At 45.9% G+C, this 70458-nt stretch overlaps 4 protein-coding genes across 5 annotated transcripts; 2 read left to right on the plus strand and 2 right to left on the minus strand.

The window, feature by feature from the left end:
* Positions 1 to 1701: 1701 nt before the first annotated feature.
* LOC308148867 (high affinity choline transporter 1-like) lies at positions 1702 to 21099 on the plus strand. Its single transcript, XM_080520406.1, has 9 exons — positions 1702 to 1956; positions 10523 to 10732; positions 11026 to 11139; positions 12080 to 12235; positions 15578 to 15726; positions 16680 to 16823; positions 17721 to 17874; positions 17967 to 18184; positions 18653 to 21099. The coding sequence occupies exons 2-9, from the start codon at positions 10549 to 10551 to the stop codon at positions 19187 to 19189; spliced, it is 1656 nt and encodes a 551-aa protein (XP_080376532.1). The 5' UTR covers positions 1702 to 1956; positions 10523 to 10548; the 3' UTR covers positions 19190 to 21099.
* An 8267-nt stretch (positions 21100 to 29366) lies between these two features.
* exosc9 (exosome component 9) lies at positions 29367 to 36681 on the minus strand. The gene is made up of 12 exons (XM_080518536.1): positions 36516 to 36681; positions 36235 to 36329; positions 35492 to 35611; positions 35083 to 35185; positions 34117 to 34254; positions 33241 to 33323; positions 33024 to 33156; positions 31660 to 31748; positions 31013 to 31159; positions 30766 to 30926; positions 29680 to 29755; positions 29367 to 29577 (listed from the first exon to the last, which is right to left on the minus strand). The coding sequence occupies exons 1-12, from the start codon at positions 36579 to 36581 to the stop codon at positions 29517 to 29519; spliced, it is 1272 nt and encodes a 423-aa protein (XP_080374662.1). The 5' UTR covers positions 36582 to 36681; the 3' UTR covers positions 29367 to 29516.
* A 741-nt stretch (positions 36682 to 37422) lies between these two features.
* Positions 37423 to 46777, plus strand: clgn (calmegin). Its single transcript, XM_080520763.1, has 15 exons — positions 37423 to 37557; positions 39079 to 39354; positions 39445 to 39518; positions 40112 to 40170; positions 40675 to 40816; positions 40893 to 40974; positions 41158 to 41350; positions 41876 to 42065; positions 42153 to 42266; positions 42351 to 42507; positions 43473 to 43688; positions 43774 to 43890; positions 45056 to 45197; positions 45287 to 45450; positions 45596 to 46777. Exons 2-15 carry the CDS (start codon positions 39079 to 39081, stop codon positions 45668 to 45670), a joined length of 2001 nt encoding a protein of 666 aa, XP_080376889.1. The 5' UTR covers positions 37423 to 37557; the 3' UTR covers positions 45671 to 46777.
* Positions 46778 to 47400: 623 nt separating this feature from the next.
* On the minus strand, positions 47401 to 53395 carry scoca (short coiled-coil protein a). Of its 2 annotated transcripts, none has more exons than XM_080520761.1 (4): positions 53267 to 53395; positions 51188 to 51259; positions 50370 to 50450; positions 47401 to 49022 (listed from the first exon to the last, which is right to left on the minus strand). In XM_080520761.1, exons 1-4 carry the CDS (start codon positions 53322 to 53324, stop codon positions 48880 to 48882), a joined length of 354 nt encoding a protein of 117 aa, XP_080376887.1. In that variant the 5' UTR covers positions 53325 to 53395; the 3' UTR covers positions 47401 to 48879. The 2 variants fall into 2 exon arrangements, with proteins under 2 accessions (XP_080376887.1, XP_080376888.1); XM_080520762.1 differs by lacking the exon at positions 53267 to 53395 and adding an exon at positions 52086 to 52161.
* Between the last annotated feature and the right edge of the window lie 17063 nt (positions 53396 to 70458).

The following is a 70458-nucleotide window of genomic DNA, read 5'->3' on the forward strand; positions in this document are numbered from 1 at the left end:
TGGTCACAGGAAAGGGACTCTTAAAGGGACAGACTCACCTCGGCTCCTCACAGCTGTTTGTTGGTGGAAGCAGGAAAAATAACACTAAGTAGAAAATACATAAATAAATAAATAAATGGACAAGTCCGCTGCTAAATGCGACTTGCGGGTGAAATTCCAGCCGAGACGAGGTGGAGTTGATGTGTGGTTGCCGCGCTCTGCCCAGCCGGACAGTAGCTTTATTATATGAGCTGTAAAAAAAAAAAAAAGAAGTGTGGCTTTGTGGTCGTTTCACTCTGGACAGAATCTCTTCATATGTGCAGTTGTCTTGGACTGGTTCTTCATCTGATCCAGGTTCCTTCCCGCGAAAAGGAAAAGATTCCACACAGTGATTGAATGTGAAATTGTTTTCTATTTTTTCCCCACTGATGTGAGAATATATATTTTTTTTCATATCTATTTTTAATCAACTCTTGCTCCCCTTTTTGTGACTCGCTAGTTTCTCTCTGGCTCGTCCCGGGTCACTAAAACTGCTTCATAGATTAAAACCATGAGGGGCCGAACAGGCCAGGCTTTGTGGAGGCACACACACACACGCACACACACACGCACACACACACACACACACACGCACACGCCAATAAAAGAGATGTTTTTTTTGCAGCCGCTCGCGGATTTGGTTGGTATTCGTCAGGCGGGCGGTACAGTGGCGTGTAGGTGAGAGACGACGGACGGAGAAGGGAAGTAAAAAATCACGTCTGGTGATGTTTCGGAGGTTCTGTCGACGGGAAAATGGAAAACATGTTGCTTCCCCCCCCCCCCAAGAAGCAGTGGGGGTTTTATTTGGTCCTGCAGCGAGGCCCAGTGACCCACTGAGCTCAGTATCGTGGATTTTAATCAATGAGTCTCAGGAGGGAAGCTCAGTTTCTATGAGTCAGAGCTTCTGAGGAACAAGAAGAACCGATACTGTTAAAAAAGTATCACTCAGACGCTGTTGTGCAACAACGTGTCAAAAAGAAAACACGTCGGGGTTTTTTTTCCCGTGTTTACGTGGCACCGTCGTTGGAATTAATGCCCGTTTCCATGGAGACGGAGCCCGAGCGTTTTTCGGGTGGTCGCATCCCTCGACGGGTCGGCGCGTCAAAAAGTTCCACATTTCCAATTTTTTTTTTTTTTTACTTGAAGATGTGTGTTGTGACTCTTGAGCACCGTTACGTCAACGGACGGTCTGCGTTTTCACTGAAAACACAGCGAATAGCGGAGAACGGGGCAGAAACGACGACTCGTTGCATAAGCGAAAGTACATCAAGAAAAATAGATCGTTAATTCATTCACTCATTTGTGTTTCATTTATTTATTTACTTTGATGCCTATTGTTTGTCAACATGTTGTTGTTGTTTTTTCGTTTGGTGCTTCTTCTTTTTGTTGGTCTGCACCCCCCCCCCCCCACACTGCCATCTAGTGGCCGCCCCCATGAAGGCAGCAGGGTGTCCTCCTCTGTGTTCTCACCCTGCCAGTGCTGCTACCCTATACTTAAAGCCGTCCTGGTGTCCCCAGGCGAGGGAGGGGGGGGGGGGGGGGGGGGCGGCGAGGGGGGGTCGGCACCATCTCCAATCAGGGAGCTGTTGTGGCCGCTTCCCTCCGCTTCGTGTACGACTGACCCCTCCCACCCTGGCCGCTTTAAAAACCAGGGGGGGAAAGCGGGTGTCGATTCGAGAGACTTCCATCTGTCCACACTTTGAACTTCATCGCAGACTCTTCACTGCAAAAAGACTTTTCTTTTTTTAATTTTTGGTGTGTGTGTGAGTGTGTGTTTGTGTGTGTGTGTGTGTGTGTGTGTGTTGCTCTCAACCTCTTGGCTCAACCCCATCACTGTGGACGAGGGTCGTATGAATCTTGGACTGACTCTATTCTCACCCCTTGACTCCTGAATAGCCTCCATCACTAAGAAGTGACTCGTACTGTTCACCCTCACAGGTACGTCTCCAAACACCGCTCACTCTCCTGTGCTCACCTTTTTTTAAGAATGCGCTCTGATTTTCTTTTTTTTTTAATCAGTTTTAATCTTTTAAACACTCTTGAAAAGCTGTGTGCATGTAAAACTTGGAACAAGGGGTATTTGAACATGGTCAGATTGGGTGAGAGAGAGAGAGAGAGAGAGAGAGAGAGAGAGAGAGAGAGAGAGAGAGCATGCCTTACCTAGAAATAGCCCTAAGAGGGGCATTACTACTCCTGCGCTGCCAAACTGGCTCTTCACACTCGTATCTTTGTTTTGCATCCTCGCTATCAGGTCCTGAGCTGTAACTTTCCACCAAGTACTTCTCTGTAAAGTGACTTAATTAGTAATCTCGCTGACTCATCATGAATACCGTTATCAATCCTTGGACGGAAGCTGTGTTATGAAATGTATCTGTATCACATGACATGATATGTAGAGTGGACCGGTGAATATTGGTCGTTTGTATTAGATACATTAGTCTATTTCTGAAGAAATCTGTTCTCTGTGTGTTGATTTGTTGTTCATATAAAAAAAAATCTTTGGCAGTTTTTTTTTTTTGTTTTTTTTGTTTTAATTCCATTTCCTCACTATCAGCCTGTTTTTCTCTCCTCACTCTTTTCTTGATCATTCAAGCTCTTCTCTCTAAATTGAAGCCCCCCCCCCCCCCCCCCCCTGCTGTGCCGAGTGAACTCTAACGGCACACAGCTTCAGCTTCAACCTCTTAACTATCTGCTTTACCCTTCATGTGCTCACCGACCCCTGAATTCCATCTTGAAAAAAAAAAAAAACTTAAAAAAAGAAAAGTTTCACACCAACATATTTCCGTTGCTGTGATGTTGACTGCTGTTGCCGGGGCACATTATGTGTGAAACTTTAGACTCACTACGTCTTTATCTATTCAGTGTTGCTCCTGTTTCAGTTACCAGGCTTCCTGAAACTGCAGGAGGTCGCGATGGAGAAGGGTCAGGGGAGTCGCCCTGCGAATGGAAAGTTACTGAGACAGGGATGAGGGAGGAGAGGGGATGAGGTGTGGGACGAGGAGGAGGAGGAGAAGGAGGAAGAGTATTACTAGAAAGGCTTGAGTCAGAGCCAAGAAACGCTTCTGCACCTGTATGAAACAAAAAATGTCAACCTCGCCTCGGATCCTGTAATCAAAGAGACGATCGGCCAGAGACAATGGTGTTAAAAGGAACGAGAGAGAGAGAGAGAGAGAGAGAGAGAGAGAGAGAGAGAGAGAGAGAGAGAGAGAGAGAGAGAGAGAGAGAGAGAGAGAGAGAGAGAGAGAGAGAGAGAGAGAGAGAGAGAGAGAGAGAGAGAGAGAGAGAGAGAGAGACTACCAGCCCTGTGCCACTGAAACACGTCAACATTAAACACCTGCAGCGGTCAGAAAAACTAAATGTGCTCGCCTTCAGCTCATGACATTCAAAACCGGTGACAAACTGAACTTCCTGAAACGCTGAGGAGAAATAAAGTTTTAAATACTTTTTTTTTTTGTTTACGGCGACTTCCATCTGGGGATTTTACCTCAAAATTGGTTTTGAAATGTAAAAATTAACCAAGATCAAGCAGAGAAATGAAACTCCAAATAAACATGCTGGATTTAAGCATTGCAGTGAATGTGATCAGACGCGCCGTCGTATTTAATATTATAAATGTTTATTCTAATTGTGAGAAAAGCAGAATTGTCAAAAATTGACACTAATTCTCATAAAGTGACGATCTTCTCCTGTCGTCACGTGAAACTACTTCATCACATAGTGGATTATTGTCCTTTAATCAGTGTTTGTTTGTCTGAAGTAGAGAAATGATGAATCTGCTGAATGTTTAAATCCAGAAGGAGCCTGGATGCTTTGTGTTGAAAACCTCCCCGACGCTTCAGGAAGTATTTACGACACAAAACCTGCGTTTGATCAGAACTGATCGGTTTTAATCAGCCGTTTCCTTCATTCTACGTCAGTGGAGGCGCACGCAACACTGCCGTTTGACTATTTAGACGCGTTTTATGGACGGAAGCTGAAGGAACTGTGAGATGGAATTTTAGCTTCATCTCGAAACGAAACCGCAACGCAAACTTCCCCCCGAAGACGTTACTGCTGAATCAACCTGTGATGAATTCGACTATCATCAAACCAGGTTGCCTCGAAAAAAAAAAAGCGATCTTATATAAGTAATCCACTTTTTAGATCTCGTACCTCGTTATAGTGACAATTAAAAAAAAAATCTCACCTAAAGTTTCGCGGATACATTCGGTAGGTTTACTGGAAATGTACAAAGTATAGCAGACGAGCAGGGGAACTGGTTTTGAGGTGGCACTCGGAGGAACGTGCCGGGCGACTCCTTGCTTTGTGTCGTCGATATCGGAGTCGGTAATGTTTACGTGAAACACACACGCACACGGAGGCGGCGTGTTCAGAGAGGAACTCCGAACGTCATTCTCCAGGAACCCACACTTCTCAGAAACTCTCGTCTTTTCTCTCTCTGATAAACAGAAAAAACAAACAAACAAACATGAGAGCGCGGCGCATACGCTGTGTAACACCAAAATACCACCGACTGGAAACCCCGCCCCCCCCTACAAAATAAAGTCCCCCCCCCCCCCCCCCGTGGTGATCAGTTCAGGTCCTAATTCACCCAGTTACTGCGGAGCGAGGGGGAGCTTTATTTTGTAGAGAAGCGGGGGTTTCCGAGCGGAAGTAGTTTTGTTCTTACGCCGTGATGAGAAAAGAAAAAGCGTGTTGGAATGGAAATTAAAGTTTGGAGTTCCTCGCTGAACACGATTTTATTCTGGACCAATCTATTGAAGTACATCTATCTCTTATTGTGTTTGATTTATTTCTTGTTTTCAAAAGATCGAGTGCAGTACCACAGTCTATTTTTCACTACCACGTTACAAGATATTCTTATATATTTAACAGGAGTATTTTTTTTTTTTAAACATGTTGAATAAACGCTGGTTCCAAATGCAAAGACATAATCGTGTAAATAGTTCCAAATCCCATCATAATCCCGAAATAATCGCGATTCTGATTTTTTTTTTCTCCAATCGAGCAGCAATCGAGCAGCCCTAACACACACACACACACACACACACACACACACACACACACACACACACACACACACACACACACACACACACACACACACACACACACACACACACACACACGTGAGCGAGTGCCCAGTAATCCCAGTTTACCTCCAGAAGGTGGGACACATGTCAGGACCGAAGCGTTCTACGGTCCGATTCATCGTGCTGACCTTGTCAGTTGTGATTTGTCGATGTGGCGGCGGCGATATAAATCAGCAGCGAGCGTTTTCCACGGCTGGAGCGCCTCGGGCCACTCGACGTGCGTTAAAAGTCACGGCCGAGATATTTGACTCTGACTCGCTGCTTCATGCGGACGGTGAGCTTGACCCTTAGTGACGGGTCTGAATTCAGAGAGAAGTCTGTTTGGAAATCCCGACATTGTCGTTAAAAAAAACAACAGTTTGGCCAAGATGTCACAGGAAACTCTTTGTAGAGTCGGGTGGCGGTGCAGCTGCTCGTCGGTCTGTCCAGCATTTGGCTTCGCTCTCGCGCTCCGGCGTGACGGAGATCGCAGAAAGGGTCTGCGGCTTTTCTCAGAGTAAACCTGGCGCCGCTCCACCGAAAAGGAGTCGGCGACCAGCAAAATCTCTCCCTCAACAAATAAATATCAGTACGGCTCATTCAAGCGAGTCGAAACCCCAGACGCGCAGCGAATGAATGGCCGCCTCTCTTCGCCGGGGCACCGCTATGGCCCATGTATGGCCGCAAGGGCCTAAAGATAGGAGCGTGACCCGTCCGCCGGGACGCCGTTGCGTCATTTATGGGGACTGTCGTTACCGACGAATGACAAATTCGTTCTGAGAAAATGAAAGAAGCTGGACGTGACCCCCGAACATTATCCTGTTCTGACCGGCTCCTCTTCTGACTGCACCGGTCACTGGAAGTGAGCCGCAAGTCACACCGAGCACACACACTTCTTTTTAAACTAATTATAAGTGTGAGTTATGGAGACATTTTTTTTTTCTCTTTTTTTTTTTAATTGAACTAGGCCAGGGGTCGGCAACCTTCAATGCTCAAAGAGCCATTTGGTCCCGGTTAACACTGAACGCAACACCCAAAGAGCCGCACGCTTTTATTTTGACAGTCCCACAGGAAGGACATGCCAGGAGGACACGACACACAAAACCTTCTTCACTGCTGGTTGACAACTTACAACTAATAAACTAAACTACATGAACTAAAGCAACAAAAACACTACAAACCTAATATAACCCTCAATAATTACATTTAAAACACGACAAAGAGAAACTCCCATAATGCATTGCAGCTCTCAGCTGGGATTTTTAGAGCCATGAGTGTGAGCGGTGTGGCGTTCAATGTCCTTGAGTTGTGTGATTCACTATTATTTGCCGTCACTCTCAACAAGTTCGCGATAAACCTCTTGGAACTGTCGGCGCTTCACAGCGCTGCAGTTTTACTGTGAAAGGTACAGGAAGCTCCCAGCTTCAGGTACCAGTTGAGCCGCTATCCAGCAATTCTAGGTTCTTCATGCAATTAATGTTGCGTAATCGCCACGCCTAACATTTGTAGCGGGACTGCGCTCTGGGTGGCCTTGCCTCCTTACGTCTCCGGGATGAACTGCAGTGGGACCGAGGCTCCGGAGCCCCTGAACTAGACCAAAAGAAGTGGTCGTCGACTTTATCGTGTTTATCGGTCGTGTTTTATCACATTGCTCCGGCTGTACTGTGGCTCACAGGAAAGGTCATAAACCCCCCCCCCCCCCCTAAAAAAAAAAAAAAATACCAGGTCGTCCTGTCCCCTCCCTGGGGGACGCCTTCAGAACTCGCTGTCTTGGGGCGATTCCGGCGCCGGAGTCACACCAAACAGACTCTTCACTCTGCACATTATTTGTTTTCATTGTTTACATTTGATGTACAACATCTTCACTCCGTATCCACAGTTGTGCGTGTCGTTTATCTTGGACGGTTGCCGTCTTGGCACGTCCGACACGTCCGACACGTCCGACACGTCTGACGGGTTTGGTACGTTGGATCTTCGACAGGAGCACGTCCTTTCAGTTGGCGGCGTTGTGAATGACGGGCGTAATTTGTCACGCTATCGAAGAAATATGACAGCAGAAAGGTATTTGTGCGGTCCTGCCTGGACCTGAGCCAAGCCGAGCATTCCTTCTCTCTTGACTTTTGTTTTCAACTCTATAATATGTCAATATAGGCATGTACAGTATATCACGCTCCAGGCTCCTCATTGCTCTGTGAAATGTTTTGCATAGCGTTATAGAGAAGACTGGGCCCCGTTTGACAAATGATTTGTGTTTTCACTTTAAAGACGACATTGTGTAAACGGGGCTTTACGACAATTACATGCAGGGCACTTACATTTTCCCGTTAAACATTATCTTTGATCTATTCACGTTAACCATCATTTAAATACCACTTGCAAGCATCAAACTCGCAGTATTGGTTGGGAACCACCAACTTCGGTTGACTGGTGACCTGCATCATCGATGTTGTTATTTAAGGAATGAACGTCCCAGGGGTCCTCGAGACTGGGACAAGGTGTCCTCAACAGCTATTTCGCTTTCACAAGCGGATATAAAAATAAGCATATAGACACGTTATACTCCTTTGGTTTTCACGAAGGCCTATAAATGTTTCATAGGTCCTTGAAAAGGAGCCAAACACGAATGCAGACGCTCGAATGATTCCCATACGCCGGACGATTTTCTGCCGTCGGAGATCAAACATTGGATCGTGAGTGAGATCTGTGGTCGCGGCTCCAGCCGGTGGCTTTTAACATCACGCACGGCGGAGTCGGCGGTCCAGAGCCTGCGATCAATACCAGACAGTGTCAGATATTTGAGACGATCCCAGCTGCAAACGGCTTCCCGTCTGTTTACATTGCGCGCATATTGCTGGAAAAACGAAAGACTCCAACAGCAGATGCTAGCGTAGAATGCTAATAGGCGCGAACAACTTACTTCCAAGCTCCCGTTGCACTTACTTCCAAGCTCCCGTTGCAGCGTCACCCTCCGGGTCGTTCTCGCCCACGTTCTCCTCTTTCTGATTTGGGGAATTTCTTTCCAAACGAATAAATGCCACACCGCTGAGGCTCCCTTGGGTTCGCTTCGGACGGGTTGATGTCCCGCCATCCGCATCGCGCAAACCTGCAATGTGAGAGAGGCTGTGACTTTTAAGATTGTGGAAAATAACACGTTGAGGGGAGCTTTTCATTTCGGTGGGGTGAAGGAACCAGAACGAGGTTTTTATCGTGGAGTCGCTCACGAGTAGAGGGGAGGCGTTAAGATGGTCTGTTTTTAACCGTGAAAGAAAACAAAGACTCGTCTGTGAGAGAGACCCAACTGGGACTCGAAGCTTTACTCTTGAGAGAACGTGTAGCGCGTAACTACGGCTGTCAGAGCGTAATGGCGTCATAAAAAAAAAAGTTCACAATGCAGCGTAGAAAAAGAAAAGAAGAGACATTTTTTTTCTGCCGATGTGTATGGGGCTTGGGACGGAGCCACGACTTGTAATGTTTTGCAGTTGTGTTTGCAGTTTGGGGGTTTCACGGAGCCTATACGGCTTTGGCCCCGACCTTCAGAGCTGAAACTTAAAGCTGCAGTTTTGAAATCTTTAATGTCTTTGGTATGTGCAGTGGGCAGGTCTACACTTCCTTAAAGAGCACGGCCAAACACATGGGCCACATGATGGAGCTTTTCAGGCATTTGTTGACTTTGGCTGTGAGCCACCACCACCCCCCCCCCCCCCCCCCCCCCCCCCCACTCCTCACCCTTTCCTTCCATACCTTCACGCACACACACACACACACAGATACTTTACATCCATTACATTCACAATAGTTTTTTCCGCTTGTTGTTCTAAATGGAGATGCGTGCATGCATTCCTTCTGCCTCTAGTTTTATTTGTTGCTTTGTGTTTTTAACTGCACCGGGAGAGAGCCATGTCTTTTTTTTTTTGTTATACTATAGAAATCCCTGTGTATAATAAAGAATTGAAAGAGAAATGCTTTCCTGTAATACTTCAGCAGGAGAACTCTGTCGTGCCTTCACGTTGTCTGGACTGGCCGCAGCCGACTCAGTTAAATTAACTAAATTCACGTCGGTGTGCAAAGCAGCCGTCAGACCGATGCATCTTTTCATGAAAATGCATTACTTTACAAAGAAACGGTGCATCCTGATCGAATGACGTCACAGGAGCTCCAGCAACCAAACCGCTGGCCCGAGTGCACAAGAACTGAACAGTAAGTCTGCCAGCTTCATCTGCCTCCTGCTGATGTGAAGCCAAGTGAAGCGTTATCTCTTACATGACGCCTACTCTCAAGCGAGGTGGAGGCGGCATCATGGTTTGGGGATGCATGAGGTGTCGGTCGTCTTTCGCCGTCTACGACGGCTCATTGAACAAGTATTGTGTCATTCGCTAAACCCCCTTCAATCGCTCGCACTGGCCGGTATAGCGTGGCTGCAGGCTGCAGGAGGACAATGGCCGTCTCAATCCCCCGGACATGAGCCCCATTGAACATCTGTGGTGGATTATCAAAAGGTCTGTTTCAAAGTGTAAACCAAAGATTTTAGAAGAATTGAAAGTAGCAATGCAAGAAGAACGGATCAGAGCTCCACTGCATGGCCAATGGACGGACAACTAAATATTAATTTGATGATGTGATGGTATATTAAGGGTGTATGAGCTGTATTCTGTATTACTGTATGTCTGTCGTGTTCAGAATACAACCGCAGTGACTATAGACACACACACACACACACACACACACACACACTTCAGGGATTGTTTAGTGAGGTACAGAAGAACATCGTCTGCGTATAAGGATAGTTTATACTGGTCTCTATTTATTTATACAGTCCTGCAGGACACACACATGTGTGCACACACACACACACACACACACACACACACACACACACACACACACACACACACACACACACACACACACACACACACACACACACACACAGTTGGGTACTAACATGGCTCTGAGGTGTGTTCACTTCCCGATGTTTGAGGTTGAAACTCATGGCGCCGAACCGCTGAAGACGGGGGACATCTGTCCACCATCTTTGACCAGTGTTTTGGTGAGAGACCCCTCTCGCCTCCTCGAATCCTCATCCCTCCATCCCTCCACACTGTTTCTCCCCTCTGACCCACTTCTTTCTTCGCCCCCTCCCTCACCCCCTCGTCCCCACATCCCCAGCAAGCACAACCATTCATCTCAGATGCTGATACTTCTTCTTTTTTTTTTTTGGGCCACTGTGGCCTTATTTTGTTTGTTTATTTGTTTAAGAAGGCAAATAAACTTTCTTTTCCACCTCCCTCACCCTCCTTCTTTCACTGGTATGACTCTGTATTCTTTTTGATTTTTTTACACTACTGTGCAAACAACACTTGAGGTTTTCTTGTCTGTTTGTGATTGTTCTCGCCACAGAGGCGTCACGTTTCCCTCATCCTGTCTGTCCACAGGAGTCTCGCACAGACAGTCGTCCACCATGGTTCTCAACGTGCCGGGTCTGGTGGTGATGGCCGGATTCTACCTGCTCATCCTGGGAACGGGCATCTGGGCGTCCATGCGCTCCAAGAAGAAGGAGAAGAAGTGCTCGGGGGACGGCATGGTGTTCACCCTGCTGGCCGGACGCAACATCAACCTGCTGGTTGGAATCTTCACTCTGACTGGTAAAACAAAGGCGAGGGGGTTTCAGGTCCAATCTTTCTAATCCAATGTTTTGTGGGTAAAGCACGGAGTTAAAAAGTGGAATATCATAATGTCGTATACATCAGAGCTTCCCCGTGTGTCTTTCTTCCATAGATTATCTCCAATAAAGCGAAAACCAGCCTTTAAAACGAAAGCAATATTTATTTCTTCAGGTCTTCTGGGCATTCTAGAAACTGTCTTGTTATGTTTTCTAACATTTTAATAACATCAGAGCTCCCATTGAAAACTGGCATGTGCTTCTTTTTTCCTGCAGCTACCTGGGTGGGCGGAGGCTTCATACTCGGTATAGCTGAGGCCACGTACAACCCGACGTTGGGCGCCGTGTGGGCTCTCATGCCTGTGCCCTACATTGTCACCTTCTTCTTAGGTTAGTACAGCCAACAACTTGGCCCAAGTTCACAACGGTCAGAATTTAGCGAATCGATGCAATGTTTTATTTTTTTTTTTACTTGAAAGAGCCAAAGAAAAACCCTCGGGGACACGTCGTGTACCACCAGGACCCAACGTGTCCCTGATGCAATGTACCATCAGGGACACGTTGTGGTTCAGCGTCTTAAGGACATTGTCCGGGTAAGATGGCGAATCAAGCCGCCAAACCCCGGGATAGGGAGACGACCAGCTCTACTCACTGAACCACAGCGGTCCTGACGGACCCGATCAACTCAGACGCATTTAATTGCACATCGCAACGACGTCGTCGTTGTCAGATACGAGCAGAGGTTCCCTCCGTTGGGTGACTAACCAGTACCCTCACCACCACCACCACCACCACCACCACCACCATCATCTGACCCCACACACCAGTAAAAGTGTCGCTCACGGTAAAAATAGCGCCATGCGAAATCAGTTTAGGATTGGAACTCAAGGCGACAGGTGCAAAGCGATGAGTTCACCCCGGAGGCTCGGATCTGCTGCTCCTGATTTCACCAAACTGACAAACTCATCTGTAAACATTCGCAACAGGTGGAGGGTGAGGGTGCAACAGGCACGGTGGAGCGTGAGCGTTAAAGGAAGGGGGGGGGGGGTAACTCCGGCCTCCAGGAGGAAATGTAATATTGTGTCGGGGTCCATTGTTGGCCGAGTGGAACCATGAGCTCCAGCAGAAGGTGTTGATTGTGTTATCCGGAAGGAACACTCGTCTCTGCGATTGTTGACACGTAGTCATTCTTTCACTCTTCCTCTCATTCCCATCTGGATTTTTTTTTGAAATGGCAGAAATACAAGCCCCCCCCCCACCCCCCCGTGTTAAGACCGTCACCCTTTCCGGAATCGGACCATTAAGCTCACGTCCCCCTCCCCTCCCGCAGGTGGCTTTTTCTTCGCTAAGCCCATGAGAGAAAACAAGTACGTGACGATGATGGACCCCTTCCAGAAGAAGTACGGCAACGCCCTGGCGACCGCGCTCATCCTGCCCGCGTTGGTGGCCGACGTGCTGTGGGTGGCGCGGACCCTGGTCAGCCTGGGTGAGTTACTCCACGCCGCCAAAGTGCCTGGCACCGGAACGCGTGCATGCACAGAGTTATGCAATCGTGCAGGCGCCCGGAGATCAGAGTTACACGGCGTAAAATAGCCGCAGAGCAGAAAACCAGCTGGGCTCTGCGGCGTCTCTGACATCCATCCGGCGATATCGGTGCGACTGTCAAGTATCCAAAGAAAGTAGGTCAGAAAAACAACCCGGGGACGTAATGTGGTCAAGTTTTAACCATAAACGTCTCCGGAAACAGTAAAGTAGGTTTCTTTTTTTTTTTTTTGCCAATTTCATTGGTTTTTTTAAAGTTTAATGGTATTTGAAAATAACAATACAATATAGTTATCATTTTGTATTTTTTTTTAAAACCTGAATTCAGATATGAAAAAAAAATTGAATTTCTATAATAAACCATGCAAAATTAGTGTGACTTGCTGTTAACTCAATATAAAGACTTCACAGTAAAATGTAATAACATCATGTACTCCAGCCACACGTTACACATTTTCTGAATATTTTACATAACATCAGGCTCACGTGATTTAATAATGGGATCATAAAATAATTTAAAGACTTTTTGACTTGAGAAAATGTTAATTTTGTCCAGAAATTTCCAACCAGTCAAACTTTAACACCAGAAACTATAAAAGTACAATGACTCAGTTACATTATTTAGACTTTATGAAGTCATGAAGCCACACGAGCTTGAGCTCAGCTTTAAATTAGACTTTCACGAGTCGATTTGATGAAATAACTTTCCTCATAATGAGGCAATGAAGCCACTCGAGTTCAACTCCGAAACGAAAACACAAACGTTGGCGACGACCACGAGAACAAATGAGGGTCAGTCGGTAAAAATAACCGCAGCTGTGCTTCATTGTCTCCATTACAAGCGGATCATTATCGTGATGGTGTTTTATTTGAAGTGCGGCGTCGATCAGTGCTTCTATTGTTAGTGTTACTTCTGTTCATGCTTCGAGTGTGTGTGTGTGAGTGTGTGTGTGTGTGTGTGTGTTATGCATGTGCCCTACAGCGCGTGGGTGTTTGCGAAGGTGAGAAAAAAAGTGTGTGCTCATCATGTTTTTCTGTGTTTTTAACGCTGCTTTCTTTTCCAGTGTTAATTGAGAAAGGGGGTTAAACATCGAGCAGCCTGTTGATTGTGAAAGGTGATCAGTTGGTTTTGTTGTTTTTTTTTTTTTTTGTGGTTTTTTGTTGTTGTTTTTTTTTTTATTTCTGTAGCTCAAAAACCGAAAAAAAAAAAAGTCACTGACACGCGTTCAAGTATTAGATCCCGAGGTGGAACCCCCCCCCCCCACGTGTGAAGAAAGCGTCGGAGTCACCAAAGCCGCACTGACCCTCAGTCAGCGCCGCCGCGCCTCAAAAGGAGGCGCGGCGGCGCGGCGGGAATGTTCCCGGGACGCTTTCGTCCGAACCGACCGAACCAATATAGAGTCAAGGGGACCCCTCGCTTCTCGGTACAAACCTCCCATCCTCGGGCTTCCGAGCCGCGATGCAGGACATCGCTCGCCTTCTCACACACTCGCGCAAATGCCTGACGCTCCGGAGGGCGTGCGGAGCATTCACCCCCCCCCACCACCCCTCACCCCCCCCCCACCCACTGTTGCTGGGAGACCCTTTGTGTGTTTATCGGCAGCGTAAACTCAGTGTGTGTGCGTGTCGTCGCCAAGAGGTTTAACGTTTAAAATGCACTTTGCATTTTTCTACAGTCGTGGTGAAAGACGCGTGTGTGTGTGTGTGTGTGCAGCTTTTTGCTGCTGTCCGTCGCCGTCGCTGCCCATTAAAGCCCAGAGGCCCCCCCTTTAACCCCCCCCCCCCCCGAATATCGCTCCACCTTTCCTCCTCCTTAATTTAGCGCGACGGGGGGGAAGAGCCGAGCTCAGCACAGAGACAGAGATTAGAGATCAGATGTTATATCTGGGAGGAGGAGACCCCCCACCCCTCCTCCCCCTCCCACCCCTCCCCCCCCCCCCACCCGGGCGAAAATTATTTACAATGCAGTGATTTATGTGGCGTCACGCCTCAGGTTCTTTGGTCGTGTCGCGTCGCATTCACTTCCACATTCAGGTGGCGAGGTGGATTTCGGCTGCCACGTGGCCCCCCCCCCCGCCCCCCCCCCCGGAAGCTTCTACCGCGTGACGGGTCCTGCTTTTTCCCGGAAGCGTCTCAAAAACGTCACTAAAAACTAAATCGTTTTTTGTTGTTTTCGTTTTTGTTTTTTAATCGTCCGCACTGTCAACATCTTCCCGCTCAGTCAAAAAAAAAAAACAACCTAAAAACACATGAAACGTTTCAATGACTGATAAAATGTGTCTGGTTTCAACGACTCCCCCCTTCCCCCCCCCCCCCCCTCGTCATTCGGTCGACGGATTCGACAGCGTTTCACACTCACACGCGGTGAAATCCAGGAACAGGGGTCAAAGGTCGGAGCGCAGTAACGCATGACGGTGCATTAACAGAGGGGCAGATGGGGGGGTGGGGGGGGTGGAAGGGTGGGGGGGGGGGGTCAGAGGTCAACAAGGTGCTGAGTGGCAATCGATGGTGGCGATCTGACACTTCTCTGTTTAAGGGCATTGTTGTGGTGTGGCTGCAGGCCGCGGCCGGGGCGACCCTGGCAATGTGGGAGAAGAGACGGTGAAGGTAGTGATGTTTTGCTTGTCTTGTCTGAGTAACAAGATGTCCTTTTTTATTTATTTTTAATTCACTTGTTTAGATTTTGCTTACAAACTTCTCTTTTTTGTTTTGTTTGTTTTTGTTGTTTCACTATTTGAAGGCCTCTTTACCTTTCTCTTGATTCCTTCATGCACTGTAATTAAAATGATGAGCGTTGAAAAGGTGATAATCCACTTGGATTGTTTCAGAGTCACAATCAATAGGCTGCTTCTGTTACGCGTTTTTTTTTTTTTTTTTTTTCTTTGCTTGTTTGGTTCTGTTCTAATTTCATCACTATCACTTTTCAGTTTGGCTTTGTTGCTCTTTAAAAGCCCCGGGACGCTTTTTAAAGGTTTTTAAACTTCAAATGTATCTTTGAACTGAATGACGACAGAGTCAGCGTGTCGCTGTTTCGCTGTTAAAAGTTAGAATATGACAAGGTTTAGCTTAGCTTCGTAAATCTGTAAAGAGAATGAATGCATGTGTGTGTGTGAGTTCGTGTGTGTGCGTGCGTGCGTATTTGCGTGTGTGTGTGTGTGTGTGTGTGTGTGTGTGTGAGAGAGAGAGACAATTAAACATGCATGAACCCGTAGAGGCAGACGTCAGCGCGTTAGACGACTGGTGACGACGTTCCTCGGCGCCTCACCTCCCTGCCCTGTTGTTCCAGGAGGGACGATGGCCGTGATCCTGGACCTGCCCTACATCTACTCCATCCTCATCTCCTCGGTGGTGGCCATCATCTACACCCTGCTGGGGGGGCTCTACTCCGTGGCCTACACCGACGTCATCCAGCTCATCCTCATCTTCATCAGCCTGGTGCGTCGTCGCGTTCAGACGAGGAGATGAGACGGGTGGATTGAACGCCCGGGGGGGGGTTTGTCTGCGGGTCGTTCGGCCGCTGATCAGTACGACAGATAAAGCTGGTGGCGACGGCAGAAACAAGACAGACGGGACTGAACAAGGGTGGGCTTGGCTTGAGACGGGCGACAACACAACGCTAACAGGCTCAACACAACGCTAACAGACTCAATACAACGCTAACAGGCTCAACCCAACGCTAACAGACTCAATACAACGCTAACAGACTCAATACAACGCTAACAGGCTCAATAGAACGCTGACAGGCTCAACACAACGCTAAGAGACTCAACACAATGCTAACAGACTCAACACTAACAGGCTCAACACAACGCTAACAGGCTCAACACAATGCTAACAGGCTCAACACAACGCTAACAGGCTCAACACAATGCTAACAGGCTCAACACAACGCTAACAGGCTCAATACAACGCTGACAGGCTCAACACAACGCTAACAGGCTGAACACAACGCAAACAGGCTGAACACAACGCAAACAGGCTCAACACAACACTAACAGACTCAACACAATGCTAACAGACTCAACACAACGCTAACAGGCTCAACACAACGCTAACAGGCTCAACACAACACTAACAGACTCAACACAATGCTAACAGGCCCAACACAATGCTAACAGGCACAACACAATGCTAACAGACTCAACACAACGCTAACAGACTCAACACAACGCTAACAGACTCAACACAACGCTAATAGACACACCTCGTAAGGCCACATGATGGTTTATCAGCAGGTAGTTTTCGTAAACGACTGAATTTATTCACATTAACAAGGATTTGTTGGTCAAAACGACCGTCCCAAGCAGAGGAAAACTACATCTTGAAGAAGGTTTCCCCTCCTGGGTGTCTAATCTGATGAGCGGAGTTGGTTTTGTTTGTGTTTCCAGTATGTGTGTGTTCCCTACCTGATGACCAACCCTCACTCTCTGGACATCTCGCTGACGGCCTACAACCAAACCTTCCAGGCCCCCTGGGTCGGCACGGTGAAGCTCGATGAGGCCGGGAAGTGGTTTGACGACTTCATGCTGCTGGTGAGTGAAACCAGGGTCAACGCACGAAGACTTAATCCTAATCTGGGTTAAAATATTAAAGGTAGTCTCTGATTACAGTTACCGCTATAGTCACATAGAACTGTAGCTGAGCTGTCAGCCTTGTGTGGGTCAGGCTGATTCACTCAGTAAATTCACCTGATGTTAGTGCAGGAAGATGCTCTATAATTTGGATGTTAGAGGAGGAAGATGCTCTATAATCTGATGTTAGAGGAGGAAGATGCTCTATAATCTGGATGTTGGGGAGGAAGATGCTCTATAATCTGATGTTAGAGGAGGAAGATGCTCTATAATCTGATGTTAGAGGAGGAAGATGCTCTATAATCTGGTGTTGGAGGAGGAAGATGCTCTATAAACTGATGTTAGAGGAGGAAGGTGCTCTATAATCTGGATGTTAGAGGAGGAAGATGCTCTATAATCGGGATTTTAGAGGAAGATGCTCTATAATCTGATGTTAGAGGAGGAAGATGCTCTATAATCTGGTGTTAGAGGAGGAAGATGCTCTAAAATCTGATGTTAGAGGAGAAAGATGGGTACCATCATCAAACCAGGTCCCATAAAAGTAATGTTTATTGAAGGCTGCTCATGCTGATATTGATGTAGGACAACTTCCTTGTGTGTGTCAGTGAAATGGAGATAATCCAGATTAATGAAGCACAGGAGTTCGGTGGAAATGACAAGAGCTTTGGCTCGTCCTGAAGCCAGTTTGGAGAATGTATTTTTCATGTTTGACGAAAGTAACGATCTCTCAGACACCCAGTCATCGTGAAGATTACATAAACGGGATGAGTCCTTCATGCTGGTCGTGACTCTTGTCCGCTGGGGTGAAATGTGTTCAGCTGATCCCTGCCGTGTCGTGTGTGACCCGTGTTGTACCAGGCGCTGGGCGGTTTGGCCTACCAGGCCTTCTACCAGAGGATCCTGTCAGCCTCGTCCTACACTCAGGCTCAGGTCACCTGCTTCGCCTCCTCCGCCTTCTGCCTGGTGCTGGGTATCCCCTCCATCCTGGTGGGGGCCGTGGCCGCTTCCACAGGTAGGGTACCTCTTCCCTCCCGCTGCGGGACAAGTTGGCTCAGTGTGTCACTCGGGTTTCCTCTCGTTCTCCCTTCACGACCCGCGACCCAGACTGGAACTCCACCAGCTATGGGTTGCCCACGCCGTACGAGCGAGACCAGGCCGGGTCCATCCTCCCCATCGCCCTGCAGTTCCTCACGCCGTCCTACGTGTCCGTCATCGGCATCGGCGCGGTGGCCGCCGCCGTCATGTCCTCCATGGACTCGGCGCTGCTGTCGTCCGCGTCGCTGTTCTCGTCGAACATCTACAAGAACATCCTCAGGAAGCAGGTGAGGAGGGAGAAACCAATGGATATGTAATATATACTGTGTGCGTGCAACTCTGGAGCTGCGCGCAAATCTGTAACTCTCTTGGAATTCCATGAAACTGAATTCCTTTAAAGGGTCATCGTTGAAAGCCAGAGGTGGGCGGCGACGAGGCATTTACCGTCTACATTCTTTATGGCTGCTGTATAATTCTCCAACGACAGTCGCTGCTACAATGCAGCCATTGACCTCGCTGAGCCGTACATAATGTATAGAAGCCCACGCCGGTGTTTGCTCTGTGAAGACAACGAGGTGTTTGAGCGTGTCATCCGCGGTGGAATGTTCCAGACAATGAGCCGGTTCTCCGTCGGCTCTCGGGAAACCGAGACTCGTTGAATTCAAATCAAATCAACTCAATTCCATTTTATTTTGATAGCCTCAAATACAGTATAATCACGGAGACGATCTGATCGATCCAATCTCCCCCTCCAGGCGTCGGACAACGAGATGCAGTGGGTGATACGGATCTCGGTGGTGGCGGTGGGCGTGGCCGGCACGGCGCTCACCTTCCTGGACAGCAGCGTCCTGGTCTTCTGGCTGGTGGGCGTGGACATGTCCTACACCATCATGTTCCCTCAGCTGGTCTGCATCCTCTTCTTCAAGGTGTCCAACGGCTACGGCGCCACCGTGGGTTACCTGATGGGCATCATGATGAGGGTCCTGAGCGGCGAGCCCCTCATCGGCCTGCCGCCCGTCATCAAGTTCCCCGGCCTCCGGCCGGACGCCGAGGGCAAGATGACGCAGTACTTCCCCTTCCGCACCGCCATCATGGTCACCTCGCTGCTGTCCATCCTGCTCTTCTCCTGGCTCACGTCCATCGTCTTCAACAAGGGGCTGCTGTCGGACAAGTGGGACGTCTTCAAGATCAAACGCAGGCAGACGCCGGTGGCCAAGGTGTCCGGCGTCAACCCCGCGGACCCCGAGGACACGTCGGGGGCCAAGCAGCTCCTGGACACCAGCAGCTTCTGAAGAGGCTCGCAGAGGACAGAGGACGAGCTGCAGACGGAGTCTACACCCCCCACCCACCCCCCATCCCCCAACCCCAAAGAAAACACTCCCTAGTTGAATCTCTGCACAAAACCCAAAGAAAAATGATTAGTCCTCCAAGAAACACAACTGTTACCTCCTGATTGCTTTGATCCTCCTCATAAGGAAATGACAGACTTGTATATTTGTACAAATAAATATTGTGTTCAATAGATTACTACAGCCACCTTCTGCTCAGTCCCCGAGGGGGACGGCGTTTTGTCCCCGAGCTGCGATCGGTTCGCATCGGAACCCACCAACCAAAGCTTCCAGAATATCCAAAACGAGTCTGTGTCTTCCTCTATGGAACAGGCTGGAACAGGCCCATCGGGTGGAACAGGCCCATCGGGTGGAACAGGCCCATCATAGTGGTGGAACAGGCCCATCGGGTGGAACAGGTCCATCGGGTGGAACAGGCCCATCATAGTGGTGGAACAGGCCCATCAGGTGGAACAGGTCCATCGGGTGGAACAGGCCCATCATAATGGTGGAACAGGCCCATCAGGTGGAACAGGCCCATCAAACAGGTGGAACAGGCCCATAACAACTACATCTTGATGGTGGAGTTAGAGAGAGTTCTGCCTCTTCATCACAGACTTTTGGGGGGTTTTTTTTATATTTTTTTCTCTCTTTCTCGTCAATCAGCTGTCTCCAACTTCACTTCAACATTAAAAAAAAAAAAAAAAATCAAAATTTTTTAATTACTTTTCTTATCACCAAACTGATTTGGGTTTTTTTTGTGGGATTTTTTTTTGTGGGTTTTTTGTGGGTTTTTTGTTGGGTTTTTTGTGGGTTTTTTGTGGGTTTTTTGTTAAGGCCCAAGCGGAAGTGACCCCAAAAAAACAACAACACAGTTTCAGATGTTTTGAAGGTACTTAAATGTGATAATTCTCTAAATTCAAGTCTGGTAAAAAAAAAAAAAAAAAGGACCTTTTGAAAATCGTTCCTTCTCATTTGACCGGTTTAACAAGCTTTACCCCCCATTTCAACACGCTTCAGGCTTCTTCTCCGTTCAACACACTGACGCTAGCGACTGCGTCTCCCGTGAGGGGATTTCAACGATTCCGTCGTTCCCCTGAAAGTCTCCCAACGTCTTCATTCCTCCTCCTGCTCACCGTTTTGTTTGGCGTTTTGTTTGCGTTCGTACCATTTTGCCAAGCTGTGGGATCATTTTATTTTCCTCTGAAATTCAAAAACAAATTCACCTGAAAGTCGTCGCCCCCGGACGCGACTGGATATCGGCTTCATCTCACATCCTCGGAGACAAAAAAAACCCCAAAAAAAAGGGTTCATCCTGGAGTTGAAATGCCTCACGGGCTGGCGTCTTGTCGGACAAACGGCTTCAAGCGATCGGTGTGGCTGCTAACCGGCTGATCTTTTTCCTACGTGTGATTTCGTACCTGTGTTATTCTCTCATGCCGTACGGTGATTTGTATATTTACACTTTTTATTTCTCATCGAAGTTGTTTGCCTCCGGTAGAAGATTTTTATCTTGAGTTAGCCACTTTCAGAATAAAACAGATAAATTCACCTTTTGATTTTGCAGAACATGAACGTAAATGTAGATTTCTTTTTTTTTTTTTCCTCCTCCCGCTGTTCAGAGTGAAAACTCACGGTGACGCGTCGTCGGACCTTCAGAGTTAGCTTTCTATCAGCAGGTCGATGGATGTTGATTTCTAATAGTATTTCCCCCCCTGATGTGTATTTGGTTTTATACTCTTATGCATGTTGGTTGTCTTTGACTGAGCTTCAGTGAAGGCTCTTCTCTCTTGCCACTTGGTGAGGTCCTACTTTGTATACCATGAATGTAAATCCCCATGGGGTGATGTTCTGTCAGAAATAAAGGATGAAACCAAAAACACTACGTTTTTACTCCTTTAATTGTGTGATTACTGATTCTGAGCTTTATTATTATTGTTGTTGTTGTTGTTGTTGTTATTATTTTATGATAAAAATTATTATTATTAATATTTATTATAATAATACAATTATTGTCACAGCTACTATTATTATTATTAAAATTATTGTTATAATTATTATTGTTATTATCCAAATTATTGTTATTATTAATATTAATTAGAATAATAAAAGTATTATTATTCCTACTATTATTATTATTATTAAAATTATCATTATGAAAATTATTATTATTATTGTTGTTGTTATTATTGTTATTATTAAAATTATTATTAATATTAATATTTATTATAATACAATTATTTTCACTACTACTATTATTATTATTAAAATTATTACCATTCCTACTATTATTATTATTATTATTAATAATAAAATTATTGTTATTATTAAAATTATCATTATCATTATTATTAAAATTTGTATTATTATTGTTATTATTGTTATTATTATCATTATTATTATTATTATTATCATCCTGTCTTCTTCCATTTCTTCTGCACTCTTTAACCGATTAGAACCATTCAAATATCAAAACTTCCTGAAACAAAGTGCTGCCATGGAGATTATAGAGTAATGCAAAAGTACCTGGAATGTTTTGCAGTGTTTCAGGAATTTGCATTCTCCTGTCAAAAAGCAAAGAGGCGAAGGTTTTCCCACAGGAAGTGAGGTTCCACCAGACGTTCACCGGTTCCGTTTCAGCCGTGAGAGAAAACGTTGGCAGTAAAAATCTGAGTCCAGTACGTTTAAAAAAATTATATTTTTTATTGCCTTGGTCGTTTCAAAACAGGGACTTTTTATTCGTTCGGCTCACAATCGCAGGTCAAGTGGACGTCCTGCTGTGAGACAAGAACTTCCTGTTTTCAGCAAATTCTCTGGGAAATACCTCCCGGGGGAGTCGTTGGCGTCTTTTTTAACGAGGTGGGCCGACATGAGGTACAACAGGAACGAATAAACAAACAGTTGAATGTGAACGTGTCGGTCGCAGAAGCTCGTGCAGGAACACAAGTAGGAGACGCGCGATAATCTTTTACTGGAATGCTTCTTGTGGTTTTTTTGGGTTTCGGGTATGGGGTTTATATTTGTGCCAAGATTCTGAGCGAGCGACGGGAAAATTTGAGCGCAAAAAAATTTATTGTGCAAGCACACTAATAGTATTTTGAGGAAATATTTAAATTGCGCAAAGAAAAACTTGACATTGCACTCAAAAATCCTTTCTGCGCTCAGATTCTTCCTCTGCGCTCAACCTCTCTCTCTCTCTCTCTCTCTCTCTCTCTCTCTCTCTCTCTCTCTCTCTCTCTCTCTCTCTCTCTCTCTCTCTCTCTCTCTCTCTCTCTCTCTCGCTCGCTCAAATCTCTCCACCTCCGCTCAAGTCCTGCTGTGCGCTCGCTCAGAATGTGCAAAGCCCAAATGTGACAGACACGGTTGTCCACCAATCACAGAAATTCGGGGCGGGCGTTGAACTCTGATTGGTTTCTTCGGATTGTGGACGTGCCTCATAACCAACGAAGAAGAAGAAGAAGAAGAAGAGGGAAAAACAAACTGCGAGGGAAAACAGAAATAAGGAAAACTAAAGATAATGATCCTGGATTACAACATGTTTCCCCTCGCAGTTTGTTTTTCTCTCTTCTTCTTCTTCGTTGGTGCGTGGAGAGATTTGAGCGAGCGAGAGAGAGAGGTTGAGCGCGCAGAGGAAGAATCTGAGCGCAGAAATGATTTTTGAGCGCAATGTCAAGTTTTTCTTTGCGCAATTTAAATATTTCCTCAAAATGCTATTAGTGTGTTTGCACAATAAATTTTTTTGCGCTCAAATTTTCCCATCGCTCGCTCAGAATCTTGGCACAAATATAACCCCATACAAATGTGACAGACACTGTTGTCCACCAATCACAGAAATTCGGGGCGGGCGTTGAACTCTGATTGGTTTCTTCGGATTCTGGACGTGCCTCATAACCAACGAAGAAGAAGAAGAAGAGGGAAAAACAAACTGCGAGGGAAAACAGAAATAAGGAAAACTAAAGATAATGATCCTGGATTACAACATGTTTTCCCTCGCAGTTTGTTTTTCCCTCTTCTTCTTTTTCTTCTTCGTTGGTTATGAGGCACTTCCAGAATCCAAAGTGACCAATCAGAATTCAACGCCCGCCCCCAATTTCTGTGATTGGTGGACAACCGTGTCTGTCACATTTGGGCTTTGCAGATTTTGAGTTAGCGCACAGCAGGACTTGAGCGGAGGTGGAGAGATTTGAGCGAGCGAGAGAGAGAGAGAGAGAGAGAGAGAGAGAGAGAGAGAGAGAGGTTGAGCGCAGAGGAAGAATCTGAGCGCAGAAACGATTTTTGAGCACAATGTCAAATTTTTCTTTGCGCAATTTAAATATTTCCTCAAAATGCTATTAGTGTGCTTTGCACAATAAATTTTTTTGCGCTCAAATTTTCCCATCGCTCGCTCAGAATCTTGGCACAAATATAAACCCCATACCCGTCAGCCTGAACCACTGTGTACGACACAAAGTACACTGATTAGCCATGTTGCCACGTCCAAACCGCCCATTAATCAACACACGTTCTGTTGTGGCGTTGGCTCCGACTCCTCCAGTTGCTAATCCCTCATCACAGACCTGCGTCGGATCTCGGGTGTCTTTCCCCTGGTTCGGTGGCTAATTGTTGGTTCCACGTCCCAAAGCGTCAGACTCTCTGGCCCGAACACGTGCAGTTTTCAGGGATTCCGCTCAAATCCAGTAATAACGGCTCATTTTCAGCTCAGCCAGCTTCTGCCGGAACGGAGACGCGGAGGGTTGTGTTCACGTTCAAGTAGATCCAACGACCGGCGCGGCCCCGAACAGAACTATCGATACGGGGAAGAACGTTCTCGTACGACCACCGTTGGTTCTGTCGCGGCGCTCCGCTCCGCTCTGAGGCTTTAAGACCTCCAGGTTCAGGAAATCAACAAAGAATCTCCAGTTTCAAATCATTTAATGAGAACAGCTCTTCTTCTGCCGACGGGATCGGAAAACCAAGAAACTGTGGATTTTCTTTTTCACGTGAGAAAGTATTTATTTGGAAAAAGACTCGATTCTGAGTAAATATGATGAGGTGGCGTTTCATTTACCCATGAAGATAGATCTATTTAATATAGATTTCCAGGGATGTCACCAGAACAGGATGGGGAACATTTCATGTATCCATGGACGCATAGATCTATTTAATATAGATTTCAGGGAATCACCAGAACAAACCCAATGAATAAATAAATAAATAAAAATCAATAAAATATCACGGGGGACATTTCGTGTAGCCATGAACGCATAGATCTATTTAATATAGATTTCAAGCATATCACCAGAACGAACCCAATAAATAAATAAATAAAAATCAATAAAATATCACCGGAGTCATTTCATGTAGCCATGAACGCATAGATCTATTTAATATAGATTTCAGGGAATCACCAGAACGAACCCAATGAACAAATAAATAAATAAAAATCAATAAAATATCACGGGGGACATTTCATGTAGCCATGGACGCATAGATCTATTTAATATAGATCTCAAAAGCACATCACCACAACAGTACACTAGAGCACTGGTTTTTTTATTTAAACCGGGTTAATTTAAAATGATATCCAGACAGAAATTAAAGTCTTGGAAGAATAATACATATCAGACTTAATTGAAACAGACTTAAAGACGCGGTTTGCAATCATCTTTGTAATATAATGCTGTATTTTCAGCCACATTAAAATCCTGTTACAGACGAGACACGCGGTGAACGCTGGGAGTCGGAGCCATAAAACAGATTATCACCTCCAAACGCCAGGACTCCGCCGAGCCGGACGCCGGTTAATTTTAGCCTCCTTTTTTTTCCACGACGGCTCTCGGAGCTGCAGAGTCACCCGGTCCGGGGAATTTGGCCCAGTGACCTGCCGTCCGCCGGACATTTCACTGTGCGCAGAGTTGTTGACGCCTCACGTCGCCGCACAAATGTTAAATTCTGCACGGCGGCGGGGATTTGAGTCATTTAGCGCACTGTGGGTTGCGGGACTGAGACAGTCTCTCCAGTACTTTTCCACTGAGAAAGGAAAAAATCAAAAAATCAAAACCTTATCAGGCCCGAGAGCAGAAGGCGCCCGGAAGTATTGGAGATTTCTGGGCAGGAACACTCAGACTTGTAAGACAAGGTAAGGTAAGGTAAGATGAGATGAGATGAGATGAGATGAGATGAGATGAGATGAGATAAGATAAGATAAGATAAGATAAGATAAGATAAGATAAGATTAGGTAAGGTAAGGTAAGGTGTACGGTACGGTACGGTACGGTAAGGTAAGATAAGATAAGATAAGATAAGATAAGATTAGGTAATGTAAGGTAAGGTGTACGGTACGGTACGGTACGGTAAGGTAAGATAAGATAAGATAAGATAAGATAAGATAAGATAAGATAAGATAAGATAAGATTAGGTAAGGTAAGGTAAGGTGTACGGTACGGTACGGTACGGTAAGGTAAGATAAGATAAGATAAGATAAGATAAGATAAGATAAGATAAGATAAGATAAGATAAGATTAGGTAAGGTAAGGTAAGGTGTACGGTACGGTACGGTACGGTAAGGTAAGATAAGATAAGATAAGATAAGATAAGATTAGGTAATGTAAGGTAAGGTGTACGGTACGGTACGGTACGGTAAGGTAAGATAAGATAAGATAAGATAAGATAAGATAAGATAAGATAAGATAAGATTAGGTAAGGTAAGGTAAGGTGTACGGTACGGTACGGTACGGTAAGGTAAGATAAGATAAGATAAGATAAGATAAGATTAGGTAATGTAAGGTAAGGTGTACGGTACGGTACGGTACGGTAAGGTAAGATAAGATAAGATAAGATAAGATAAGATAAGATAAGATTAGGTAAGGTAAGGTAAGGTGTACGGTACGGTACGGTACGGTAAGATAAGATAAGATAAGATAAGATAAGATAAGATAAGATAAGATAAGATAAGATTAGGTAATGTAAGGTAAGGTGTACGGTACGGTACGGTACGGTAAGGTAAGATAAGATAAGATAAGATAAGATAAGATAAGATAAGATAAGATAAGATAAGATAAGATAAGATACGGTACGGTACGGTACGGTACGGTACGGTAAGGTACGGTAAGGTAAGATAAGATAAGATAAGATAAGATAAGATAAGATAAGGTAAGGTAAGGTAAGGTAAGGTAGGATACGTTGAGGTAAGGTAAGGTAAGGTAAGATAAGATAGTCGATGATAAAACAAAGAAAGAAACAAAACCTAAACACAAAACACCATTATTATTATTATTAATAATAATAATAATAATTGTAGCCCAGTGGAAAATATTAATACATATTAAAACATTGATAAATATATGTCCCTGGTAGTGGGATGAATGGTTTAAAATATATTAAAAGGTGATTTAAATACCTTTATTTTGGTTTGTTAAAAAAGGTGCAACATGTAAAAGTTTATTTGAATGTTTGATGTATTTCATTTTGCGTATTCAACTGTTTAGTTGTGTACTTCATGTTGTGTATTTCTTAAACGTGATGTTTCTGGGTGGAGAGATGGCTGTGGGCCCTGGCGGCAGCCTGATGGCTGCTCATTGGTTAATAGGGAAGCTGAGGTGAGCCGGAGTGTGCAGGTGAACAGGTGGGTGAGGAGTGTGTGGGGGTGGACCAGCCTGCGGGAGGGCAGAGAGGGGGACACAGCAGCCAGAGGGGGAGTTTCTTTGCTGACCAAGCAAAGTGTGGACTGAGTGAACTACGGCTGAAGTTTTAGCCCAGAACTTCATTGTAGCCGTACGGCCATCGGCCAAGTGAGCAGTGGTGGAACAGACATCCACTCCTCGCAGCGCGGGTCCGAGCTATCAACGGCAACTGAACTGCTTTCCCTCCGAAGACGACCAGCCGTCACCAGATAGCGCTCTGAGCCCCCCGAGAGGCTCAGAGTTCCTCTGGCCACGTGGGACCCCGGCGGCCCCTCGTCACCACCTCCTGCCCCCAGCTCCAACTTGTACCACCGGCTCCCATCACCACCTCTACAAGGTATTTCTTGGAATTTGATTCCACTTGTTCGGGAGAACGAGACTGAGTTTATTATCCCCCGCCGTGGCCGATAGGCCCCGAAGGGGGATCTTGAAACAGTCTCCGTACGTACGTCCGTACGTCTGTCCGTTCGAACGTTTCTACCTATAGCTCGGCAACCCCTGGGCCCACAGTGACCAAACTTCACATGTGGATACATCTCAGAGGGGGAAGGGATACTATGATGACCTTGACCTAATTTGCATATCAGGTCACAGGGTCACTAAGTGCATAAAAAACACCTTTTGGGCTCTGGAGACGTATTTTGACATAGCTTATGAAGAAGACCTTTCAGATTCTACATAATTATCTACTAGGACCCATGGAACACCCTCTAGTGTACCAAGTGTGCTGCCTTAGAGCTGGCTTTGTGAGAAAATATAAAGCCCTCCGGCGGGGGATTAGCCGAGCAACGGCCTTCTTGTTTTTCCCCATGAACTCCCACTTAACTGGCCCGCAACGGGTTATTTTGATTTGAAAGACTTTTATGCCGGCTTAGCCGAGGCTTCATGATTGTTTGTTTATGGTTGAAATGTATTTGTTTTGGTTATATTAAAGTAGCATCTTATTTGTTAACTTTTACTGAGATTTCTTTGTCATATTGTTGGCTGTGAATTGTTTTGAGGTTAAGGGTGAAAAAACTAAACATTGAACTCTACTTGCCATCATCGGCTGCCATTGATTGTTTCCTGGTACTCTTAATTTTCAAATCCAAAACTAATATTATTCTGTTATTTTTATGCGAACAAGTTCAGGGCCCTATTTCTATCTGCTTTAAGGCAATAGACGGGCTACATGATGATAATAATAATAAATAATTAAGAATAACATTGTTGTACCATAATATCATAGTCAATGATAAAACAAAGAAAGAAACAAAACCAAAACACCATTATTATTAATAATAAAACACAATTTAGAATAACAGTATTGTACCATAATATCATAGTCAATGATAAAACAAAACCTAAACACAAAACACCATTATGATTATTAATAATAGTAATAAATAATTAAGAATAACAGTATTGTACCATAATATCATAGTCAATGATAAAACAAAACCTAAACACAAAACACCATTATGATTATTAATAATAGTAATAAATAATTAAGAATAAGATTATTGTACCATACATCATAGTCCAAGATAAAAGCAGTTCTTGTGGAGCAGTGCAGCATGGCCGGTTAGCTCAGTTGGTTAGAGCGTGGTGCTAATAACGCCAAGGTCGCGGGTTCGATCCCCGTACGGGCCAAACAGCTTTTTTTTTTTTTCCCCCCCCCTCGCTCGATTAATTCTTTACATTCAAATTGAGCCCTCGCTAAAATGTTATTGTAGCATTTTAACCGATCAGCGGTATTTTTGCGTCTGAACCGAGCAGCAGTGAACCGCTTTATGTTTGATCGTCCACGAGTCTTCATTCCCCGCGAGGCGCCTGGTTATGACGGAGTCGAGCTCCGCGTGGCGGTTTAAAAAGCACGTGTCCGCGGTTACGTCACAAAGCGTGTGCCGCTCTTAGATGCATATGTATTACAGTATATTTACTGCCGGTGGCAGCCAGCGGTTCCATGGTGTAATGGTTAGCACTCTGGACTCTGAATCCAGCGATCCGAGTTCAAATCTCGGTGGAACCTAACTTTTTTTTTTTTTTTTTTATCCCACAAACCATGAAAAACAAATATCTAAACTGAAAGAGTACACAGCTATGTTTTTTTTCTTTTATATAAATTTTTTTAAAGTAACCTTTTATCATCTGCTGCAAAAACAAAATGGGAACTGATTTTTTTTTTTTTTACACAAATGTAGAAAGATTAGCAGAAATACAAACGTAACCTTCCCTTCATGCATTGATAATGTCCTTCTCTGGTGTTTTGAAACTGCTACTTTAACAATTACACCAAGAACAAAAACATCAAACATTGTTTCTTTGCTGTTTTGTTTTCTGGAATGAAAAAAAACAACAAACAAATATAACACATTCTCTACCAAAGGGCTTAAAAGTTAAAAGGCCATACAAGTTACATACATACATCAACCTGTAACCTGCAGTGTGCAGAACAAGAGGAAGAAAGTGATTTCCAACTCCTTAATTTGGATGAAAATATTGAAGACGTACTTTAATGAGTAGAAAAAAAACATTGTGAGACACAAGACGGTTCACGTGCACTTGTCTGCCGGCTGCTTCCAGAAAGAGGTGAAGCTCCCATAAAGCTGAGAAACAGTTCAATGTGCTGCAGATCACAAACGCGCCACTCATTTCTTATGCCTTTTCTTCTTTGATGCTGCTGCCCCCTTCTGGTGGGAACTGGAATTTCTGAAAGCAAGAGAAAAACAAATCAATGGTCACTGTGTCAAAGCTGCAAATCACTTGCGAGTATAAACTCCTGTATTTTGGAGGGGAACAGAAAGTACTTGCTTTGCTTTGTCTGCCGTGTCTGGATGAAGAATGACCACTTCCTCTTCCTCACTGTCCGATATTTGCACCACATCGCCTGCGAAGCAAAAACACCGAATCGCTTCTTTAAAGAACCGGTCGCAGAATTTTTTTTATTGATATTTAAAGTCCTAGTGAAATGAAAACTCGACCTCCAAAACACTCTGGCCGTCGCTTCTAGAGACACTTTTTATGCTAACTGGCTGAAGGCTAAAATGTTAAAACACGGCAATCTGCCAGAAAATAGCCGATAAACGGCGCTATTTCCTCTGCTGGGCGGAGCTTCTGACAATAATAGAGTGACATCACGAGTTGTGCACACGCCCAAGTTGTGTTTACATTATGGAGGATCAGAGTTTTGACCACGAAGAGGCTGAATTTAACCATATTTCATCATCATCATCATTTCAAACCCAGTGATTGATGAAGAAGACACAGAAGGTCGTTCTGCCATCGGTGACCCCGTCTGGAACATGTTTGAGGAAGCAGAAGACGCTTCGTCCTCCATTCGTCCTCGTCTCCTCGCCTCAGCAGCCGCCACTTTTCACCTTTGAGGCTTTGAGTCCTGACTTTTGGCAGAACGAATTCCTGGATCATGTCGAAGCGCTTTTCTGACTGAATCACCGAAGATGAGTCCAGGTATTACTTGATCGTCTACTAGCCGCCCGAGCTAGCGGCTAGCTCCCGCTAGCCGAGCGAGCTAACGGCTAGCCGCTCCCGCCGCCCGTGCTCCTTTTCTCCTCTCTCTGGTCTCTTCCAGGCTCAATCTTTCGTCAAGGCTCATAAAACGCCGACTATAACTTCAAAACACTGTAAAAACTTGGATATTTAAGAGGAAACAGGCCGATATAAACACAACAGATGGAGATCTGAACATCTCTTGACGTCACGCCCACGAAGAAGGATTCCCCCGACTTCCTCGGCTGGAGATTCAAAATTCAAATAACTTTGTTAAGCGACAACAGTGGTGGGGCAGAGTCGGAGGAACCTTACAAGTAGTACCCCAACTATCGTTTTTTAACAAAGTAGTGTTTTACATTTCACTGGGCCTTTAAAAGTGTCACAAACCTCGTCCTTTTTTCTTCTCCTGTGGTTCCGTCTCCATCTTTGTTTCTTCTTCTTCATCATCCTCCTCCTCCTCGCCGTCGTCGTCGTCTTCCTCCTGAAGCCCCCAGGAGTTCTGTCCCACCTGTCCCACCCCCGGAGCGGGGACAAGCGGGGACGGGACCCTGCGTCTCGCGGGTCAAGGAGGTAAACGGTTTAAAAAAAAAAAATTTTATAAAAAAAAAAATAAGGAACCATTTTCTCAGGATACGTCTGAGACGGCGCCTCGGCTTTGTCCACGATGTCGTTGGCGCGCTCCGTCACGTCCGCCGTCTCCACCGCCGTCTCGTCCGTCTTCAGAGCGGTGATGCGCTCCTGAGGCATCGACTCGGCGAAACCGCAGCGACCGCCGGCTTTCCTGAGACGGGGGGAACAAAACAAAAACAAAACAAACACGACGTATGTTGATTAATAAGGGAAAAGCTGCAGCGGAGCGACAAATGACAAATTCACTTGGCGGCGCAGTTCCACTTCCCGCCAGCAGGGTTGGATATGTTGGGCTTTTCTATTTTCAATATAAAAGCACATTGGAATGACTAATGTATTTAAAAATAATTTTTTTTTATTAAAAAAACAAAACAAAACAAAAAAACACTACCAGGTATGACATAATCCATCTCGTAACATTTCTAAATTATCCATATCGCACAGGTTCACTGAATTAATTGAGATTAATTAAAAGTTGTAAATTTACACTAAAAAAAGTCCAATAAAAAAATGACAGGATATGTGAAAGAAAAGTGTGATTAAGTCCAATTAATTCAGAGAAATTGTGCTGTTAATTAAAAATAAGTTGCAAAAGTAAACAAACTGCAGATGCACACGTGCGGGAAAACAAACAAAATCAAAGCCTCTCACCGGGCCGTTTTGTCATTGAGCAGCGCCGCGCCGATGAGCTCCGTGATCTCAGACACTTTGACGGCGGCGATTTTGCTGCATCTCATCACCTGCAGAACAACAAACAGGCAACAAACGCAGAGTTGTTGACGCTCGTGAAGCAATCTGACCTCCCGACGAGAAACATGACCCGAGAACATAAAAGTGCATTTTCGACTTTTCGACAAGCCGCCGCTTGTTAACGTGGAAAAAGTCCATTCATGCATTTTATTCTATAGAACTTCTCTGGAAAAAAAAGTATTTTCATGGCGTTTCTTTGCCTTTCTTTGAGTCGGCTTCACAAATCGGGGCATTTTCACCTGGTTTGTTACAAACTGGCACATGTTAAAAGTCTGGCTTGAAAAAAAAAAATGTTTAATTAAATTTTTTTATTTTTATTTTAAAATTTAAAAAGACACTGTTCATCTGAGCATTGTTAAAAACTTCAAAAACAAAAAGTCTGGTTTAAAAAAAAAAAAAATAGAAATGTTTTAAAATTAATTTAAAAAAAAATTCAAATAAAAAAAAAAAGACACTGTTCATCTGAGCATTGTTAAAAACTTCAAAAACAAAAATCTGGTTTAAAAAAAAAAAAAAATAGAAATGTTTTCAAATTAATAAAAAAAAAAAATTCTAATTTAAAAAAAAGACACTGTTCAACTGAGCATTGTTAAAAACTTCAACAACAAAAAAGTCTGGCTTCAAAAAAAAAAAAAAAAAATTATAAAAAAAATGTATTAAAAAAATATATGGACACTGTTCAACTGAGCATTGTCTGTTAAGAACTTCAAAAAATATATAGTTTTTTAAATTAATACATTTTTTTAAAAAAAAGACACTGTTCAACTGAGCATTGTCTGTTAAGAACTTAAAAAAAAAAAAAAAGTCTGGCTTCAAAACTGTCCCCAGGTCAGAGATGTTCTGGGTCACATCGTGGGAAAACGTTGGATTTCAACCCAACTTGCCTGCAAAGTGGCCGCGTGTGATTTTACTCCCGCTACGTCTCCGTAACGACGATTAAAACCAACAATACCGTTCGTAATTCATATTTTTACTTCATTATTAAAGTTTTCCAGTCGATCATCCCGCCTTCTATGTCGTTCAAATCGCAGTTTAATCTACATGCGTTTGTATAAAACCGGAGGGGGCGTGTCCCACATTTGATTGACAGCTTTAAAAGCCAATGAGCTGCCAGCTGGAGCGACGCCTTACGCGGGAATCCAGCGTCTATTACAGTCATTTCAACTTCTAGAATGAAGACGTCTATGTACATTCACCCCCCCGTCGTAACGGAGCAGCGAGCTCGTCGTGGGCGGAGCTTAGGGTGGGGGGGGGGGTCGTCTCACCTGCTCCTTCAGCAGCATGATGCCGCCGCTGGACTGGATGGAGCAGATCTCCCGGTGCTTGTTCATGGCGATCATCAGCAGGCCGTCCATCACCCGCTCCTCCCTCTCGCACGGGTCCACCAGCAGGAACGTCCTGAACGGGCGGAGGAACGGACGCCGTGAAAAAAACAAGCCGGAGAGCAGGAAGAAAGAAAAGATGACGTGGGGAAAGCCTGACCCCTGCTGGAAGAAGGAGAAGCTGACGCTGATGGGCATGTGGTAGATGCTGAGCGGGATGGGGTCTCGCTCCTCCGGGCCGTACTGAGGGCGCAAACACAGCAGCTTTGAACCGAGAGCGACTCGCCGCGCCGCCTGGTGGTCGCACACTGGCACTACAGTTGAATTCAATTACACTTTATTCATTATAGCAGTGTTTTTCAACCACTGTGCCGCGGCACACTGGTGTTTCCGCGAGATCTCGTCAGGTGTGCCGTGGGAAATTACCCAATTTCACATTTTTTTCCTAAAAAAAACATTTGCTCTCACAGCCGACAGTGTTGTAGAGTAATCGTGTATAAATACTCTTCGCCACTAGAGGGCAGCACAGAACTGTGCCGGTGAAATGGAAAGTGACAGACGTCAGTGTGGTTAATCTCCACCTCCTGCTACCATCTTGTATCAAAGTACTGTGTCAGTGACAGTGATGGAGAAGTTTTTGAAAAGGAAGAATGTGAACCAGGATCTCAGCTCTTCATCCATCAGGTCCAGGTTTCACACTGAGGGAGGCACTATTAAAAAAAAGAAATTGGGAAATACTTTTTTTCTGTATTTATTTGATTCCTGTTGATAAAACTTTGATGAGAATGACTTTATATTGTTAATAGAGGCTGCAGAGTTTCACATTTTAACATTTCCGGGTGGTGGTGGTGGTGTGCCTCCAGATGTTTCCAAAGAAAAAAGTGCTCCTTTGCTCAAAAAGGTTGAAAAACTCTGCATTATAGCATCAAAAACAACACATTTCTTGGTGCTTTTCAACAGTCAAAACCCAAACGAATCACAGGCGCGGGGATTCGAGCCGGGGGTTTGTTCCTCACGCCGCCAGTCGCTCACTCACCACCGTGACCTCGTCGCCCTGGATGCCGACCTCGGGGCGCCTGAAGTGACACAGCGCCGTGATGGCGGCCACGCTGGCGGCGTCCATCAGGTTCCCGTCGTTGTTCAGCATGCTGACGTCCACTCGGATCTGCCACACCTGAACACAACCGAGGGAGCGGAGCGCCGTCACCGTGTGCGCTCGGGTGTGTGTGTGTGTGTGTGTGTGTGTGTGTGTGTGTGTGTAACTGTGTGGGTGTGTGGGTGTGTATGTGTGTGTAACTGTATGCGTGTGTGTGTGTGTGTGTGTGTAACTGTGTGTGTAACTGTGTGCGTGTAACTGTGTGTGTGTGTATGTGTGTGTAAGTGTAAAACTGTGAGTGTGTGTGTGTGTGAATGTAGTTGTATGGGTGTGTGTGTGTGTAACTGTGTGTGCGTGTAACTGTGTGTGTGTGTGTGTGTGTGTGTGTGTGTGTGTGTGTGTGTGGGTGTAACTGTGTGTGTGTGTGTGTGTGTGTGTGTGTGTGTGTGTGTGTGTGTGTGTGTGTGTGTGTGTGTGTGTGTGTGTGTGTGTGTGTGTGTGTAACTGTGTGTGTGTGTGTAACTGTGTGTGGGTGTAACTGTGTGTGTGTGTAAAACTGTGTGTGTGTAAGTGTAAAACTGTGATTGTGTGGGTGTAACTGTGTGTGTGTGTGTAACTGTGTGTGTAAGTGTAAAACTGTGATTGTGTGTGTGCAACTTTGTGTGTGTGTGCGTGTAACTGTATGCCTGTGTGTGTGTGTGTGTGTGTAACTGGAGTGTGTAACGGTGTGTGTGTGTGTGTAACTGTGTAACGGAGTGTGTGTGTGTGTGTGTGTAACGGAGTGTGTGTGTGTGTGTGTGTGTGTGTGTGTGTGTGTGTGTGTGTGTGTGTGTGTGTGTGTGTGTGTGTGTGTGTGTGTGTGTGTGTGTGTGTGTGTGTGTGTGTGTGTGTGTGTGTGTGTGTGACCTTCTCTCCAGCCACCACACACAGAGACTCGGTATCGATGCACTTGGAGTTCCGCAGACATCTCTCCAGCTGCCGGTTCAGCTTCACCGACAGCTCCGACTGCCTGAGGAGGCAAGCAAAACACACACACACACACACACACACACACGTTTATATATTTTTTTGTAAATCCTCATTTCTGAGACTTAATCCTCTTTATTTAGCATTTCCATGTAGAAAAATCAGATTGAAAGAATAAACAAACAGACACACATTTCACAATTTCCACCCAAATTTTTATGTTTTTTTTTTAAATCAATGAATACAAAATGCTGGTGGCACAATACACATTTTGTTATTCTGCAAATCACATACGAACCACACACACAAATCTTTCAGGATTCGTAGCGAGATTTTAATAACTCCTCACCGTCCCTGCTCGAACGCCGGAGACGCCATGGGCGACAGCTCGATGTTGAAGAACATGATCCCCTCGTTGGGCCGACTCTCCTTCGGAGCCACCAGCTCACAGGAGACCTGAGCCATGACCCTGAAGACCACAACATGTACAACTCAGAGCAGGGGACAGTGAATGCACCACGCAGGGGACAGTAGTGCACCACGCAGGAGACAGTGAATGCACCATGCAGGAGACAAATGAATGCACCATGCAGGGGACAGTGAATGCACCATGCAGGGGACAGTAGTGCACCACGCAGGAGACAGTGAATGCACCACGCAGGAGACAAATGAATGCACCATGCAGGGGACAGTGAATGCACCATGCAGGGGACAGTGAATGCACCATGCAGGGGACAGTGAATGCACCACGCAGGAGACAGTGAATGCACCACGCAGGGGACAGTGAATGCACCACGCAGGAGACAAATTAATGCACCATGCAGGAGACAGTGAATGCACCACGCAGGGGACAGTGAATGCAGCACGCAGGAGACAGTGAATGCACCACGCAGGGGACAGTAGTGCACCACGCAGGGGACAGTGAATGCACCATTCAGGAGACAAATGAATGCACCATGCAGGAGACAGTGAATGCACCACGCAGGGGACAGTGAATGCACCAGGCGGGGGACACTGGACGTGCTATCCAGGCTCGTTACTCAGTAATTACGCATGAACGTTCCTCTGCAGACGTGTCGGATAGAACTTCACCTGGTTTTTCCCAGATCCACGAAGCAGCATCCATAATCGGTTCCAAACGTGATCTTTATCTTTCGGAAGTCGTAAGTCTGCCGTCCATCCAGGCGCTGCATAACAGAGGGTCGTGAACGCATCACTCATAAAACTATGTGTACGTTATTGGAGCTCATCGAGTCAAAAAATAAAATCATCTCCTTTAAACTTAACTTCCACAACAATAGCAAATCTTTACAATTAATTACCTCCGAACATGATTCTCTGTTACATTCAAGTCAAACTGATTCAAAAGTCACCTTTTTCTCTTCGATGGCCTTCAGAATAAAGTCCCGCTCACAGTTGGACAGCGGAGTGTCTTTCATCTTTTTTTTATTTTCAATATAATCTCTTTTATTCTGGTTAAATTACACTTTTAGATCAATATTTTCATTCAAAGATCCAAAACACACGTGGCCGCCATTACTGTCGCCTGACGTCTGAACCGGAAGTACATCCGTACGTCATCAAAACGCAGAATAAATGTGTTTCTTATTTGTGTTTATTTGGCTTTCATTCTCTGGTTTCTACCCTGGTGGGCTAGAATTACTTTATCATCAGCTTTGTGGCTTTTTATTGATATTCTTATTGCTTGAGATAAATAATAATTAACCAGCGTCAAAGCTTTACTTTGGAATCCAGCAGGGTGATGTGGTGCATTCAATGACTTACAAAAGACTCGTAATTTAGAAATATCTAAAGCCGCCTCAGTCTTCGTATGTTTTGATGCATAAATGTACAACAAATAGCCTACTTATTGCTTATTTTGCTACCTTTATCTAGAAAAGTTTTAGATGTAACTTTTATTAATATTATATGCTATTTCCTAACTTTTAATAAACATTTTACTGTATTTAATATAGTATTTATAATATCTATATTTTACACATGAAGCTTTACTGTTTACCCCCCCCCCCCACACACACACACACACACACACCCTTTTAAAGGAATATCAAATGGTTCTAGCTTGAATTCGAGACAAATTTGAGAAGTTTCTCGTCATGATCTGAAATCCTCTCCAACACTTTGGGAGGTCCTTGAATGCACCGGTGGCGCTCGAGGTGCGCACGCGCAGTATTTCTCCGTTATTCAGGCTGTTCCCGACCCGTGGCCCTCCCCCCCTCCCCTCCGCGTAACATAACTGTGCTCTTCCGTTGTCCTCCCCCTCCGGATCCCGGTTGCACTCCCCGCGGGCCGGACACGTTCAACATTCTTTCTGGGTTTTGTTATTTTTTATCGAAGCAGTTTGAACCCAGGAGTTTTTATTCCCGCGACAAAGACAGAGAAAAGGTCTCGAAGGTTTGTTTTGTGTGCGCGCGTGCCGCCGCTCCATCAACGCTAACGTAGCATGCTAACAGCTATCCATTCATTCCTGCGGCTCCAAAACACACTTCCACCCGCGTCTTTGTACCAACACAAACGATCGAATCTCGTGTTTCTCCAACGGCAGCGTCCGTTTAATCCGCGTGCCTCTCGTTTCGGCTCGTCGATTCGTCGGATATTGCGATGTTATGGTGAAGAGCTAGCGGCGGGCTAGCAGCGTGAGGCCCGCGGGCCGCAACGAGGCCGCCCGGCTCCGGTTGACCGGACCTCGCGGAGTCACTGCGAAATCCCCTAAATCTCATACAAATGACCGTCGTTATCGGCTTCATCACGTTGTTATTGTCTGTTATTACATTATTGGTTGAGTCGAGCAGCTTGGCTGGCAGAGCAAACGTTACCACAAAGACAGGTGATGGAAAATATGTTTTGTAGGTATGTAAAGATATTTAATCGGGATTTCCAGACTCCGAGGTTCCTGTCAAATGAGCCAAAATAATATTTTTTCCCTCCCCGTACACAGCTCTGAACGATATAGTACATATCCCAGGCCGCCATGAAGCGAAACAAGAGTCGCTCTTAAATATCATGGGGGGGGGGGAAATAAAAGCTTTGTATGAAGAGATTTTTTCGGATTGAGCAAAACTGAAGTTGGGTTACGTCTCGGGTTGTTAATCTTCCACGTGGCGCTTTGGGGGAAATTAGGCCTCGTTTTACACGACGACGTATTAAAGTGAAAATGGAAAACGTTTGTGTCGTTTTGGGCGTCGGGTCTCGCTGAAAATACACGTTTTCTAGACAAAACAACGTTGAAGTTAGCGGAGAGACGCTGCGATCGTCTGTCCTGAGAGAGAAATGTCCGTCTGAGGACTCTGCAGCTCCGACTAGTGGACAGTCGCTGCGTTACATTAGAGACTTTGACGTTCCCTTTGATGTCAGAAAAATACATTTTATAAACAAATGAGACTTAATATCTTAGAGACTTGAGGACTTTCATCTTTTTTGTCAAAGATGAAATCCTCGTGCTGCTTGTTCTCGTCGGTCCTTCATCTTCCTCCTCCTCCTCCATCTTCACCTCCTCCTCCTTGATGAGAAGTGAGGTACAGCGTGCCGCTGAGCCGTCTGCAGCCATCTTTCATTTCCTGCCGCTCGCCGATCGATAAGCGAATGAAGGCGTTACTCAGCACCTCGTCTGAAAGGAGGAGAGGAAACGTGTTTTTGTGGTTCGTCCTGATGGCGAAATGTTCCCCAGCAGAGAAAAGTGCCGATTGGAGGATCGATGGAAAGATTGTGTGTGTGTGTGTGTGTGGGGGGGGGGGGGGGGGTGGAAGACATCTAATGTGACCTCCATCTCTTCACTCATCCCTTCATCATTTTACACAGTGTGCTGTATTTAGATCACTGACACACACACACACACACATTCCCCTGCTCTCCATAAATAAACTACCTCCTCACACCTGTCTCCCCTCCTCTTCCTCCTCCTCCTCCTCCCTGCAGATGAAGCTGGACCGAGGTTGGGTGTGTCGACTGCTCCTCCTGTCCTCGCTGGCGGCGGCCATGGCGGCCCTGGAGGAGCAGCCGGAGTCTCACATGTTGGACCTGGATGACGAAGACCTGGGCCTGGACGAGGAGGAGATGCAGGTCCTGATGGACGAGGAGGAGGAGGAGGTGGAGGTGGAGGAGGAGGAGGAGGAAGCGACGGTGATGGATGAAGAGCTTTCCTATGAGGAGACCGGGGGGAAGGCCGCGGCAGAACCCGACGTGTCATTCGAGGTCAGTTTATTTATTTATTTATTAAAAACAAAAACAAAAAAAAAGCTGACTTGACATTTACTCACTTCATGTTTTTCGCCGTTCGTCCAGGTGACCTACAAGACCCCCGTCCCCACCGGAGACGTTTACTTTGCGGAAACGTTCGACGAGGGAACGCTGGACAAGTAAAGTGTGGATTCATGTTGAAACAACTTCTTAACTGAACGGCGTCAAGTTAAACCGATTGACGTCAAACTGCGGGACGGTTGAGCTCGACGTCGCTCGGCTTTCCTCAAACGTCAAACTATTGAAAATCTGTGCTCGACAGTTTACGTACCTTTACACTTTCTATGACCTTTAAAGCGCCAAACGTGGTTACAAGGGGTAGAAACTAAATATAGATTTAAGTCTGTTTTCATCTAAAGTGGATGTGGATGTGCCGTTTCCTCCATTCTGGACCAAACCTGAAAAATAGGATATGTTTATTAATAACACATTTTTTCAAAACGTGGATTGTTACGACGGCGCGTCACCCTCCGGTGTTTCGGTTTCATTGGTGCCCCTGTTAAGTGGTGACTTCTGCCAGCAGCCGATGTTAAAATACGACAAACGAAACTTGGCGGTACTTTAAGCTTTCGCAGACGTGCGTTCAAACGGCGTTCGCCAGGACGGATCTGGGTTTTGGTTTTGGTTTTGGTCTTTAAACTTCAGTTGTGAAACGGCACCAGTTAACAGGGAGACCAGTTGATCCAAAACACTGCGACTCGACTCTTTGCAGGTGGCAGCAGTCGAAGACCGTGAAGGAGGACGCAGACGACGACATCGCCAAATATGACGGTTTGTCCACTGTATTCTTCTTCTCCTCCTCCTCCGGCGTGATTCAGTCTTTCCCCACTAGTCTGGATGTGTTTAAACACATGCAAACAACTTATTTGCAAAAAGAGGAAGTTGTTGAGTTAATATCTCATGAAATATTTGGTCGTTTCGAGACGACTCAAAAGAAATTAAAATGCAAGACAACGCTGACGATTCTGACTAATTGGATCAAAACACACAAAAGGTGTTTAATGTGAAAATTCTCAAGTCAAATGTCTTTTTTAAAAAAAGTTCTTCTTTGGGCGTTTTTATCCGTAACTTTGCATCTTTCCACAGTAGGTTGTGGTCATTAAAGTTTATATGCCACGTTTCCATGGCAACATGAACATCGACACGTTTGTGTGGCTACGAACCACTCTTCCCGCCGCGTTGCTTCCTGTTTCATCACTTCCTGTTTCGTCACTTCCGTTTCCGTCGCTTCCTGTTTTGTCACTTCCTGTTCCGTCACTTCCTGTTCCGCCGTAGGGAAGTGGGCCGTGGAGCAGCTGAAGGAGAACAAGGTCCCCGGCGACCAGGGCCTCGTCCTCAAGTCCAGAGCCAAACACCACGCCATCGCCGCCCTGCTGGACAAACCCTTCGTCTTCCAGGACGAGCCTCTGGTTGTCCAGTGAGTGCACGCACACACACACACACACACACACACACACTTGGACATAACCTGACGGAACCTCGGTGTGTTTCAGGTACGAGGTGAATTTCCAGGACGGCATCGACTGCGGGGGAGCGTACATCAAACTGCTGTCAGACGGTGGAGCTCTCAACCTGGTGAGTTGTTTCTTTTCACGGCTGAAGATCCACAGAGCAACAGATTCTTTATTAAACAAGTTAAAAACGCATAAAAGTTGTGGGGTTTTTTTGTTTGTTTGTTTTTTGAGTCTGCAAACCGGGGTCCCTTCCAAAGATTGACTCGTTCTTCTTCCTCTTCCTCTTCGCCGTTTGTCCCCGCAGGAGCAGTTCCACGACCGCACGCCGTACTCCATCATGTTCGGACCGGACAAGTGCGGCGAGGACTACAAGCTGCACTTCATCTTCCGCCACAAGAACCCGCTCAACAAGGACGTGGAGGAGAAGCACGCCAAGAGGCCCGACGTCGACCTCAAGAAGTTCTACACCGACAAGAAGACCCACCTCTACACGCTGGGTGGGTGGAACTCGCGTAGAACTTCATTTGTACTGGAGCTGTAGGGAAAGACCTTGACTAGTCTGAGAATGAATTAAGTTCTGGGCCTTTCTGTGCGCGAGGAGTCGGATCCACTGGGTTTGTAACCTCACGGTTTGAACAGTGTCCCTCTTTTCCTCTGGAAACACTTAAAATGTTTGTGAATCTGGTGAAAGTTTGACTAAATCTGTGAATCTGCGTAGTTCTATCTTTTTGTAATCCAGACTGAGCCAGTGGACGCCTCCTGGGCCCAGGTACGCTTAACATGTGAGCAGCAGTGGGCCCAGGACGGAGCCTTGGGGAACCCCACAAGTCATTTTGTTCAACCTTGATGGCAAACGGAGTCGTTCAGTCAGGATTCAGAATAGTTCAGGGGACGTTTGCGTCTCTGAGCTTGAGCTTAATCGACCACTCCTGGATTAGATGTAGAGGTTCATGGCAGAGCCCCCCCCCCCCCCCCCCCCCGAGGATGAACTCGGGCCACTAACCTCCAGCTCCCGGTGTCAGTCCTCAATCCAGACAACAGCTACGAGATGTTCGTGGACCAGTCCCGCGTGGGCCGCGGCAACCTGCTGGAGGACGTGGTGCCCCCGGTCAACCCCCCCAAGGAGATCGACGACCCCAACGACTCCAAGCCGGAGGACTGGGACGAGAGGGCCAAGATCCCCGACCCGGAGGCCGTGAAGCCCGACGACTGGTGACCGACGCCGCCGCCGCCGCCACACTCGCGCCATCGACGCCGTTGGGCCGGTCGTCTTACCGCCGGTGTGTCCGTGTGTTGCAGGGACGAGGACGCGCCGGCGAAGGTTGAAGACCCCGACGCTCTGAAGCCGGAGGGCTGGTTGGACTACGAGTCGGAGTTCGTCTCCGACCCCGCCGCCGAGAAACCAGAAGACTGGTAGAGAGACGCCCCTCCCCGCTTTGCCTTTGGCGACGCTCTGGTTCTCCCCAGCGATCGGCTGACGCGTCTTTCGTCCCACAGGGACGAGGAGATGGACGGGGAGTGGGAGGCCCCCCAGATCCCCAACCCCGCCTGCGAGACGGCGCCCGGCTGTGGCGTGTGGAAACGGCCGATGATCAACAACCCTCAGTACAAGGGCAAGTGGAAACCTGCGCTGGTGGACAACTCCAACTACCAGGTAACGGGGGTTTGAGCCCCTTCAGAGTAGAGAGCTTTATTCCTCCCCAGGGGGAAACGCAGACTTACAACGGCTCAAGGTAAAAGGTGCAGAACTTATAAAAAAAAAAAGGAGACGGGAGAGACCTTCAGAGGCTCGTTTTCCGTGACTTCATAAACATTAGCTTGAATCAACGGGGGCGTGTGAAAAGCTTCAGTTTATAATCTCCGTCAGTGTCGCACATTTTTTAAATTCTAATAATTCTTCTGCCTTCTGAGTTTTTTTTTTTGTTTTAATTTTAAAAAAAGAAAGACATTTTTAAATACATTACAGTCATTCCAATGTGCTTTTATAGAGAAAATAGAAAAGCCCAACACATCCACATGAGCAAGCAGGTGTGTTTGAGACTGGAAAGGAAAAACTCCTCCAACAGGGAGAAACTTTGTAGAAACCAGAGTCAGAGGTGGAGGAATTCTGTGGACCGGTTGGGGTGAAAGGATAGAGGAGAGGAAAGAGAGAGAGATAAACTGGGTGGGGAGATACATACAATACCCTTGTTAGTGCTACATACATTTTTCTTTTTTTTTCTCTTTTTAATAATACAGTAATCACAGTGATCTAAATATTTTCCAACTGCCATGAGATCAAACCAGCCTGAGCAACAACAGAGCAAAAACCAAAATAATCACAACAATTATAACAAAAGCAAAAACAAAAGGCCTTCTGAGTTTTAACTCGACCAAACGAGCACCAAAGATGGGGGAAAAAAACAAAAAAACTCGCATTTTTAGATTGTCTGACTGCCGTGTGCGCTCCCTCTAGTGGTACGTTTAAGAAATGAGGCATAAATGAGTAAAACCTGCAATGAAAACATGTATTATTGACCTTAATTTGACTGAAAACTGTTTCTATTGTTATCGTTAGAGTTCTTTTATGAGCAGTCTCCCCCGGCAGTAAGTAAAACGCGTCACACTTTCCACGTCCAGGGAGTCTGGAAGCCCCGGAAGATCATCAACCCGGAGTACTTCGAGGACCTGCAGCCCTTCAGGATGACCCCCATCAAGGCCCTGGGCCTGGAGCTGTGGTCCATGACCTCCGACATCTACTTCGACAACTTCATCATCACCTCTGAGAAGGAGGTGGCCGACCGCTGGGCCTCCGACAGCTGGGGGCTGAAGAAGCTGGTGGCCAGCGCCAACGAGGTGAGTGGTCTGCTGCCGCCCCTCCCCCACCACCCCTTCCCCCCAAAGACGTCCCTAGACCTCCTGACGGCGTGTCTCCCTCCAGCCGGGGATCTTCGCCCAGCTGATGATCGCGGCCGAGGAGCGTCCGTGGCTCTGGGTGATCTACATCCTGACGGTGGGCCTGCCGGTGGGCCTCACCGTGCTCTTCTGCTGGCCCAAGGTACAAACCGCCGGACGTCCCACTTCCTCCATCATTTCATGGTTTTCGCAGGAAATAGATTAATTTTTATTTTTTTAAAATTCTAAATACCTAAAGATCGCTGAAAAACAAAACAAAACTAGATGATCTGCATTTCCCGCGGCAAATGCATAATAGTGTGAATGCTGCTGGCAAACTGTAGTGCTTTTTGCTGCCTGCCTGCCGGCAGGTAGACTGGAATGCTTTGAAAAAGTTGAAAAAAGTGAGAAAAAACTTGAGAAGTTTCAAAAAGTTGAAACAGTTGAAAAAGTGTCAATCAGTTGAAAAAGTGTCAATCAGTTGAAAAAGTGTCAATCAGTTGAAAAAGTGTCAGTTGTAAAAGGTTCAAAAAGTTGAAACAGTTGAAAAAGTGTCAATCAGTTGAAAAAGTGTCAAACAGTTGAAAAAGTGTCAGTTAAAAAAGTGTCAAACAGTTGAAAAAGTGTCAGTTGTAAAAGGTTCAAAAAGTTGAAACAGTTGAAAAAGTGTCAATCAGTTGAAAAAGTGTCAATCAGTTGAAAAAGTGTCAAACAGTTGAAAAAGTGTCAAACAGTTGAAAAAGTATCAAACAGTTGAAAAAGTGTCAAACAGTTGAAAAAGTGTCAAACAGTTGAAAAAGTTGAAAAAGTGTCAGTTGTAAAAGGTTCAAGTTGAAAAAGTTTCAAAAAGTTGAAACAGGTGATAAAGTTGAACAGTTGAAAAGTTAAATGGTTGAAATCTGTTCAGATTTGAAGAAGTTATAGCGAGTTAAAAATGTCTCCACCCGTTAACATTGGGGAAAAAAGTTGCACAAAAGTTGGAACATTTTTAAAAGTTGAAGAGATTTGATAAAGCCGGAAAGTGCCAGAAAAGCTGCACGATTTGATATTTGAACGATTACGAACGGGTGAAGATCACCGGAGTTGAAGCGATTCGGAAAACGTCCAGAATAAACAGAAGATTTGGATCTCAAGAGTGTGAATGTCATTCATCCTTCTTCTTTAAACACGGAACGTGGTGGGGAATTACTTTTACCGTTAGTAAATATCTCGACTTTATTTAAGTCTCGGCGCCTTAAAGTCTCTAATAATGAAGCACAGAGGGAATCTTGAGGCTTTTTTTGAAACGTAAACGAGCGAATGCAGAGTGAAACTGCTTCCTGTCGTAGAAACCAGAAGACGAGTACAAGTACAAGAAGGCGGACGTTCCTCGGGCTGAGGTGGAGGAGGAGGAAGAGGAGGAGGAGGAGGAGGAAGAGGAGGCGGCGGCGGCAGACGAGGAGGACAAAGGAGCTGCGGCGACGGCTGCAGGTACACACACACACACACACGCACACACACACGCTTGCACATTTGAACTAACGTGCAATAACGTCCTTGTCTAATGTCTAAAGCAGCAGAAGCTGAGGAAGAGGAGGAGGAGGAGGAAGAGGAGGAGGAGGAGGAGGAGGAGGAGGAGGAGGAAGAGCAAGACCCTGGAAAAGCAGGGGAGGAGGAGGAGGAGGAGGAGGAGGAGGAAGGACAGGAGGACAGCAAAGCTCCAGAGAGAACGTCAGGAGACGAGGTCGGTGTCATCGGGGTTGGGGGAGGGGAGGGGGGGGGGGGTATTTAACACTGCCCCCCCCAGAGGTCACCGGGGGTAATGGAGACCGATGTCGTGGCTGCTGTTTGGCTTGTCATGTGACCCTGTGATGACCTTTGACCTGCAGGTGAAGAGCGGCGGAGACTCGGCCGAGGAGAGCCACAAACAAGCTGTGAGGAAGAGGAGGGTACGGAAAGACTGAGGCGGCTGCCCCCACCCCCCCACCCAGACGGAACCCCACCCCCACCCCCCTCTGGACACAGACCCCCCCCCCTCCCCCCACCGCGTCGTCCCTCGTCCCGTCTCTCGGTCTTCCTCTGCAAGTTTAAAGGTTCTCCTCCATCTCACACCCCACTCCACCCCCCCACCCCCACCTCCACACCCGTTGTCAGCCTGCTAAGCCCCCCCCCCCCTCGTCCTTTCTAAACACACACATACAAGCCTCGTTTCCACGCTGTGACGGGACGACGACAACAAAACCACCAGTTTTCACACGAAAACTCACAAAACCTGAACGCTCACGTTCTGAGCAGCGGAAACGAGGCTGTAGTGTGTGTGTGTGTGTGTGTGTGTGTGTGTGCGTGTGTGTGTGTGCGTGCGCACGTGTGTGTGTCCATGTTTCATCGAGCTCGCTGGACGCCGCCATCCTTAAGCGTTCCCGCTCCGTTTGTTCTTCGGGGGAACACGAGAGAACGTTCCAGATGAAGTCGGAACGTCTCGTCTGAACAAGTCGCCTCAGTTTAGAGCTAAAAAATTACCTCTTTCATTTTTTTTTTTTTTTTTTGAAAAAACAAAAAACAAACAAAAAAAAGTGGGGGGAGGGGGGAAACTCCGATCTTTGGATTTAAGGTAGTTTGTGACAAGAATCAGTTACTTTTCTGTGTTTTTCTGTTTTTAATTATTATTATTAAGTTATCGCAACTAAACAAAGTGAGCACTGACATATTTATTGAGCGTCGTGAAGTCGGGAGCTTTGGGGCGACTCCGGCTCGCCAGATCCTCCAAAAACCTGCCGCTTTAAGACAAGGGATTATTTTTTTATTTTTTTTAATTTTTCGTTTGAATGCCTTCGCCTCCAGTCGGGTTCGAGATTATGAGACGTGGTACGATGTGGTTCGTCCTCCTCCTCCGGCCGGAGACCTGCCGGGATCCGTCCTGCCGGTCTCCTGGAGGACCAGGGGCACGTTCTGCTCCGCATCTTTATCGTCTCCAGGCTTTTTGTAGTTCACCCTACGGCCACATGGTGGCAGATTTCCCCCCCCCGTTTACATTTGTTTGCAAATTGTACATTGCTCTTGGAAAAAATAAAAACTTATTTAATACAAAAGACCCGAGAGTTTGATTGAGATTCTGTTCTTAAAGACTTCACATAGTCTTTTATATTGAAACTCTACAAAGAATAAAGTACTTAGAAATCAGACCCTTTGAACTCATAGCATCGGCTTTATCGTGTGAAATGTTACTTTTCCCACTCTTGAGTTAAAACGTCGACGCATTCGGAGTTTTTCCAGTATTTTGAAAACTAGAAAGTTTCTCATCGGAGTTAAACGTCTCAGAAATGTAAACCAGAGTCAATTAAGTGTGAGAGCAGCTTAAAAGCATGCAGCATAATTTCAAAAAATAAGACGAGCAACGTGAGGATTAAGTGACACGATTGATCAGACGAGTAAGAAAAAAAAAACTGTGAAGTTCCCCGTTACTCTGATTATTGACGACTCTACTTTCTGGATTCACTACAAACTGCCGATGGGTCGGCGCTCATACTGCGAAGACATCGAAGCCTTCTAATTTTATATATCTATATATAGAATTTCATTTTTAAAGAAGCCACCGCAGAGGAGCTGACGGTCGGAGTTTTACCCCGGGATACAAAAAGGTCCGTTTCGTCAAAAGAAACGGACGTCAAGCACGACTCGACAACAGAGGTGATATTAGGATTTTATTAAAACAAACAAAATAATCTGTCAAGGCAAAGGTGCAGAGGTTCTCCACACGGGGGAGGGGACGGTCGCAGGACGTGTGTGGAGACGGAACAGAAACAAAACGAAATACTTTGTACAACTGTTAAAAAATATCAAAACAACTCCAATAAATTACAGCATATACAGCGAGCCCCTGGTACTCCTGCCTCCCGTTCACTTCCCAGACCGGCCCGATCCCAGGTTGACGGGATCGGAGAGGTTTTTCCTCTGATTGGAGGATCAGAAACCCAGAACCAGACGCTTCCACATTCGGCTCTCGTTGATTTAAAGGGTTTACAAACGCAAACGAAAACCCGAACGTCCGATTAAAAAAGGGGCCTGTTGTGCTTTTAGGAATATCCGAAGGTGGGGGGGAAAAAAAACTCTCAATCCTTCACGATAAACGTGGCTGGCTGCAGATTTAATCTGCCGGATTTTAATCCCGATGATAATTGTCACGTCACCGAGGGTGACCCTAAACCACGGAGCTGAATCAGGAGTCACTGAAGCCACACAGTCGCTATTTAAGTTTCATTAAACCCAATTCAGCCTCGTTCTGCCAACGAACGGACGGAGCTGTTTTAATTTATTCACGGTGTTACTAGAAGAAATGTTCAGGTTTAAAGATCGAATCACGTCATTCTGCTTGGGGAAAAAAGGTCAAACTTCAAGTTTCCAGTTTAGATTTCATTCTTTTGATCACCCGTGTAAGGCGACGAGGCTGACGTCAAACTACAAGCGCATGATTCTGTTCAAAATAGCAATTTGAGGGGAAACCCCCGAGTGTAACGTCCTCCAGGACCACGGGCCTGGTGTCAAATTACAGGTATTTTCAGCTGTATTCCAGGCTGCGACGTCCCTCGACCAATCAACAATGATTCTGGTGTCAAATTACGAGCAGGTCACTTTAAAATTCTGTCAAAAACCCCGAAAAACAAGCACAACAGGTCTCCTTTGAATCCTACTTCCTGTTTCAGTGAGCATCTCCTCGACTTCCTAATTGGTACGAGAACGTCCATCGAGCGTCGACGCAAATTAAAAACTTGGATTAGATATGCTGAACAGTTGATGCGCGACCCAAACACACGGCCTGAAACACTGATCGGATCTCCAGAGGAGCGCGACGACGTCTGGACCTCCGGCTCGTCCGCCAAACATTTTACAAAAATAAATTAAAGGAAGTAATGCAGATGAAGGTCAGGTTGGAATGTCGGGGGGGGGTCGGTTTCAGTAGCACAGTGGGTCAGTTCCAGTCCAGGAGATCAGATCAACACGTCATTTCATAAATACTCGGGGGGGGGGGGAGCTGTAGACCAGCAGCTCCGGGTTAACTGGACAGGTTACTGTTAGTGAGCCGGCAGGAACAAGTCACTTTAGGTTACTGGAACAGAGTCGGGGGAGGGGACGGGGGACGGGGGAGGGGTGGGCAGAGAATCCGTCCTCCTCCCCGTCACTTCCGCTTGCTCTTGGTGTCGGTGGTCTGGAAGACGCTGGAGGCCGACATGAGGTTCTCGATGTACTGGCCCAGGACCTGGTTCTCCGACTTCAGCTTCAGGTTCTCCTCCTTGACGGCGTCGACTCGGGCCGACAGGTCTGAGACGCCGGCGGAACCCGGAGGACAAAAGGTTAGGACTCGCAGACGCAGATCCGTTGGTAGTTTTTCTCTAATTTCCCTGGTTCTGAATGGGAACCCAACTTTGAACGCCACTTTGATGACGTTTTAATGTAACGCATATTCAATTGCCATCCCCCCCCCCGTTTACACGACAACGTTTTCAAGTATTATTTATAAAACAAGTGACTTTCTGAATAAGAAATGTTTGCGAATATTGTATTTCTCACTTATTATGCCATATATGACATACTGTGTTGAGGTAACACATATAGACCCTGTCATTAAACTCCAGAAAATAATTATTAGAATAATAAATAAAGCTTCCTATAGAGAAAATACTACTCAACTATTTATAGCCTCTTGCACATTAAAATTTTAAGATATAGTATATTTAAAAACATCAGAAATACTATTCCGAATAAAGAAGAAAAGTCTTCCCACAGCTATTCAAATTTATTTTTAATTAAGAGAAAACTACAACTCAAGAGGACTGTGTATATTTTGAAAAAGGTGGTGCGAGAACCAACGTTAAATCCAGATGTGTTTCTATTCTGGGAGTTTATGGAACGTCACAGTGACGACTTAGAACTGTGCAAATCACCGTTCTGCTTCAGAAAAACAGTAAAAAGAAAAATAATTAACGGTAACAATGAACAATAATTTCCGTTACTTCTGTTTTGTTTGGTTGGGTTTTTCTCCCGTATTACGACTGCTATGTTAATTATTATTATTATTTTCTTTTTTTCCTATTTTTTCTTTTCTTTCTCCAGTTGCGTTTTTTAAAAATGTGAATATATTTTTTGTATCGCTAGTGTCTGGGGTAACCGCACGGGTTTTTAAGGGATAGGCTAAAATTAGCCTTGGCTTCAGCCTAAAACACATTTCGGTTGCAAGTATATTGTGGTGCAGTTATACTTATACTGAAACTGTATCCGAAATAGAATGACTGGAAACACGACTTGCAAAGGGAGAAAGTGCAACTTTTTAAAAACACTCGACAGCAGAAACGCTGCTAATGCACGTGTGCAACGCTGTGGCGGTAACAATTTGTTCTGCACATGCTCAGTAGAGACGCTCGGAGAGCAATGTTTTCCTCCGGAGGGTCACGGCTCCCAGTCCAAGTTCTCCTGGGACTTTTATTTTGACAGTCGCCGTGATAACGGTCCATCTTGGTCACCTTGCCGTGTAAATGTCAAAACCTTTTCTGACAGTAAAATACGAAAATGGAGCATTTTCACTTGAAACGGTGTCGTGTGAACGGGGGGCCTAAAGATTCCTGGGGGTGAAACTCAAGATCGGAAACGTCAAACCAAAACGTGCGTTACCTTCCAGCGTGTGCTGGAGCTCCAGGACCTGGTTGATTAGCCGGGTCTTCTCCTCCAGCTCCACCTGGTTCTCCATGTCTCCTGCAGCACACACACACACACACACACACACACACACACACACACACACACACACACACACACACACACACACACACACACACACACACACCGTTACACACACACACACGCATACAGTTACACACACACACAGTTTTACACTTACACACACACACTCAGTTTTACACACACACAGTTACACACACACAGTTGCACACACACACTCACAGTTTTACACTTACACACACACACAGTTTTACACCCACACACAGTTACACACACGCACACACAGTTACACACACACACACACACACACACGCATACAGTTACACACACATACACACCCACACACACACACAGTTACACACACACACACAGTTACACACACACACGCATACAGTTACACACACACACACACACACACACACACACACACACACACACACACACACACACATATAGTTACACACACACACGCACACAGTTACACACACACACACACACACACACACACACACGCATACAGTTACACACACATACACACCCACACACACACACAGTTACACACACACACACAGTTACACACACACACGCATACAGTTACACACACACACACACACACACACACACACACACACACACACACACACACATACAGTTACACACACACACGCACACAGTTACACACACACACACACACACAGTTACACACACACACACACACACACACACACACACACACACACACACACAGTTACCGTCGATGTCACAGTTCATGATGAAGAGGTCGCTCTCCTGGGTGGGATACAGGGCTGCAGGTCCAGAGTCCGCTGGGAGAGACAGAGACACACGAGCCAGAACATTATGACCGTCTGCCGGTGGAACATTTTGTAAACTGGGGGAAGCAGAAGCTCAGGGAGAACATGCAACATCTAACAGAGGGGAAAAAATAAAAAATAAAGCAGGTTAATGACCAAGATTTTTTTAATTTCTGGTTGGAAGTAAAATATAAATTAAATTTAAAAGCGTCCGAGGACGAATAAGATGGGAGTTTATTTCCTGTGTGTGTGCGCGTGCGCGTCAGACCCACCCAGCCTGTGCTGTTCTCTGACCAGCAGGTTACCCAGGCTAAAAAATAATAATAATAAAATAAAAAAGACAAGATTTTAAGGCAACTCCATCATGTAACACCCAGTGAGGGACGCCATAACATCCAGCAGGTTATTTGTGAACTGCACACGGTAAACGTCCGGTCCTCCCGCCGCCTCACGGGCCGAAAACAAGTCGCCTCTGATATGGAATTAGATCGTGTCCGATAATGGAACTCGGTCTGTTAGCGCTGTTTGCTAACCGGCTCCGGGGCTCGCCACGCCTTAGGGAGCCGCGATAAACGGAGCTCGCTCGGCGTCAGACAGCAACCTAAGAGCCGCAGACATCGACACGTGTCTTAAAACCCGTACTAAGAGTTCGATAAATACAGATAGCAGCCTGGTTTGTTCCGGTGCGGCGAGCCGTGGGAGGCTAACTCCTGCAGCTTCAGCTTCAAATCACAACAAGCTGATTCTTTTCCTCCTTTCTTCCTTTTGTTTTGTTTTTTTGTTTGTTTTTTTACCCGCACGAGACGTAAACGCGGGGAATATCAGAGAATAAACTCACCGAGTGTCAGAAATATGTTCTCCTTTCAGCGGAGTGAGGGAGTAATCAGATTACTGTGATGGTGGTGGTGGAGGTGATGAAGAGGAGGAGGAAGACAGCCGTCAGTACTGTGAGTACCTCAACTGACCGACAGGGGGAGACACACACACACTTGACTCATTCATTTCCTCCAGGTTCACACAAGACTCATTACGCGCGTGTGTGTGTGTGTGTGTGTGTGTGTGTGTGTGTGTGTGTGTGTGTGTGTGTGTGTGTGTGTGTGTGTGTGTGTGTGTGTGTGTGTGTGTGTGTCCATATGCTGCCGCCACTTGTCGCTCTGAGCTCCCCTCGTCCTCATGATGACAGATTAGTATTATTATTATTATTATTATTATTATAAAAAAGCAACAAGTGTTTTTAATCAAGAGACGTAAACTATTAAAACCATGAACGAGCGCTTCAAAAGTCACACAGGAAACGCTGATTGAAGGTGAATTGGATGGATGAATGGATGAATGTGACGCCACATCTGTTCATCTGGTCACGGGGAAAAAAAAAAAAACTTCAAAAGGCCTGAACCAGAAATTGCGGCGCTGCAGAAAACCGACAGAGACGCGTGAGAAAGTGCAGGAATCAGCGACACGTTTCAGTCGCCGCTTTGACTTTGTTGCAGGAATCGAGGCCAGAAAGTTCTGAGGCGAGTGAAAGTCGGGGGGGGGGCACAGGGGGGAACATGCAAACTGTGTGCAGGGATTCACTCACTGCTGCACTGCCTCAGACCAGGAAACACACGTTTTTTTAATTTAAGATTCAAAGAGAAAAGAAGTCATCGGGTGATGAAGAGCGGATTCAGTTCAAAGTGAAAGTAACGTGTGCAGCTTTGCGCACACACACACTGGTTTTACAGGCTGTGTGTCAACAGCTCTGTGTTATAACGCTCATTGGCTGCAGGCTAATGCTAACGCTAATGCTAACTGCTGCCTTCAGCAGGATTAACCACACGCTTCTCTTATCAACAGGAGTTTAGTGAAACAGTTCCAGGTCAGACCGGGGCTCCGGAGCCGGCGGCTCTGCAGCTCCACGGGAACTCTCGTTTTGTAACTTATGTTGGAGGAGTAGTCGATTACTTCCTGTCACTGGTTTCGTTAAAGCGACCGAGTCGTTCCTCGCTAGTTCTGGCAGGACGGGGGACGCTTGTTTACCTGGATCGTCTGTGAGGGAGACGTTGGTGAACGAGCCGTCCTCTTCCTCCACCTCCATGACCAAAGATGCACCTTTTCTTTCTTTTTTTTCTCCTGTTTCTTCTCTCTCTCTCTCTCTCTCTCTCTCTCTCTCTCTCGCTCTCTCGCTCTCTCACCTGCCGTCTACATTGTGCGTCTCTACCTGTTCTACCTGCAGAGCAGCTCCGGTTACTCTGCTGTCATGGGAGAGAGTCGCCATGGCAACCACCTGACCACCCCCCCCCCCCCCCCCCCCCCGACAATGGACACACAGCAGGAAGTGTCAGGGGTCAAGGTTCAAACGACACACACACACACACACACACACACACACACACACACACACACACACACACACACACCAGCAGTAGTAATGGATCCGGTGGCTCCCTCTGCTGGTCGCAGCTGAACACAGCAGCTGAGTCTCAGCCTCCATGCTGCAGCAGCCTCACGGTGACTCTGCACTTTGTTTGAAAGGTGAAAGACTCGCCGCTGTCGATGTCATGCGGATGTCGTGAGGCGAACAGGGTCGAGTCGTCCCGCGGCCTCGTTCTCGGTTTGATTGGTTATTTATTTATCGCCTTCAGTTCCGCCTTTAGCCTGGAAGGACTCGTTTCCTTTCATTTCAATTCAAACCTTGGGAGTTTTGACGTTTGACAAAGTGGCACGAGTTTCGTTTTTGTAGTCCATTGTGTCGCCGCAAGGAATTGTGGGGCAGCGTGAGCTGGTCTCCTTTAGGAAAGGATGCGTCAGTGTTTCCTAGGCTAAAGGAGGCTCTAAAAGGAAGCGTCGGTATTTCCTAAAGGAGGCTCCAAAGGAAGGATCAGTGTTTCCTAAAGGAGGCTCTTAAGGAAGCATTGAGCCTCCTTTCCTTAGCTTAGTGAGAATTCCAACACTCCTTATCATGGCCACTACCTAAACACTTCTGGGGTTAAGGAGAAGTAGATAGGAAAGGAGATAGGAGGGACTACTAGGAGACAGGAGGGACTGTTCGGAGACAGGAGGGACTATTAGCAGACAGGAGGGACTAGTAGGAGATAGGAGGGACTATTAGGAGACAGGAGGGACTACTAGGAGACAGGAGGGACTGTTCGGAGACAGGAGGGACTATTAGGAGACAGGAGGGACTAGTAGGAGATAGGAGGGACTACTAGGAGACAGGAGGGACTGTTCGGAGACAGGAGGGACTATTAGGAGACAGGAGGGACTAGTAGGAGATAGGAGGGACTATTAGGAGACAGGAGGGACTACTAGGAGATAGGAGGGACTATTAGGAGAGAGGAGGGACTTTTAGGAGATAGGAGGAACTATTAGGAGACAGGAGGGACTGTTAGGAGACAGGAGGGACTATTAGGAGATAGGAGGGACTGTTAGGAGACAGGAGGGGCTATTAGGAGACAGGAGGGACTATTAGGAGACAGGAGGGACTAGTAGGAGATAGGAGGGACTATTAGGAGACAAGAGGGGCTATTAGGAGACAGGAGGGACTATTAGGAGACAGGAGGGACTGTTAGGAGACAGGAGGGACTACTAGGAGACAGGAGGGACTATTAGGAGATAGGAGGGACTATTAGGAGACAGGAGGGACTGTTAGGAGACAAGAGGGACTGTTAGGAGACAGGAGGGACTGTTAGGAGACAGGAGGGACTAGTAGGAGATAGGAGGGACTACTAGGAAATAGGAGGGGCTATTAGGAGACAGTAGGGACTGTTAGGATACAGGGGGGACTATTAGGAGATAGGAGGGGCTATTAGGAGACAGGAGGGATTGTTAGGAGACAGGAGGGACTATTAGGATACAGGAGGGACTATTAGGAGATAGGAAGGGCTATTAGGAGACAGGGGGACTATTAGGAGACAGGAGGGACTGTTAGGAGACAGGAGGGACTGATAGGAGACAGGATGGACTATTAGGAGACAGGAGGGACTGATAGGAGACAGGATGGACTATTAGGAGACAGGAGGGACTATGAGGAGACAGGAGGGACTGATAGGAGATAGGAGGGACTATTAGGAGACAGGAGGGACTATTAGGAGACAGGAGCGTGAGTCAGATATAAATACAACAAAGAATGAAAGTTAAAGGTTAAATATGTATAAACACGGTGCAGGAGGTTTTGGCAAAACCGGTTGTAATTTCTATGTTCAGACGATTGGGGGGGTCGGCAGCTGCCGGAAGTAACTTGTAATCTGTGAGGTAACTAAGTTACTTTTTAAAGGAATCAGCAATCGGAGAACAGTGTTCACTGTTGGCCACGCGAGGCGCCGTCAACGCTACTGGGAGCAACTTGGGGGGGGTCCAGTGTCTTGCTCAAGGACATTTTGGCATGCGGACATGGTGGGAGATAGGAATGGAACCTGCAACCTTCCAATCGGGAGGCGACCGCCCAATCGGCTCGCCTCGGCTCATTTTCCTTATCGTACAAAGGGACGGGTCTTTGGCCGGAGACGCTGGACCCAAACTATGGACGGACGAGGGACGAGCCAGAGCAGGTCACTGGCTGCTGGAGGACGACGCGTCCGGGGGGGGGGGGGGCAGTTTGACCCTCACACCACCTGGAAAGAGTCCACTCTCCACACAAACACATGGAAACAACAGCACGGCTTGATTCTGGCAAGGAAACGCCTCCACCGAGCAAAAAAACCCAACAACAACAACCCTAAAGTGTCCCGGTCCCTGCATGTGTCTGCTTGTGTTCTGAACACACCGCTGGTCGTTGGCCGGCGGGGGCGCATCCCCCCCCACCCCCTCCCCTTCCCCCGCACCTCCGTCCACCCTCGCCCTCTTCCTCGTGTGCGTTTGTAGTATAATTATTGCCTCGTCCGGGAACCAGAGCGAGATCTGTGGTCGGATTAGCAGCGGCGGCGGCTTCAGAGAGACGGAGCGAGGACGATGCTCTCCTCTGTCTCCTCTCCCCTGTGAGAGTCCACGGACCAGATGCCCACTTTGGCATCCACACTCTGCCAGTGTGACGCACACACACACACACACACACACACACACACACACACACACACACACACACACACACACACACACACACACACACACACTCACGGGGGTGGGGGTGTTGTAAAAGAGCACTCGTCCATCTGTCCACCTCCCAGCCACGCTGGTGCTGAACACATCAGTATGTGTGTGTCTCCTCCCCTGCAGTGTGTGAGCATGTCTCCGCAACGAGTGTGACACTGAATTATCACTGTGGGGAAGATAAATTCACCAAAATTTAAAAAAATAAATAAAATAATGACCTCTAGTTTTTGGTAGTTCTGTGATCTTGGAATTTAATCTCATGTTTTGCAGGTTTAATCTCCTTTTAAGCCACGTTACACCTTGAAAATGCAAACACGTTGATGAAAACAACCACAGTCATTTATTTTTAACCGTTGGAATATCGAGATCTGTCTCCCCCTGGTGGTGCGTTAGGTTAAGAATAAGATCAAAGAGAAAAAGTCCCTGGTTTGAATGTGAAGAGGAAGGGAAAAAAACTACTGAAGTCTGTGGTGCAATTTATTAATTTAAACACCATTCAGACACGAGGAAACGCAACAGTTTATCAAGTTAAACATAATAAACGCAGTAAAATCAACTGTTTGTTGGAAAGCCTGTGAAAAGTGTCCGGATTTAAACGAAACGTGTGTAAAAGCTGCTTCACCTGGTTTCTTCTGACTCTTTGATCCTGTTCACAAAGCAACATGTCCACTTAGATGCCTTTTTGACTCCCAGTCCATATTCTCCTGGGACTTGGTACTTTTATTTTGACAGTCACCTTAATAACAATCCATCTTGGTCGTCCATCGTTTATGTTTATAGCGTGTTGTTTCTCTGCTGCATGTGTGTGGTTTCATTACAAAAACAAACAAACAGCACCCCCTAGTGGCCCAAAGTGCCAACTACATTGATTTCTGCCATTTCTGTGTACATCGACGTCGTTTTCAGAATGTTGTCAAAACTTCTCTGAAATAAAACGTTTAAAAAACACAAACAAACCCCGATGTGTTTTCACGTGAAGCCCAGTGCAACGTGTTCCACCCTCGTCTTTGTATTGGAGAACGTTCTGGAAGAGCCTTCTCAGACCAGTAAACACACCGTTGCGACACTCCCACCTGCTAGAAATAAATACATCAACTAGTGTCTCTGGTCAGAAATCGTTTTCAGACGTTCTTCGGCTGATTTTGCTGTTGTCTTAATGTGGCTGTTGAATTTCAGGGTTTCAGTCCAGAATTACACCCAGATTTCTGTATTGATTTGTTGGGTTAACATGAAAAATTACCTTTTTTTTCTGGGTTTTCCTGGGTTAACTTGGTTTACTTCTGACACGTCCACTTGTTAATTTAATTTCTTTCTCACTCGGGACTTATGTCACTCACTGACTCTGATATCTAGAGCTGTGTGTCATCTGCATATTGTAACATTCACGATCTGAGCCAGAGCATGTCGATGTGAAATAAGAGGTCCGAGGACGGAGCCCTGAGGAACCCCACAAGTGATTTTCATGCATTCATATTCACAATTACCAGTTGACGCACATCAGCCGCTGTCTTGCAAGTGAGATTTAGACCAATGTAATGAAATGTTAGAAATCTGCAAGTGCTGTGAGCTTCACACTTAATTGCCGACTCATCAATCTATGTTTTGTGAGTCTGCGTTTTTTTTTTGCTTTGTACAGGATCTCAGTCCATCAAGTCCAATTAATCCTGAACACAAAAGGATTTCAATGAAGTTTCGCACACAAAAGCAAGGACAGGATTCCTTTGCAGTAACAACACTGCACACAGTGAGCAGCAGCGCTCGGTTTGCCTTTCACCTGTTTAACGTCTCAGAATCGTCTGTAGAGTCGCGTTTGGCTGGACTGTTGTTCATCGTACAAATGGACGCTCTTTAAAAACGCGCTACCATTTAGAACAGACAATGGCGTGAGATATTCATGAAATGATTATTTCTTCAGTCAGTGTTCAACAGATAAAAAAAAAAAGCTAAATCAATTTTACAAACCGAAAAGAATTCAGGCTGAAGTCAAACACTTGTTTCGCCTAAACCTTGTTAACAAATCAAATGTAAGAGGTAGCAAAACTGCAAGACATCAGACTCTGAACTGAGCTTCATATGTAAAGTGAAAAACACAATAATACATTTCATATATAAAGTGAAAAACAATACATTAATTATATACAAGTGAAAAACAATAAATTTCATATATACAAGTGAAAAACAATATATAAAGTGAAAAACAATACATTTCATACACACAAGTGAAAAACAATATATTTCATATATAAAGTGAAAAACATAATAATACATTTCATATATAAAGTGAAAAACAATAATAATACATTTTATACATACTAGTGAAAAACATAATACATTTCATATATAAAGTGAAAAACAACAATACATTTCATCCATACAAGTGAAAAGCATAATAATAAATTAAATTAAAGTATACACAATATATCATAAATACACATCCTACTGTATTATAACTGTATAAGTATATATACAGTTTATGAAGCACCAACAATGACACTTATATTCCCATTAGTATTTCTATACTATTATTATTGCCTGTGAGGGTGAGCAGGTGGTTTTTAGTCGACACCATGTTGATGTTGACTCTTTTCTCTCCCGTCCGCGAGTCGAAGCTCGAAGCAAAAACAATTAGAACGAGTCTCACATTGCTTCGTTTTGCGGCTCGGTTTCAGTATCGCCACTGTCGCCGCACGCTTCCACCGGGAATGACGTCTCGTCCCCGACGTCGCCTTGCGTTCGTTCCAGAAAACCCACATCAGGACCAACGTAGGACCGCCGCCGCCGGCCGGTCCTGCAGTTTTGTGCTTCTGAGCCGTTCGGCTCCAGAAATATGGGGTTATATTTGTGCCAAAATTCTGAGCGAGCGATGGGAAAATTTGAGCGCAAAAAAATTAATTGTGCAAGCACACTAATAGCATTTTGAGGAAATATTTAAATTGCGCAAAGACAAACTTGAGATTGCGCTCAAAAATCATTTCTGCGCTCAGATTCTTCCTCTGCGCGCTCAACCTCTCTCTCTCTTTCTCTCTCTCTCTCTCTCTCTTGCTCAAATCTCTCCACCTCCGCTCAAGTCCTGCTGTGCGCTCGCTCAAAATGTCCAAAGCCCAAATGTGACAGACACGGTCGTCCACCAATCACAGAAATTCGGGGCGTTGAACTCTGATTGGTTACTTCGGTTTCTGGACGTGCCTCATGACCAACGAAGAAGAAGAAGAAGAGGGAAAAACAAACTGCGAGGGAAAACAGAAATAAGGAAAACTAAAGATAATGATCCTGGATTACAACATGTTTCCCCTCGCAGTTTGTTTTTCCCTCTTCTTCTTCTTCTTCTTCTTCTTCTTCTTCTTCTTCTTCTTCTTCTTCTTCGTTGGTTATGAGGCACTTCCAGAATCCGAAGTAACCAATCAGAATTCAACGCCCGCCCCGAATTTCTGTGATTGGTGGACAACCGTGTCTGTCACATTTGGGCTTTGCACATTTTGAGCGAGCGCACAGCAGGACTTGAGCGCGGATGTGGAGAGATTTGAGCGAGCGAGAGAGAGAGAGAGAGAGAGGTTGAGCATGCAGAGGAAGAATCTGAGCGCAGAAATGATTTTTGAGCGCAATCTCAAGTTTGTCTTTGCGCAATTTAAATATTTCCTCAAAATACTATTAGTGTGCACAATAAAAAAAATTTGCGCTAAAATCTTCCCATCGCTCGCTCAGAATTTTGGCACAAATATAACCCCATACAGAAACAGCCGCCAAGATGGCGGCGGCCCTGGAGTGCAGGAAGGCGTCCGGCGTTTCACACTCGACTCTCCAGTCGTTACGAGCGCACCATCTGGGTTCTCACGGCGCTCCGGCACGTCGGCTTGTTTGACGGCGTAAACACATTTATGCACTTAAAATAGCAGGCGTGAGCGTGGCAGTATTTGACAGACAGCATTAGCGCGTAGTAAACAGGCTGCCTCGCGGTCGCTGACCTCTCCAGTGGGACGCGTGTGGAGGCGCTAGCTTCCAGGCTCTTCAGCTCGCCGTCACTGTGGCTCCATTCATTTCTACTGTGGATGTCTGAGGAGATCGTTGAACGAGTTGATGTGAGTTCACGGTTTTTCTTTTTAAGTCATTATTGTTATGAGCTGTCAAGTATAATAGTGCATTTGTAGAAATATTGTCAAAACCTACCATAGATTCCGATAGAAAGTCCCGTGTTGACTTGAGCCAGAAGCGTACGGAGCTCGCTGCTGTAGTTTGGGCGTTCAATCGGAATTTTAGTGAGTTTATCGACGATGTCACGTCAAAAAGAGACGACAAAAACCAACATGGCCGACACGTCTCCGGTTTCAAAGGATTCTTTGTAACGTTGCAGCTCAGCTTCACTCTGACACACTTCTACTTATTGGTCGGTGGGCTGGTTAAATCCGAGGCCATGGTTCTCGACCGGAAAAAGGTGGCTTGCCCCCTCCAGGTCGGTGGAGTGCCCTTGTCCCAGGTGGAGGAGTTCAAGTATCTTGGGGTCTTGTTCACGAGTGGGGGAAAGATGGAGCGTGAGATCGACAGGCGGATCGGTGCAGCGTGGGTGAGGAGCTCAGTCACCAGGGAGGAGCTCGGAGTAGAGCCGCTGCTCCTCCACATCGAGAGGAGCCAGCTGAGGGGGCTCGGGCATCTATTTCGGATGCCCCCCGGACGCCTCCCGAGGGAGGTGTTTCGGGCATGTCCCTCCGGTAGGAGGCCTCGGGGCAGACCCAGGACACGCTGGAGGGACTATGTCTCTCGGCTGGCCTGGGAACGCCTTGGGGTGCCACCAGAGGAGCTGGAGGAAGTGTCTGGGGCGAGGGAAGTCTTGGCAACTCTGCTCAGACTGCTGCCTCCGCGACCCGGCCCCGGATAAAGCGGTAGCCAATGGATGGATGGATGGATGGGTTGGTTAGTCAGTCGGTCGGGTTAGTCGGTCAGTTGGTTGATCGGTATGATGGTTGGTTAATTGTTGGTTTAATATTTGTTAGTTGGTTAGTTGGTTGGTCTTTCAATTATTTGGTTCGTTGGTTGATTGGTTTTTTGATTATTTAGTTGGTTGGTTGATCTTTTGATAAGTTGGTTGGTCTTTCAATTATTTGGTTGGTTGGTTGGTTGATTGGTCTTTTGATTATTTAGTTGGTTGGTTGGTCTTTTGATTATTTAGTTGGTTGGTTGGTTGATCTTTTGATTATTTGGTTGGTTGGTTGGTTGATCTTTTGATTATATAGTTGGTTGGTTGATTGGTCTTTTGATTATTTGGTTGGTTGGTTGGTTGATCTTTTGATTATTTAGTTGGTTGGTTGGTTGATCTTTTGATTATTTAGTTGGTTGGTTGGTTGGTCTTTTGATTATTTAGTTGGTTGGTTGATTGGTCTTTTGATTATTTGGTTGGTTGGTTGATTGGTCTTTTGATTATTTGGTTGGTTGGTTGATTGGTCTTTTGATTATTTAGTTGGTTGGTTGGTCTTTTGATTATTGGGTTAGTTGGTTGATTGGTTAGTTGGTCTTTTGATTATTTGGTTGGTTGGTTGATTGGTTAGTTGGTCTTTTTCAAGGTAGCAGTAGCAGCAGTGTTGAAGGGGACCAGAGACGACTTGTTTAGACTCAGTTCAGATTTCAGGGTACCGTTGAGACGCCCAAACCAAATAGTCTTTCTCAGAATCTCCCTGAAGAGAACTGGTCCGGATCAACCGGGGGAACGTGAACACGCCTGAATGAAAACTTTATGAAGATGAACTGATGCTGAACTAAAGAGTGAATTATCTTCCTTTCAGATGCAAAAAGAGAAGTATTAACAAATATTTTTGCCCGAATCTAAACTGTAATTTAACGAGTTAACGTCACGTCAATATTAATACGTTTGGTTTTGATCAGAAAGCCTAAAAAGAGCTGCATCTTCTCCAGCTGTTCCTCAATCTGTCACAGAATTTTGTTGCTCATTAATAAACCGTTTTTCATGATTTAAACAAGTCGGATCATCAGATGTTACAGATAAAAAAAATATGTTTTCTTTCCGTCTAACACCTTGTCGGCAGCTTACAAGCAACACCTCTCCTTCAATCTCCTCATCTGACCCCGCCCCCTCCTCCACGCTCAGCCAATCACAGGCCCGACTGGCTCTTTAGCGGTGCGTTCAGGTGACGCAAAAGAATGGGAACAAACGTCATCAATAAACCGCGTCATTGCAACAAGAACGCAACCGCAGAGACGTGACACTGTTTTTGTAATTTTCCTGAGTAAAAAGATTTATTGGCAGGAAGCCCCGCCCCTTTTCCCGATCGATCGATCAATTAAATCCAGTTGTGTATGTGTGTGTGTGTGTGTGGGGGGGGTATCTATCTATCTATCTATCTATCTATCTATCTATCTATCTATCTATCTATCTATCTATCTATCTATCTATCTATCCATCTATCCATCTATCCTGATCCAGTTGAAATCCGCTCCAGGTTTTTCCTGCTGCCATGAAGAGCTACAGTGTTAGTTTAAGATCTCCACCACACATGTTTCCCCCTCTCTTCCCTCTTCTTCCCCTCCTCCTCTCACTCTATTCTTCCTGCCTGTGTCTCATCACACGCACACGCACACACACACACACACACACACACACAGAGTGTGTAAACCACAGGATGGAGCAGAGCCGCTCACTCTTCAGAGGTGGAGGATTGGTGGGGAGTTTGCAGCCTCGGTGAGCTTCACCTGCTCCTGCTGTTCACCAGAACGACACGTTTACACCAAACTGCACCGACGGGCGACGCAGCAGCTCGTTTCCTGACGGGAACGCAACTTTCTTCTTTTTTTTTTTAAAGGTCCATTTTCGCGCGGCGGGACGGATATCAGTGCAAAGTTCCAAAGCCTTGGCGCGTCATTAAGTTCACAATGTGCTCATATTAGGTGGTGTTGAAGGTTCCTGGACCGACGCGTTGCCAGGTTTGCTCCTAAATGAGGATTTAAAAAAAAAAACTGAGGGTGGAAGCAGGTGGAGGTTCACTCTCTCTCTCTCTCTCTCTCTCTCTCTCTCTCTCTCTCTCTCTCTCTCTCTCTCTCTCTCTCTCTCTCTCTCTCTCTCTCTCTCTCTCTCTCTCTCTCTCAGTCCGTCTCAAACGCCTGGAGAAAACGATGCACAGGGAAAACAGACAAACTCTGGACGGGTCCGGACTTGAACCGGGGGTCCTTCTCACCGTGAGGTGACAGTGCAGCTGCTGCACCACCATTCCCATGCCATATTTAAAAAAAAAAAGAAGAAGCTTAGAGTCCGTTTCCATGGAAACAGACATGGTTTTCAAAATGTTGCCGTATAAACACACAATTTTTCGAACACAAAAAGGCAACAATGACACAATTTCACTTCAACCGAGACACTTTTTAATGTCAAACATGGTGACGAAGCAGTGATTATAACCTGATGTGACATGAGATGGACGGAGGATGAATGAATTGATTTAACGGATTTTTGAACCACTGAAAATAAAAAAAAGTAGCTTTCTCAAAAAAGGACCTAAATAATGACTTGAAAAGTAAAACGCCGATGAATTTAACATATTGTTGAAGGTGTGAAACAACAAAACCAGACGACTGGAGCATTTTAATCTCACATTAACCTGATAATATTACCAATATTCTGCATTTACTTTATTGATAAATGATAAATGTTATCACGTTGCTTAAATGTTCATGTAATTAGTCACAGTCCTCATATCTTGCGCTGCAGGTCTAATGTTGGTCTGGAAGACGAACTTCCAGGACAAGAGGACAATATGACGAGACGTGAGACACTGGAAAACCACAGACCGACAGAAACACCGTCGTCTTGTCTTTAACGCCAACGATGTGGGAACATTGAATCCGAATCCTTCATATTTCCTCCGGGGCTCATTGAACTCCATTAAAAAACAAAGGATATGCCTAATGGGACCTATCAGATGAGCTGCAGACGGAACCCATTCATCTCGTTTCAAGTTTCCATTTTGATAAGTGGCGACACGACAGACTCACGTTCCCTGGTGGTTCAGACTTTTATCTCCCAAACCTCAACCGAAGCAACAACTCCATTTGTCCATAAACTGTACTTTGACTTCAACGCTTCCCTAAATAAATATGTGCTCAGACGGGCCAAACAGCAGCAGCCAAGGAGGCGTCTGGCAGGACGATCTGAACGAAGGGACGAGCTGAACGAAGGGACCATCTGAACGAAGGGACCATCTGAACGAAGGGACGAGGTGAACGAAGGGACCATCTGAACGAAGGGACGAGGTGAACGAAGGGACCATCTGAACGAAGGGACCATCTGAACGAAAGGACGATCTGAACGAAGGGACCATCTGAACGAAGGGACGAGCTGAACGAAGGGACGATCGAACAAAGGGACGATCTGAACGAAGGGACGAGCTGAACGAAGGGACCATCTGAACGAAGGGACCATCTGAACGTTGGGACGATCTGAACGTAGGGACGATCTGAATGTAGGGACCATCTGAACGAAGGGACCATCTGGACGAAGGGACGAGCTGGACGAAGGGACCATCTGAACGAAGGGACGAGGTGAACGAAGGGACCATCTGAACGAAGGGACCATCTGAACGAAAGGACGATCTGAATGAAGGGACCATCTGAACGAAGGGACGATCGAACGAAGGGACGAGCTGAACGAAGGGACGATCTGAACGAAGGGACGAGCTGAACGAAGGGATGATCGAACGAAGAGATGATCGAACGAAGGGACCATCTGAACGTAGGGACGATCTGAACGTAGGGACGATCTGAATGTAGGGACCATCTGGACGAAAGGACGATCTGAACGAAGGGACCATCTGAACGAAGGGACGAGCTGAACGAAGGGACCATCTGGACGAAAGGACGATCTGAACGAAGGGACCATCTGAACGAAGGAACGATCTGAACGAAGGGACGAGCTGAACGAAGGGACCATCTGAACGAAGGGACCATCTGAACGAAGGGACGAGCTGAACGAAGGGACCATCTGAACGAAGGGACTAGCTGAACGAAGGGACCATCTGAACGAAGGGACCATCTGAACGAAGGGACCATCTGAACGAAGGGACCATCTGAACGAAGGGACCATCTGAATGAAGGGACGATCTGAACGAAGGGACGAGCTGAACGAAGGGACGATCTGAATGAAGGGACGAAGGGACAATTTGAACGAAGGGACCATCTGAACAAAGGGACTAGCTGAACGAAGGGACAAGCTGAACGAAGGGAACATCTGAACGAAGGGACAATTTGAACAAAGGGACCATCTGAACCAATGGATGAGCTGAATGAAGGGACGAGCTGAACGAAGGGACGATCGAACGAAGGGACGAGCTGAACGTAGGGACCATCTGCACACGGTCGTCACAGTCACACAGGAAATCAGATTTACAGTACCTCCGATAAATGTTCCCGTCAGACTGAGCCTCTATACACTGTAGGCACGTGAAGGAAAATTTCAAAAATCAAGAAAATGTAATGTAGCTGGTGCCGCTGGAAAGAGTGGGGAAAAGAGAGAAAGTGACAAATAAGGAATTTATTGGCAGAAGAGGTTTACTAATTAGTGGAATTGTCTTAAAGGTAATTAGTCTACAAATCTGTGACCAAAACGTTTTTACATTAAAAACACTTGTAGTTTCTTTAATAATCAAGATATCTCAATAAAAGGTGTATCTCTTTATACTCTAGGAATACATTTTTTTTTTCTTCCGTCAGTGTTCAACAAAATAAAAGAAGCAAGATCAATTTTTCTTCCAAAGATTAAACAATTTTACAAACCAAAAGGGTTTAGGCTGAAGTTAAACACTTATTTTATATAACCCTATTAAGACCGCAAGACAAATTATACATTAATATATATTTTAAGTTTGTTCTTAGTCTGAAATAAATGTGATAGTATTAAGATTGGAGCTGCCACACTCTACTACCATACTACTACATACTACCTGCTACCACACTATATTTATTGTATTCGTCTTTTTTTATCCATATACATGTTTTTTTTTTAATAACCTGGTAAATGTGTGTCATGTATGACTTTCAAGGGGGAAACTAGTTAGCAGTGTAATGATATTCACGTTTTCTCGGATGCTTCTTTATACAAATCTTTTTTTTTAAATGGAAAAAATGTATGAAGAAATTGTATAACAACCCGGACGAAACAGTTCTGAAGTGCGATTGAATATTTTTAAAGTTTAAAGTCGGCAGGTTCCTGTTTGTCTCTCTTTGCAGACAACAGTCATTTTTAATTGTTTTCTTCACGTTACATCATCATGACACGACAAGAAAGACTCAAATAACAATGATTAAAGGATCTTCTGTGTGTGTGTGTGTGTGTGTGTGTGTGTGTGTGTGTGTGTGTGTGTGTGTGTGTGTGTGTGTGTGTGTGTGTGTGTGTGTGTGTGTGTGTGTCCTGGTTAATGACATCAGGTCGTGGTGTGTTTTTTCCCTCTAGTGGTGTCATGAAGTCATAAACACGTATTATAAACTAAATTTAGAAGTCACATTGTTGTGTGTCAGTGCCCGTGTGCGTGTGCGTGTGTGTGTGTGTGTGTGTGTGTGTGTGTGTGTGTGTGTGTGTGTGTGTGTGTGTGTGTGTGTGTGTGTGTGTGTGTTTTAAAAATCCTGCGTGTTTCAGGGCAGATTAAATTTAAACCTGCGTTTAATAAAGCAGCGATCGTTTAGTTTAAAAAAAAAAAAATTTATTCGTGTGAAATGAGTATTTTCATTTCTCTTGTATGTGTGTTTTTAAATGTTTCTAAACTTTTTTTTTTCCTATCGGAATTTCGTGTCAAAGACCTCATTTGTGTTAAAGAAACGTTTTTGTGCTTTCGTTTCACAAAAGTTTCTATGTTCACGCAGCGTTTTGAAACGGAATTATGTTTCTATGGAAACAGCAGAAACATTGAAAACGATGTAGTTCTCATGCCGGGCCACTAGTCGGCACTGTTGCTCATTCTTGTAATGAAACCACACACACACACACACACACAATTTTTTTTTTTCCAATTGAAAATGGAAAACTTCCATTTCGTGGTCTGTTTACACGAAAATGGTGCTCGGGGGAACTTTTTGAAAACGCCATTTTCTGCAAATGTTCCGGCTTCGTCTCTGTGGAAAAAAAAAAAAAAAACATTTATATATTTCACGATTTCATAGAAGAAAAACACACATCAGCACCAACTAGTGGCCTGATGGGAAATTTCTGCCTGTGTGTGTGTGTGTGTGTGTGTGTGTGTGTGTGTGTGTGTGTGTGTGTGTGTGTGTGTGTGTGTGTGTGTGTGTGTGTGTGTGAGTCTGGTACTTAAGAAATTTGCATATTTTGAAAGGGAGGAAGACGTCGTTCCTTAATGAGAGAGGGCATGTGCATGTCATTACGGCCTCATTAGCATAATTACCCAGCATCCTTTGTGAACCTGACACACACACACACACACACACACACACACACACACACACACACACACATGCGACTGTGTGTTTTAAGAGTGTGTACTTGTGTTTGTTTGCATTGTTCTCGGCGGAGAGATTGTTTTTTTTCTGTCGTCACTACCCGTCCACACCCCATGTGAGTTCATGGGCGTTATTCTCACTCTTCTTCATTGACGAAGAACCAACAGCAGCGATAAGACAATATCTTTGTCTAATATTTAAAAAAACAACAAAAAAAAACATTTTAAGTGTTTGTTCAAATCTGTTTTTTTTTTTATTTTAATTCCTACAAACAGCTGAGTGTGCAGAAAACAATGAGCCGGTGTGGTCGGAGGCTTTTACACTGTTCCGGCAACGAGCACGGCCCGGTAAACACTGTGGTCATCTGAGTGTGTGTGTGTGTGTGTGTGTGTGTGTGTGTGTGTGTGTGTGTGTGTGTGTGTGTGTGTGTGTGTGTGTGTGTGTGTCTGGTTCAGATGTGCTGCAATAACTGCGGCTTTTCATGCAGGAATACAGTTTTATACACACACACACACACACACACACACACGCAGTCTTTGTTCCCGGTTCAGAACTTTTACGTCCGCCTCCCTCGAGTCGACATCAAACTAAAATTGAAAAAGTGCCAATTCAGCATAAAAATCATAGAAATAGTCTCGTCCGGACGGATCTTCCTCACTTTTGACAGCTACGCACCGTCGTCAGAGAGGAAGACGACCACATACGGCGTCGTACCGACTTACCGGCTGACTTCATCAAATCACCGAGTGAGATTTCTAAGTCTCTGATGACATGTTTGATCTTTGATCTTTGATCTTTGTGTGACTTTGAACTGGCACCAGCCGTAACATAACCCATGAACGGAGCCTCAGCGTTGTGGCATTTATGCGCTTGGAAAGAAATCCCGAAAAGAGCGAAGAGGGGGAACCTGGAGGGGTAGTGGTAGCATCTATTAGCATTTACTAGCTGTCAGGTTCCAACTCCTGAAATAATTAGAGAAGAGAGACAAACGCCAGAATCGGGAGGGAATAACACAGTCAAACAAAGTTTTCTTGCGCAAGGGTAGACAAATGAGGTCACCTCGGAAGTTCGCTCAGGAATCCACGAGAATCATAGGTTTTATGTTAGCATTTCCTGTTGCGGTGTCTCATTTCCCAACCAAACACTTTATATGTAAACAAAACAGACAGGAAGCAGCAGCAGCTACGACCGCACCAAATATCTGACATTGATCGAAGGCCGTCAGGTGAAGCTAGCGCACGGTGCTAACGCCACCGATCAGAATTTACTAATAATTTACTAATAATTCTCCCACAATCTGATCTTTCATCTCCAACGGATAAAAATCTCTCACTGTATTTGAGCCTTTAAGGCCTCTGTTCGTCAACGACATACTTTAACATTTGAACAAAAGGACTTTTTTGTTTAAGGTTTACAGGAGCGAACAAATTCTCTGCAGAGCAGCGCCGAGAAGAGAGCCTGTGAAGAGTCCTCAAGGTTAGCTTGCGTGAAGTGGTCAGTGACCAAGAGATCCTGTGACGACCGAGACCTCGCACACTACAAAAGATCGTCACTGAGCGCCTTCGGGAACGCCGTGCAACCAGATAAACGATGACGCGGCGTCTTCGTGTGGGTGAGGGGAAAAGGGGACGACTGCCGACGTCCTGGCGAAGGACACCGCAGGCCGACGTCAAATCCGTCAATGTCGCCTGGAACGGATGTCCTGGAGTTACCGGCGGCCAGGAGAATCGGTCAACTTCCGGTGGAACAGACCGGACAGACGAGCAATCGGACCCAACAAACGATTGACAGGAATCGTTACGGTTTCTGAGTCTTGGGGAAACGTTGGGTAGACGTCACGTCTTCTTGACGTTTGGACGTAATTCGAGCTCCAGAGTGCCTTTTGAGCAAGGCTGTTTCACTGACTGGCCTGGAACCCCCCTACCTCCACCTCCACCTCCACCCCCCCCCCCTCCCTGTGGCTCATCACTATATCAACCTGCTTGATTCAGTCTGTATCTCGGAGGCAGAGCGTCCCACATTAAATATTTAGAAGCAGACTGTCTAGTGCAACAACTCAGCAACGTCTTCTCAGTCAGAGAGTCCCCCCACCCCTACCCCTACCCCTCCACCCCCCCAGGATGGGAGTGTCCAGGTCTCCGGAAAAGCCCAAAAGGTGGGAGAAGCCCCTTCTGCCCTCCTCCCGGTTGCCTCTTGGGGGGGGGGGGTCATCACCGGGTGAGGCGCTCGGCCTGAATGTCAAAACACTGCAGAGCTCAGAGGGAAGAAGCTTCCGGAGGAGGAGGAGGAGGAGGAGGAGGAGGAGGAGGAGGAGGAGGAGGAGGAGGAGGAGGAGGAGGAGGAGACGCCTGAGCTGTCAGTGGGCAGAAGCTCTGCTTTTTGTGAACGTTTGGCTCGAGCGTCTTCGATCGGCTGATGATGTAACAAAGGAGCGTCGTCCCCGCCGCCGCCGTAGACACACTGACGACGTTCGCCCGCTTGATTATCGTGACACTCAACACTTCCTCCCAGTGTGTGTGTGTGAGTGGAGAACTCATTCTTTCCCACCCACACTTGAAGTCGTGAGCAGACAAACCGGCATGACAGTGAGAATAGAGAAGAAATACGTCCCTGCCTCGTTCAAGGGGGGGGGGGGGGGGGTGGGGACCCACAAATGATCTTTTGTGCGAGCGAACAAGCGCAGCGACGGAACTGGAGAA

The sequence above is a fragment of the Blennius ocellaris genome (genome assembly GCF_963422515.1).
Source record: "Blennius ocellaris genome assembly, chromosome: 3".
Classification (NCBI taxonomy): Eukaryota; Metazoa; Chordata; class Actinopteri; order Blenniiformes; family Blenniidae; genus Blennius; species Blennius ocellaris.

Bases quoted from the DNA above. Each gene is read 5' to 3' on its own strand.
- clgn (XM_080520763.1), top strand. From the start codon at position 39,079: ATGAAGCTGGACCGAGGTTGGGTGTGTCGACTGCTCCTCCTGTCCTCG. The intron at 40,171-40,674 runs GTTTGTCCACTG...GTTCCGCCGTAG, and splicing joins CGACATCGCCAAATATGACG to GGAAGTGGGCCGTGGAGCAG. The intron at 42,508-43,472 runs GTAACGGGGGTT...TTCCACGTCCAG, and splicing joins TGGACAACTCCAACTACCAG to GGAGTCTGGAAGCCCCGGAA.
- scoca (XM_080520761.1), bottom strand. From the start codon at position 53,324: ATGGAGGTGGAGGAAGAGGACGGCTCGTTCACCAACGTCTCCCTCACA. The intron at 51,260-53,266 runs GTAAACAAGCGT...TGTCTCTCCCAG, and splicing joins CTCCCTCACAGACGATCCAG to CGGACTCTGGACCTGCAGCC. The intron at 50,451-51,187 runs GTAACTGTGTGT...TGTGTGCTGCAG, and splicing joins CATGAACTGTGACATCGACG to GAGACATGGAGAACCAGGTG.
- exosc9 (XM_080518536.1), bottom strand. From the start codon at position 36,581: ATGAAAGACACTCCGCTGTCCAACTGTGAGCGGGACTTTATTCTGAAG. The intron at 34,255-35,082 runs GTCACACACACA...GGTTGTGTTCAG, and splicing joins GTGTGGTGGCTGGAGAGAAG to GTGTGGCAGATCCGAGTGGA. The intron at 30,927-31,012 runs GTATCCTGAGAA...CGCGAGACGCAG, and splicing joins GCCGAGGCGCCGTCTCAGAC to GGTCCCGTCCCCGCTTGTCC.
- LOC308148867 (XM_080520406.1), top strand. From the start codon at position 10,549: ATGGTTCTCAACGTGCCGGGTCTGGTGGTGATGGCCGGATTCTACCTG. The intron at 15,727-16,679 runs GTGCGTCGTCGC...TTGTGTTTCCAG, and splicing joins TCCTCATCTTCATCAGCCTG to TATGTGTGTGTTCCCTACCT. The intron at 17,875-17,966 runs GTAGGGTACCTC...CCCGCGACCCAG, and splicing joins GGCCGTGGCCGCTTCCACAG to ACTGGAACTCCACCAGCTAT.